This window comes from Macaca nemestrina, chromosome 5 (assembly GCF_043159975.1).
Source record: "Macaca nemestrina isolate mMacNem1 chromosome 5, mMacNem.hap1, whole genome shotgun sequence".
NCBI classification, from domain to species: Eukaryota; Metazoa; Chordata; class Mammalia; order Primates; family Cercopithecidae; genus Macaca; species Macaca nemestrina.
In genome coordinates this window covers 154,108,259-154,180,347 of record NC_092129.1, presented here as the reverse complement: position 1 = coordinate 154,180,347, position 72,089 = coordinate 154,108,259, and the positions used below count along the sequence as shown (strand labels likewise).

General features: G+C 45.7%; 1 long non-coding RNA gene and 2 pseudogenes across 3 annotated transcripts; 1 reads left to right on the top strand and 2 right to left on the bottom strand.

Moving 5' to 3' along the window:
- Positions 1-24,439: 24,439 nt before the first annotated feature.
- Positions 24,440-25,555, bottom strand: LOC139363072 (uncharacterized; annotated as a pseudogene).
- Positions 25,556-42,302: 16,747 nt separating this feature from the next.
- On the top strand, positions 42,303-45,757 carry LOC139363078 (HLA class I histocompatibility antigen, alpha chain G-like; annotated as a pseudogene).
- A 16,919-nt stretch (positions 45,758-62,676) lies between these two features.
- Positions 62,677-70,250, bottom strand: LOC139363461 (uncharacterized). Of its 3 annotated transcripts, none has more exons than XR_011623884.1 (4): positions 68,612-70,250; positions 67,649-67,792; positions 66,267-67,509; positions 62,677-65,796 (listed from the first exon to the last, which is right to left on the bottom strand). It is a non-coding gene; the product is annotated as an uncharacterized lncRNA (long non-coding RNA). The 3 variants fall into 3 exon arrangements; XR_011623883.1 differs by lacking the exon at positions 68,612-70,250 and having other exon boundaries at positions 66,267-67,058; positions 67,430-67,509; positions 67,649-67,955; XR_011623882.1 differs by lacking the exon at positions 68,612-70,250 and having other exon boundaries at positions 67,649-67,954.
- Between the last annotated feature and the right edge of the window lie 1,839 nt (positions 70,251-72,089).

Sequence of the window (72,089 nt, the reverse complement as noted above, 5' to 3'; positions counted from 1 at the left end):
AGGTCCTTTGTCCACTTTTTAATGAAGTTGTTTTTTTCGTGTAAATTTGCTTAAGTTCTTTGTAGATTCTGAATATTAGAACTTTGTCAGATGAGTAGATTGCACAAATTTTCTCCCATCCATAGGATGTCTGTTTGCTCTGATGATAGTTTTTTTTTGCTGTGCAGAAGCTCTTTTGTTTAATTAGATCCCATTTGTCAAGTTTTGCTTTTGTGGCAGATGCTTTTGGCGATTTCATCGTGAAATCTTTGCCCATCCCTATGTCCGGAATGGTATTGCCTAGATTTTCTTCCAGGGTTTTTCTAGTTTTGGATTTTACGTTTAAGTCTTTAATCCATCTTGAGTTAACTTTTGTGTAAAATGTAAGGAGGGGGTCCAGTTTCAATTTTCTGCATATGGCTAGCCTGTTCTCCCAGCATCATTTATTAAATAGGGAATCCTTTCCCTGTTGCTTGTTTTTGTCAGTTTTGTTGAAGATCAAATGGTTGTAGATGTGCAGTCTCTTTTCTGAGTTCTCTATTCTGTCCCATTGGTTTATGTGCCTGTTTTTGTAACCTTGTAGTATAGTTTTAAGTCGGGTAGCCTGATGCCTCCAGCTTTTTCTTTTTGCTTAGGATTCTTCTGGCTATCCAAGCTCTTTTTGGATCCACATGAATTTTAAAATAGTTTGTTTCTAATTCCATGATAAAATTCTCTTTTTAAATTCATGATTAAAAGTTTGAGACATCACAGAGCTTTGGGCGCTGAGGGAGACACAGTTGGAGACAGAGTAAGGAGATACAACAGTATCTCAGTTTTTCCTGCCAATACCATTGTTATTAAATAACAATATTCTCTTCAATGAGTTAACACAGTTGAGAACATAGAGTAACTAGATCAAATAGTTCCAAGACTTCAGTCCCTTAAAACTAACACCTTTCAAATAAGTCTTCATTTTGTCTAAGATGTCTCAAAGTTACTGGAAATATGCCCCAAGCACCAATTTTCTTATTGACATATCATCTTCACTAAACATTTGCCTGCACTTAAAAAACAAACAAAAACAAAAACAAAAACAAAAGCAAAACCTCTGCTCTATGGAGTAGCTGTTCTTTTGTTTCTTTACTTCTCTAATAAAGTTGCATTCACTTAGAAAAAAATTGCCTAATCACATCGCTTTTCACTTACAAAAATGTGAATCTTATACTTTATTCAGCCCATGTAGCTTAACACGATGCCAGTAACTTTGGTTTGATGCCGTAGCCTGAAGTGGTTAGCTCGAATTGAGAAACAAGTTTTTTTTTCCTCAAAAACTGGCTATTCGGTGGGCATTCTATAATAAACTTAACATCTTTTTTTGTGGTATTCAATGAGATGTGATAGAAGTGATTTGGACACCACTATGATTCTATATAGCACTCTATTATGTGCTTCCAAATTTTTTTTTTCTTTTTAGCAGTCCTATTCTGTTTTCCATTCATATTTGCTATTCCATCACTGGGTATTCCTTCCTACTCTTGTTTCATTTGTTTTGATGAATGATGTGCATTTCCAATTCCATAAAAGTTTAATTCAGTTTCATGTGTGGTAAAATGTAACATCAGATCCTTTGCAAGGTGGAATTACCTTACACAGCAAATTGAACATTGTATAATTGAAAACCTAGAGAGATGCCAGTGAGCCAAGGATCCAATGGCCTATTTGTAGCCAAGGCCATTTTCATCGCATCCTGGTCCTCTCTGTCACGTGGCTCCTTACAGTTCTCTGTGGTTTTCTTCAAATGTAAGTAGTTCTTGTTAAGGATCCTTGTAGTGAACTTTGAAATTCTTTTCTCTTTCATTTCTATAAAAAACAGGTATATTTTAATTTGGAAAACTCTGTTTAGGAATTACAATCAAGTAACTAGCAGGGTGCCCAGCACTGGTGTAAAACACAGAACCTGTAAAGCTCCCCTGGGCTGCTGCCCATTCACTTTCCCCAGAAGGAGACTCCATCCTGAACCTGTGATTTTTATTCTTTTGTATTTCTTTAAAGATTTGTGCAGTAAGTGTGTGTGTGTGTGTATATATGTGTGTGTGTGTGTGTGTGTGTGTGTGTGTATGCCCAAGCCAAGTATCAGTTAGTTTTGCTGGTTTTTAAGTTTCCTGTAAAGCAAATTCCTACTGCATTTATTTTCCCATGATGCACATTACATATAGGAGTTATCTGTGGTGTGGGAGACTGTCATTCACTCATTTTTACTGCTGAAGGTTTACATTTTATGGTTATACCACAATTTCACTACTTTCCTATTGATGTATATGTGGCTCATTCCACTTTTTGCCATATACATTAATGTGCCTGTCTCCTGTGCACATAGGTAAGAAAGCCCCCCAGAGTGGATGAATCGGAATGGGTTGGTTGGATGATACGTTGTATGGACTTTAATCATACTAGATAATGATAATATGATTTCCAAAGTGATTGTGGCTACTTAAACTTTTACAATAAATGTGTAATACTTGATGAGGTGTTCTCAAAATACTGCAATGAAGGAATTGAGTTAAAAGTCACTGTCTTGGCAGTAGAATTACAGCAGGCATTTTCATTCAGACTCTGTTAATAACTTCTTGTTGTTTACTTGTTTCTTATATACCGTGGCATTATACTTTTGGCACATAGATTCAGAAAATGCTTACTTATAGCACAATCATACAGGGTTATTTTATATTTAGGAAAATTTCATAAGAAAAAGGAAAAAAATGGAGGAAAGGAGGGAAAGAAGGAGGAATAGAAGGAAAAGTCAAAGAAGAAAAGAAGGAAGGGGAAAGGGAAGGAAAGGGGAGTGAGAAAGAGGGAGGGTGAGAGGTTGAATGGAAATAGAGAAGAAAAAGAGGGAGGGAGGGACAGAAGGAAGGAGAAAGGGAAGGAGCAAAGGAGAAAAGAAACTAAAATAAAGAAAAGAATAGGTGTTGAGAAACTAGAAATCCTATGTATGGGTAATACTATCAAAATGGGAGGAAATAAAATAGATGTAGTTAACCTCTATGGAATAATGAACATATAAGAGGGCTTCATGAGTTATCCGTTGCTGTGTAACCAACTACCCCCAAATTTACTTAAAGCCATGAACATTGACAAACTCAAAAGCATAATACAAATACCAGCAAAATGGTGCCAATGCAGATAGAAGTAGTTGAATAAGCAAAAGGATTTTACAAATTGGAATAAGTAAGAGTACACTGGTGTGCAGATGAAAATGATTTTGCAGTCCAGATACTCCAAAAAGCAAATTCCATCATGGGATTAAAGTTACAGCATTTTATAGGGGACACACCTGTCAGAAGATATAGTGAGGGAGACAGGTTACCCTGAGAAAGGCAACAGACCAAGATGCGAGTGTGATCCCCCCGTGATGGACAGAAGGAGAGAAGGTCTCCTGGACATGTCCTAGACCACAGGCAATCTAAGGAGAGTTAAGCAAGGCCATAGAGGAGTCCTCGAGGTACAGTTGGTCATCAGAGGACTCCCCTGTCTCCCAGGAATGTCCTGCCTTAGTGTCACTGGTATGACCCGTCACTGGTTGGGAACAGCCCATGGGAGCAGAGCCTCAGCACCAATGCTACTGAGGGTGTCAGAGCACAGGAGCAGGGCCTTGGGAGATTACCCAGGAGTGTGACTCAAACCTTCTGCCCTGACCGGTCTGGGCCCTTTGAAATCAAGTCATCTCGGGCTGAATTGCTGGATGATTCTGCTCACACTTAAAATGAGGCAAGGGGAACCAGAAGGCCCCAGGTGGATGTCTGGTTTCCACATACACTTCTGCCCTCATTGTGTGAAAGTAGCCATGCCTCCTCCTGGGAATGAGGGTCTATTACCTGGGCCTGGAGAGGAGCAGAATCCTCTTCTTACCAGGTGGTCTCTGGGCACACACTGTCCAAACTTCTCTGGTGACAACTGTAGTTCAGTGGGCTGTCTTTTGTCTTCTTTTAAGGATACCCTCTAAGGTTGGCTCTTAACAAGGAAGTGGAAACCTCTGTTCTATCTGCAAGGAAGTGAATTCAGACAAGAACCTGAATGAGCTTGGAAGTGGATTCTTCCCCAGAGTCTCAAAGAAAGAACGCAGACCTGCCCATACGTTGATATTAGCCCTGTGAGACTGTGTGGACTTGCAACCGACACGACTGTGACATGATAATTAGGTGCTGTTTAAAGCCACTTGGTTTGTGATAATTTTTATGGCTATGGCAGCAATAGACACCCATACAGCAGAGAAGATGCCCTCTCTCCCTGGCCTCTCAGATCCTGGAACTCCTCTCTTCCATGACGTTCTCCTCTCTCTGCCTGAATCTCGTGCCCTTGTCATCCCCTAGGCCTCATCATGCCCAAGAACCCCAACCCTTCCATGCTCTCAATGTCGCACTTCCCCCCGTCTGGCCATCTTTCCACTCATCCCATGCAAGGTGGCCACAGGCTCTGAGGACACAGATGCTATCATTTTTTTCATATGCTGTGATATAATATCAGTGACTACTCATTGCCTATGTGCCTGCATTCCAGGCTTGAAGTCCGTTCTGCAGTACATCAATTCCAACAATCCTTCCACCCCACCGAGTTTCCCAATCTAGTGATCCTGCCATCTACTCCCTGTTACTCACCCTTGGTGTCCTCTCCTCCCTCCTTACCCGTTTTGAATTCTATGGTAAATAATTTCTATCCCTCCCTTGCCTCTCCCTTGAGTTGTCACACTCACCTGGCAAAACTACACAGCTGGTGGATTCTACCTCTGCCCACACTGCACCTGCTCCCTGAGCTGCAGGAGAGCAACACACAGCACACTGACTGCTCTCTGTACCTTCACGACCCAGACCTCATGGGGAGCCCCCACCACGGCCAGCAATCACCCTCTCCCTGCATGGCTTACCCTCAGCCTCCTCCGGACCTGGGTGACTCTTACACACCTTCTCTGTGTGCTCACATATCCAACCCTCCTTCCCCATTCTTACATCAGCTGATGACCTTGGTTCCTACCTCACTGAGAAAACTGAACACATTAGAAGACAACTTCCCAGATTCCACCACTGTCTGCTCATGCATTTGCGGCTGCACCACATGTCAGGCATTTTACCATGTGGGGGACTGTTGTGGGTTAACCATCCTGCTCCCAGAAAGAGCCAGTCCTTCTTCTGGTGCCCCAAACGTCATCCCTTCTCATCCACTTAAAGGTGTCAGTTCATCCATTAATACCTTTTTTTCCTCTTTATCATCAACCTTTTTCCTCTCTCCCCACTGGATCACTGTGGCAGTCGTGAGAATGCACATCCCAGCCCCTCAGCTAGAGGAAGCAGAATTGGTGATGGCCCCAACTTTTGAATCCTGAAACCTATTGCCACATTTGCTCTGAGACCACACCTGCCCCCTGTCTTTTCCAGTCAATGATTGAGGAAAGCAGGGCAGAAATTAAGGCAGAAACATTTCTTCTCTAAAGGCTGCCTGAAGCTCCAGAGCTCCCTGCCACCCTCACTGAACTTCCCTTAGCCTGCACGGGGTCTGGGATGCTTCCAACTGACCTTCCTGAACTCTCTGCATCACTGGGGCTCAGAGTTGCTTTGTGGTCTGATGGCTTTCCCAGCATTTTCTGTCTCTCTCATGAATTTCTCTCACAAGTATTTGCCCTAATAAAGCCTTACACGTTTACCACTGTATTGGGGTCTGCTCCTCAAGGGATCCTAATTATCACAAGTGGCATGAAGGGTGATCCATGAAAACAGGCAAAAATGAGAATCTGAAATAAGCTTTCCCACTGCCTGGCAGGCCAAGAGGATGCCACCCGGGTTGGTGGGGGACACAGAAACTCCATGGCACAAGGTGCAGCTGAGCTGCTGTGGGTCTCACCAGTGCTGAGCTGAGAAGACGTCCTGGTTAGAGGGTGCTATGGTAGGTGTGGTGATAGAATGCCCTGTAGAATAAGGATGGGGTTGGGGGAAACCTACAAAGACAGGGGAGTTGGCTGGTTACTGCTCGGCTGCATTGTTGCCCTATGAAAGGATCATGAGAATCTGCGGAATGTTAACAGCTGTCACTGGCTACATGTGACAGCCTCTGCAGTATCTCATGGACAGGTATTTATCTCCTGTAACAAAAGGGCAGATAGCATGGAATGGTAGCTGAAGACATCATTATGAGGGCCACAGTGCTCCAGAGATGTTTGACACTCAGCCAAGGCAGGCCTGTTACAGGAAAGTCAGGGCCCTGGTGGGGAAACCTGAGATTCTGCAAACTGGAATAGGATTATGCGATGGGTGCTGTCTAGGATCTTCGGGGCATGCAGAGGAAGCTCACCCTTTTCTAGTAATGGTTCCCACTTCTTATGCTGGAAGATGCTACAGACGCCTCATCCCTATGATGCCATGGGAATCCCACTTAGGAGCTTTGCAGGAACTAGCTGTCATGTCCCCATAGGAGGCTGGGGACCACTTCTGGGATTGGAATTTGAGGGCCTTTGATTAAGGAACCAGAATTTCAGTCTGGATGAATAAAAATCATTTGGCTTGGAGGCACTTTCTCAGGGCACGGGTTTATCAAACACCCCAGGACTTTGACAAATGGAGGTTATTCCACTGCTGGGGTGAATCCATATAAACTGGAAAAAAAGATGCCCAACTCTCAACAAGGTAGACATGTCTTAGTTGCTCTGGAACATGTAGATGATGGAATAACGAGGCTGAGGAAAGTGGGCATGGGGAAGGCCCACCAGGACCATGCTCTACAAGTGGGGCCAGAGGACACACTTTCCACCAGAGCCTCAGGAACGTGATGGTGAGAGGGACCTGCATCATTAAGAAGTGTCGGGGTGTTGTCCTCTGCAGGCTGGGGATATGGTAGTAAAGATGGTCTCAGAGTTGCATTTATTAATATCCTTGGGAAGAGTGTGGCCCTGAAGAGACAGAGACCAAGTGGTGACAGTGACCTGCAAAAGCCAGAAAAGCCAGAGGCACGGTTACTATGGCAACTTCAGAGGAGCAGCCAAGAGGACTCGAGCTGCAGGTAGTGTGGGGAAGGTTAATAGAGGGTGATGTCCCAAGGTTAGGACAGGTAGCCAACAAGGGCGCTGCTTGATGTCTATGATAAGAAAGAAAGAACTGAGGAGCAGGAGGGTGAAGGTGTTTGACCCAATACAAAGTCACGATCCCATCCTCAATGGCTAGACCTCAACCAAGATTCAGATTCAGATCTCAGTGACAGAGGAGGAGTCCACAAGATTCAGATCTCAGTGACAGAGGAGGAGTCCATATCCCTAGGAGAAATACCCTGCAACCCCACGGAAGTATATGCTGGGACAATTCCCTCAGTCATTCGGCAGAGGAACCTATAGTAATTTACACAGGAGACTGTACACTGGGGAAAGGAAACAGGCAGAACTGGGGGGATTATTAGCACTAGGTGTGAGCTACATTGATGCCCAGATGCCCACAGCACCATCATGTCTCTCATCACAGCTTACGGAGGCCAGGGAGTAAACCTGGACACATTATGGCCTACAATGGGACCACTGGATCCATAGACTCAGCCCTCATTATCTTCCAATTCCCTGAGTGCATAATTGACACTGATGCACTGCTAGGTGGAGTCACCCCCACACTGGGTCCCTAGTCTATAGAGTAAGGGCTGTCATTGTGCTGAAAGCCCAAGGGAAACCTCTGACACTGCCCCCATCTGGCCCAAATCAAAAATCATAGCGTGACCCAGGTGCGTCTTGTGGAAGACACTGCAAGTATTTTGGGGGTTGCACCACTAATAGAGAGCTGAAGGATGAGGGGTGGTGTTGAGGCTGTCTATTGTGTCAATGTAATTCAGCAACCTGTCCCCGAGGAAGCCTGATGAGGTCTAAAGAATGAATGAAATTACTCCAGGTATGGCCAAGTAGGAGTTATAATTGCAACTTCTATGTTGTCTGAATATCACCGATAGAGCAGATTAATAAAGCCTCGGGCACACAGCATGTAGCTGTGGATCTGGTGAGTGCGTTCCTTTCCACTTCAATTAGAAAGTGGATATGGACTGATTCACATTCATGTGGGATCCACAAAACATCTATTTATAGTTTGTCTCAGGGCTATTTGTAACTCCCCTGCCCTCTATAGCATAGTCTTAAGACTGTACTAGCCACACTGGATATAGGATATTAAATCAGCTCGTTTTATTGACAACTTCCTGTTGACTGGGGTGGATGAGCAGCAGGTAAGAGGTGCACTGTAGTCCTTGGCAAAACATATGCAATCCAGAGTGTGAAGACAAACTTTACAGAGCTTCAAGAGTGGCCACTCAGCCGAGAGCAGTGGCTCATGCCTGTAATCCCGGCACTTTGGGTGGCCAAGGTGGGTGGATCACCTGAAGTCAGGAGTTGGAGACCTGCCTGACCAACATGGAGAAACCCTGTTTCTGCTAAAAATACAAAATTATCCGGGTGTGGTGGCACATGCCTATAATCCCAGCTACTTGGGAGGCTGAGGCAGGAGAACCACTTGAACCCAAGAGGCAGAGGTTGCAGTGAGCCAAGGTGGCGGTAATGCAGTCCAGAGTGTGCAACAAGATTGAAATTACATCTCAAAAAAAAAAAAAGTGGCCACTGAAGTGATGTTTTATGGGTGAACAAGTGCCAAGTGTTTACCAGCTTACAGATGTGTCCCCTCCAAGGTAAAAGACAAACTGTTTCATCTTGCATCCTCACCAGAAGGCAGAAAGCACACTGCCTGATGAGGTTCTTTGAGTTCTGACGACACCACATTCCACATCTAGGTAAGTTGCTTTGGCCCACACTCTAGGTGACATAGGAGGAGGCCAGCTTCAAGTGTGGCCTACACAGGGAAGGACCCTGCAGCAGATCCAGGCCACGGTGCAAGCAGCCAGCATCCCTCAGATCCCATGGTGCTGGTGGTGCCAGTGGTAGGGAAAGATGCAGGATGGAGCTGAACCAAGCACCAGTGGGAGAGTCACAGTGGAGGGTCTCAATTCTGGAGTAAGATCAAGTCATCCACAGCAGAGACATATGGCCCCTGTCAGAAGCAACTTTTAGTGTTTCTTGTCCTGATTAGATAGAATGCTTGACCACAGAACATCAAGCAATGATGTGATTCCAAGTGTCTTTCTGACCCACAAAGTCATAAATTGCGCAGGCCCAACAGCATTCATCAGGAAATGAAAATGGTCCACCTGGGTTGAGTTTGAATCCCATGTTGACCCTGAATCCCATGTTGACCCCCACAGAAAACACCCAAGTCCGAAGTGGCACTGAACAAGCAAACAGACAAATGGAAGTTAGCTGCCTTCACCATGGGTGAGCCCAGGCCTGGTAGGATGGGCGCATGAATGGAGCAGCCACAGTGGCAGACATGAGGCCATGTATGGGGCCAGCAGCGCTGACTCCCCCCTACCAAGGCAGATCCAGCTGCTGCCACCTCTGAATGTCCAACTCATCGGCATTTGAGGCCCATGATGTGCCCTAGTGGGGCACTGCTTCTTTAGTTGGCTAACTAGCCACTAAGTAACAAGTTGACTATATTTAGCAACCTCCATCCTGGAAGGGCCAGAGGTTCATCTTCACAGGGTTAGGCACCTATTCCATGGGTGGGTTTTCCTGTCCTGCTCTCAGACACAGCCAGCACCACTTTCCGGGTGCTGTTGACATTCCTGATCCACAGGCTAGGCAGTGCTCTTAGCCCATTATCTGCCTGAAAGACCCACTTGGCAGGGAAATTTTCAATGCTTCCGTGGCTGTGGGTTCCACTAATCCTATCACCATCTATCTGCATCACCCAGGGGCTGCCAGCCACAAGGAATGCTGGACAGGTGTTCTATAGGCACAGCTCAGTGCCAGCCTGGAGGAAGCACTCTGAGGGGTGGGTGCCATCTTTCAATATAGGCTGCATTGTTTGAATCAGAGATGTTTCTATAGTGCTGTATTCTTAATAGGAAGAACATGTGGGTCCAGAAATCAAAAGGTGGAAGCAGGTTTGGCTCCATGTCCAATCCCTTTGATTAACCCACTAGGGTATTTTGCATATTTTATCTCCCAACACTGGGCTGTGCAGGGTAGAAGGTCCTGGTTTCCAAAGGAGGGTACCCTTAAAAGGAGACAAAAGACAGCCCACAGAAATACACATTATGGTTGTCACCAGAGAAGTGTGGACAGTATGTGCCCAGAGACCACCTAGTGAGAAGAAGAGTCTCCTCCTCTCCAGGCCCAGGTAATAGATCCTCATCCCCAGGACGAGGCATGACTACTTTCAAACAATGAGGGCAGAAGTGTGGAAACCAGAGATCCACCTGGGGGCCTTCTGGTTTCCCTTACCTCATTGTAAGTGTGAGCAGAATCATCCAGCAATTCAGCCTGAGAGGATTTGATTTCCAAGGGCCCAGACCCAGCAGGGCAGAAGGTGTGAGTCACACTCCTGGGTAATCTCCCAAGGCCCTGCTCCTGTGCTCTAATATCCTCAGTAGCATCGGTGTGAGGCCCTGCTTCCCATGGGCTGTTCCCAACCAGTGATGGGTCATACCAGTGACACTAAGGCAGGACATTCCTGGGAGGTGGGGGACTCTTCTGATGGCCAACTGTAGCTCGAGGACTCCTCCATGACCTTGCTCAACTCTCCTTAGATTACCTGTGGTCTAGGACACGTCCAGTAAATCTTCCCTCCTTGTTTCCATCATGGGAGGGTCACACTTACATCTTGGTCTGTTGCCTTTCCCAAGGTAACCTGACTCCCTTGCAATATTGTCTGACAGCTGTGTCCCCTAATAAAATGCTGTAACTTTAATCCCATGATGGCACTTGTTTTTTGGAGGATTTGGACTACAAAATCATTTTCATCTGCACACCAGTGTCCTCTACTTTATCCCAATTTGTAAAATCCTTTTGTTTATTCAACTTCTTCTGCCTGCATTGGCTCCATTTTGCTGGTATTTGCATTATGCTTTTGAGTTTGTCGATGTTTGTTGCTTTAAGTCACTAAATTTGGGGGTAGTTTGTTACACAGCAACAAATAACTAATAAAGCTCTCTTACATTTCCATTATTCTATAGAGGTTAACTACATCTGTTTTATGTCCTCCTATTTTCATAATATAAGAGTTTCTAGTTTCTCTACACCTATTCTTTATTTTAGTTTATTTTCTCCTTTGTTTCTTCCCTTTCTCCTTCCTTCCGTCCCTCCCTCCCACCCTGTCTTCTCTATTTCCATTCAACCTCTCTCCCTCCCTCCTTCTCACCCCGGTTTCCTTCCCCTTCCCCTTCCTTCTTTTCTTCTTTCACTCCTTCCTCCATTCCTCCTTCTTTCCCTCTCTTCCTCCATTTTTTCCTTTTTATTATAAAGTTTTCCTAATATATAAAATAACTCTATGTGATCGGGCTTTAAGTAAGCATTTTCTGAATCTATATGTCAAAAGTATAATGCTGTGGTATATGAGAAACAAGTAAACCACAGGAAGTTATTAACAGAGTCTGAATAAAAATACCTGCTGTAATTTTGCAGTCAAGACAGTGGCTTTTAACTCAATTCCTTCAACTCAGTGTTTTCAGAACACATCATCAACATCAAGTATTACATATTTATTGTAAAAGTTTAAGCAGCCACAATCACTTTGGAAATCATATTATCATTATCTAGTAGGGTTTAAGTCCTATACAAGTATCATCCAACCAACCCATTCTTAATCGTACACTCCGGGGGGCTTTCTTGCCTATGTGCACAGGAGACGTGCACACTAATGTTTATTGCAAAAACTGGAATCAGCCACATATACATCAAAAGGAAAGTAGTGAAATTGTGGTATAACCATAAAATGTAAACCTTCAGCAGTAAAAATGAATGAACGGCAGCCTCCCACACCACAGATAACTCCTATACGTAATGTGCATCATGGGAAAATAAATGCAGTAGGAATTTGCGGTATAGGAAGCTTAAAAACCAGCAAAACTAGTATTTGCTTTGGGAATATATATACTTATTGCACAAATCTTTAAAGAATTACAAAAGAATACTAATCACAAGACTCAGGATGAAGTCTTCTTCTGGGGGATGTGAATGGGCAGCAGCCCAGGGTGGCTTTACAGGTTTGTATTTTACACCAGTGCTGGGCAGCCTGCTAGTTACTTGATTATATTTCCTAAAATAGAGTTTTTCAAATAAAAATATACCTGTTTTTTATAGAAATGTAAGAGAAGTTTCATTCCAAGATGGCCAAATAGGAATAGCTCTGGTCTGCAGCTCCCAGTGTGATCGACGCAGAAGATGAGTGATTTCTGCATTTCCAACTGAGGTACCTGGTTCATCTCATTGGGACTGGTCGGAAAGTGGGTGCAGCCCATGGAGGGTGAGCCAAAGCAGGGTAGAGCATCGCCTCACCGAGGAAATGCAAGGGGTCAGGGGACTTCCCTTTCCTAGCTAAGAGAAGCTATGACAGACTGTACCTGGAAAATTGGAACATTGCCACCTAAACACCATGCCTTTCCAAAGGTCTTAGCACACAGCACACCAGGAGATTATATCCCACGCCTGGCTCAACAGGTCCCACGCCCACGGAGCCTTGCTCACTGCTAGTCCGAGATCAAACTGTGAAGCAGCAAGCCTGGCTGGGGGAGGGGAGTCCAGCATTGTTGAGGCTTGAGAAGGTAAATGAAGCGGCTGGGAAGCTCGAACTGGGTGGAACTCACCGCAGCTCAAAGAGGCCCACCTGCCTCTGTAGACACCACCTCTGGGGGCAGGGCATAGCTGAACAAAAGGCAGCAGAAACTTCTGCAGACTTAAACATCCCTGTCTGACAGCTCTAAAGAGAGCAGTGGTTCTCCCAGCATGGTGTTTGAGCTCTGAGAATGGACAGACTGGACCCTCAAGTGGGTTCCTGATCCCTGTGTAGCCTCACTTGGAGACACCTCCCAGTAGGGGCCAACTGACACCTCATACAGCCGGGTGCGCTGCTGAGACGAAGCTTCCAGAGGAAGGATCGGGCAGCAATATTTTCTGTTGTGCAATATTTGCTGCTCTGCAGCCTCCGCTGGTGATACCCAGACAAACAGGGTCTGGAGTGGACCTCTAGCAAACTCCAACAGACCTGCAGCTGAGGGACCTGATTGTTAGAAGGAAAACTAACAAACAGAAAGGAATAGCATCAACATCAAAAAAAGGACATCCACACCAAAACCCCATCTGTAGGTCATCATCATCAAAGACCAAAGTTGGATAAAACCACAAAGATGGGGAGAAACCAGAGCAGAAAAGTTGAAAATTCTAAAAACCAGAGCACCCCTTCTCCAAAGGATTGCAGCTCCTTGCCAGCAACGGAACAAAGCAGGACAAAGAATGAGTTTGATGATTTGACAGAAGCAGGATTCAGAAAGTCGGTAATAACAGACTTCTCTGAGCTAAAGGAGGATGTTCAAACCCATTAGAAGGAAGCTAAAAACCTTGAAAAAAGATTAGACAAATGTCTAACTAGAATAAACAGTGTAGAGAAGACCTTAAATGACCTGATGGAACTGAAAACCATGACACGAGAACTACGTGACACATGCACAAGCTTCAGTAGCTGATTCGATCAAGTGGAAGAAAGGGTGTCAGTGATTGAAGATCAAATTAATGAAATGAAGTGAGAAGAGAACTTTAGAGAAAAAAGAGTAAAGAGAAATGAACAAAGCCTCCAAGAAATATGGGACTATGTGAAAAGACCAAATCTATATTTGACTGGTGTACCTGAAAGTGATGCATAGAATGGAACCAAGCTGGAAAACACTCTTCAGGATATTTTCCATGAGAACTTCCCCAACCTAGCAAGGCAGGCCAACATTCAAATTCAGGAAAGACAGACACCACCACAAAGATACACTTTGAGAAAAGCAACCCCAAGACACGTAATTGTCAGATTCACCAAGGTTGAAATGAAGGAAAAAATGCTAAGGGCAGCCAGAGAGAAAGGTCAGGTTACCCACAAAGGGAAGCCCATCAGACTAAGAGCAGATCCTTCCGCAGAAACTCTACAAGCGAGAAGAGAGTGGGAGCCAATATTCAACATTCTTAAAGAAAAGAATTTTCAATCCAGAATTTCATATCCAGCCAAATTAAGTTTCATAAGTGAAGGAGAAATAAAATCCTTTACAGACAAGCAAATGCTGAGAGATTTTGTCACCACCAGGCCTGCTTTACAAGAGCTCCTGAAGGAAGCACTAAACATAAAAAGGAACAACCCATACCAGCCATTGCAAAAACATGCCAAATTGTAATGACCATCGATGCTAGGAAGAAACTGAATCAACTAATGGGCAAAATAACCAGCTAACATCATAATGACAGGATCAGATTCCCACATAACAATATTAACCTTAAATGTCAATGGGCTAAATGCACTAATTAAGACACAGACTGGCAAATTGGATAAAGAGTCAAGACCCATCAGTGTGCTGTATTCAGGAGACTCATCTCATGTGCAGAGACACACATAGGCTCAGAATATAGGGATGGTGGAAGATCTACCAAGCAAATGGAAAATAAAAAGCCAAGGTTGCAATCCTAGTCTCTGATAAAACAGACTTTAAACCAATAAAGATCAAAAGAGACAAAGAAGGCCATTACATAGCAGTAAAGGGATCAATTCAACAAGAAGAGCTAATTATCCTAAATATATATGCACCCAATACAGGAACACTCAGATTCATAAAGCAAGTCCTGAGAGACTTAAAAAGAGGTTTAGACTCCCACACAGTAATAGTGGGAGACTCTAACACCCCACTGTCAATATTAAACAGATCAATGAGATGGAAGGTTAACAAGGATATCTAGGACTTGAACTCAACTCTGCACCAAGCAGACCTAATAGATATCTACAGAACTCTCCACCCCAAATTAACAGAATATACATTCTTCTCAGCACCACATCACACTTATTCCAAAACTGACCATGCAGCTGGAAGTGAAGCATTCCTCAGCAAATGTAAAAGAACAGAAATCATAACAAACTGTCTCTCAGACCACACTGCAATCAAATTAGAGCTCAGGATTAAGAAACTCACTGAAAACTGCACAACTACATGGAAACTGAACAACCTGCTCCTGAATGACCACTGGGTAAACAACAAAGGCAGGAATAAAGATGTTCTTTGAAACCAATGAGAACAAAGACACAACATGTGAGAATTTCTAGGACACATTTAAAGCAGTGTGTAGAGGGAAATTTATAGCACTAAATGCCCACAAGAGAAAGCAGGAAGGGTCTAAAATCAACACCCTAACATCACAATTAAAAAACCTAGAGAAGCAAGAGCAAACACATTTAAAAGTTAGCAGACAGCAAGAAATAACTAAGATCAGAGCAGAACTGAAGGAGGTAGAGACATAAAAAACCCTTCAAAACATCAATGAATTCAGGAGCTGGTTTTTTGAAAAGATCAATAAAATTGATAGACCACTAGCAAGACTAATAAAGAAGAAAAGAAAGAGGAATCAAATAGATGCAAAAGATAAAGGGGATATCACCACCAATCCCACAAAAATACAAACTACCACCAGAGAATACTCTAATCACCTCTCACAAATAAACTAGAAAATCTGGAAGAAATGGATAAATTCCTGGACACATACACCCTCCCAAGACTAAACCAGGAAGAAATTGATTCCCTGAATAGACCAATAACAGGCTCTGAAATTGAGGCAATAATTAATAGCCTACCAATCAAAAAAGTCCAGGACCAGATGAATTCACAGCCGAATTCTACCAGAGTTACAAACAGGAGCTGGTACCATTACTTCTGAAACTATTCCAATCAATAGAAAAAGAGGGAATCCTCCCTAACTCATTTTATGAAGCCAGCATCATCCTGATACCAAAGCCTGGCAAAGGCACAACAGAAAAAGAGAAGTTTAGACCAATATCCCTGATGAACATTGATGCAAAAATCCTCGATAAAATACTGGCAAATCAAATCCAGCAGCACATCAAAAAGCTTCTCCACCATGATCAAGTTAGCTTCATCCCTGGGATGCAAGGCTGGTTCAACATACACAAATCAATAAACATAATCCATCACATAAATAGAACCAAAGACAAAACCACATGATTATCTCAATAGATGCAGAAAAGGCCTTTGACAAAATTCAACAGCCTTTAATGCTAAAAAAAACTCTCAGTAAACTAGGTATTGATGGAATGTATCTCAAAATAATAAGAGCTGTTTATGACAAACCCACAGCCAATGTAATACTGAATGGGCAAAAACTGGAAGCATTCCCTTTGAAAACTGGCACAAGACAGAGATGCCCTCTCTCACCACTCCTATTTAACGTAGTGTTGGAAGTTCTGGCCAGGGCAATCAGGGAAGAGAAAGAAATAAAGGGTATTTAATTAGGAAAAGAGGAAGTAAAATTGTCCCTGTAAATAGATGACATGATTGTATATTTAGAAAACCCCATCGTCTCAGCCTAAAATCTCCTTAAGCTGATAAGCAACTTCAGCAAAGTCTCAGGATAGAAAATCAATGTGCAAAAATCCCAAGCATTCTTATAGACCAATAACAGACAAACAGAGAGTCAAATCATGAGTGAACTCCCATTCAAAATTGCTACAAAGAGAATAAAATACCTAGGAATACAACTTAGAAGGGATGTGAAGGACCTCTTCAAGGAGAACTACAGACCACTGCTCAATGAAATAAAAGAGCACACAAGCAAACGGAAGAACATCTAATGTTCATGGATAGGAAGAATCCATATCATGAAAATGGCCATACTGCCCAAAGTAATTTATAGATTCAATGCCATCCCCATCAAGCTACCAATGACTTTCTTCACAGAATTGGAAAAAAGAACTTTAAAATTCACATGTAAGCAAAAAAGAGCCCACATTGCCAAGAGAATCCTAAGCAAAAAGAACAAAGCTGGAGGCATCACGCTACCTGACTTCAAACTATATTACAAGGCTATAGTAACCAAAACAGCATGGTACTGGCACCAAAACAGAGATATAGACCAATGGAACAGAACCGAGGTCTCAGAAATACCACCACACATCTACAACCATCTGATCTTTGACAAACCTGACAAAAACAAGCAATTGGGAAAGGATTCCATATTTAATAAATGGTGCTGGGAAAACTGGCTAGCTATATGTAGAAAGCTGAAACTGGATCCCTTCCTTACACCTTATACGAAAATTAATTCAAGATGTATTAAAGACTTAAATGTTAGACCTAAAACCATAAAACCCTAAAAGAAAACCTAGGCAATACCATTCAGGACATAGGCATGGGCAAGGCCTTCATGACTAAAACACCAAAAGCAATGGCAACAAAAGCCAAATTAGACAAATGGGATCTAATTAAACTAAAGAGCTTCTGCACAGCAAAAGAAGCTACCATCACAGTGAACAGGCAACCTACAGAATGGGAGAAAATTTTTGCAATCTACCCATCTGTCAAAGGGGCTAATATCCAGAATCTACAAAGAACTTGAACAAATTTACAAGACAAAGTCAAACAACCCCATAAAAACTAGGCAAAGTATATGAACAGACACTTCTCAAAGAAGACATTTATGCAGCCAACAGACACACGAAAAAACGCTCATCATCACTGGTCATCAGAGAAATGCAAATCAAAACCACAATGAGCTACCATCTCACACCTGTTGGAATGGTGATCATTAAAAAATCAGGAAACAACAGATGCTGGAGAGGATCTGGAGAAATAGGAAAGGTTTTACACTGTTGGTAGTATAAACTAGTTCAACCATTGTGGAAGACAGTGTGGTGATTCCTCAAGGATCTAGAACTAGAAATACCATTTGACCGGCCGGGCGCGGTGGCTCAAGCCTGTAATCCCAGCACTTTGGGAGGCCGAGGCGGGTGGATCACGAGGTCAGGAGATCGAGACTATCCTGGCTAACATGGTGAAAACCCGTCTCTACTAAAAATACAAAAAACTAGCCGGGCATGGTAGCGGGCACCTGTAGTCCCAGCTACTTGGGAGGCTGAGGCGGAAGAATGGCGTGAACCCGGGGGGGGGAGCTTGCAGTGAGCCAAGATCGCGCCACTGCACTCCAGCCTGGGAGACACAGCAAGACTCCGTTAAAAAAAAAAAAAAGAAATACCATTTGACCCAGCTATCCCATTCCTGGATATATACCCAGAGGATTATAAATCATGCTGCTATAAAGACACATGCACGTGTATGTTTATTGCAGCACTATTCACAATAGCAAAGATTTGGAACCAACTCAAATGTCCATCAATGATAGGCTGGATTAAGAAAATGTGGCATATATACACCATGGAATACTATGCAGCCATAAAAAAGATGAGTTTATGTCCTTTGTAGCAACGTGGATGAAGCTTGAAACCATCATTCTGAGACACTATTGCAATGACAGAAAACCAAACACTGCATGTTCTCACTCATAGGTGGGAAGTAAACAATGAGAACACTTGGACACAAGATGGGGAGCAGCACGCACTGGGGCCTGTTGTGGGATGGAGGGATGGGAGAGGGATAGCATTAGGAGAAATACCTAATGTAAATGACGAGTTAATGGGTGCAGCAAACCAACACGGCACATGCATACATATGTAACAAACCTGCACGTTGTGCCCATGTACCCTAGAACTTAAAGTATAATTTAAAAACAAATGTGAGAGAAAAGAATACCAAAATTCATTGCAAGGATCCTTAACAAGAACTACTTACATTGGAAGCAAACCACAGAGAATTGTAAGGAGCCACGTAACAGAGAGGACCAGGATGCCATGAAAATGACCTTGGATAAAAATAGGTCATTTAACCCTTGGCTCACTGGCATCTCTCCAGATTTTCAATTTTACAATGTTCAATCTGCTATGCAAGGTAATTCCATCTTTCAAAGGATTTGATGTTACATTCTACCACACATAAAACTGAATTAAACTTTTACGGAATTGGAAATGCACATCATTGATCAAAATAAATCAAACATGAAAAGAGTAGGAAGGAATAACCAGTGATGGAATAGCAAATGTGAATGGAAAACAGAATAGGACTGCTAAAAAGACAAAAAAAGCTTCAGAAGCACATAATAGCTGTGTGATTTAAAAATCACAGTGGTCTCCAAATGACTTCTATCACATATCATTCAATACCAGAGCAAAAGATATTAAGTTTATTATGGAATGCCCACCAAATAGCTAGATTTTGAAAAAACTTTGTTTCTCAATTTGAGCTAACCATTTCAGGCTACTGTTTCAAACCAAAGTTACTGGCATCTGTTAAGCTAGATGTGTTGACTGAAGTATGAGATTCACACTTTTGTAAATGAAAAGCAATTTGATTAGGCAATGTTTTTCTAAGTGAAAGCAAGTTTACTGAGAATTAAGGAAACAAAAGAATGGCTACTCCATATAGCAGAGTTTTTTGTTTTTTAAGTGTAGACAAATATTTAGTGAAGATGATATTTCAATAAGAAAACTGGCGCTTGGGACATGCTTCCACTAAATTTGAGACATCTTAGACAGAACAAAGTTTTATTTTTGAGGCATTATTTTTATGGGACTGAAGTCTTGGAACTATTTGATCTAGTTACTGTATGTTCTCAACTGTGTTAACTCATTGAAAACAACATTGTTATTAAAGGTATTCACAAGAAAAATTCAGAGATACTGTTGCATCTCCTTTCTCTGTTTCAAACTGTTTTCTCCTAAGCACCCAAGGCTCTGTGATGTCTCAAACATTTAATCATTAATTTTAAAAGAGAAGCTTATTATGGAATCAGAAAAAAACTATTTTAAAATTCATATGGATCCAATAAGAGCTCATATAGCCAAAAGAATATTAAGCAAAAAAAACAAAGCTGGAGGCATCATGCTACGCCACTTAAAACTATACTATAAGGCTACAGTAAACAAAAGAGCATGATACTGGTACAAAAACAGGCACATAGACCAATGGAACAGAATAGAGAACTCACAAAAAAAGACTGCACATCTACAACCATTTGATCTTCAACAAACCTGACAAAACAAGCAATGGGGAAAGGATTCCCTATCTAGTAAATGGTGATGGGAGAACTGGCTAGCCATATGCAGAAAACTGAAACTGGACCCCTTCCTTACACTTTACACAAAAATTAACTCAATATAGATTAAAGACTTAAATGTAAAACGCAAAACTATAAAAAAACCCTGAAAGAAAATCTAGGCAATACCACTCAGGACACAGGCATGGGCAAAGATTTTATGAAGAAATCGCCAAAAGCATCTGGCACAAAAGCAAAAATGGGCAAGTGGGATCTAATTAAACAAAAGAGCTTCTGCACAGAAAAAGAAACTGTCATCAGAGCAAACAGACACCCTACAGAATGGGAGAAAATTTTTGCAATCTATCTATCTTACAAAGTTCTAATATTCAGAATCTACAAAGGACTTAAGCAAATTTACATGAAAAAAACTTCATTAAAAAGTGGACGAAGGACATGAAGAGACATTTCACAAAATAAGACATACATGTGGCCAAAAAAATATGAAAAAAACTCAACATCACTGATTACAGTAATGCAAATCAAAACCACAAATGAGATGCTATCTAATGCCAGTCAGAATGGCAATTATTTAAAAGTAAATAAACACCAGATGTGGCGAGGTTGTGGAGGAATAGGAAGGCTTTTACACTGTTGGTGGAAATGTAAATTGGTTCAACCATTGTGGAAGACAATTTGGTGATTCCTCAGAGATTTAGAAACAGAAATACCATTTCACCCAGCAATCCCATTACAGGGTATGTAACCAAAGGAGAATAAACCATTCTATTATAAAGATACATGCATGTGTATGTTCATTGCAGCACTATTCACAATAGCAAAGACATGAAATCAACCCAAATGCCCATCAATGATGGACTGCATAAAGAAAATATGGTACGTATTTACCATGGAATATTATGCAGTCATGAAAAGGAATTAGATCAAGTCCTTTGCAGGGGTATGGATGAAGCCAAAAGCCATTATCCTCAGCCAACTAACACAGGAACAGAAAGCCAAACACCACATGTTCTCACTTATAACTGGGAGCTGAGCAATGAGAACACATGGACACAGGGAGAGGAACATCACACACTGGGGTCTGCTGGGGGAGGGCAGTGGTAGGAGGAGCATTAGGAAAAATAGCTAATGCGTGCCAGGATTAATACATACGTAATGGGTTGATAGGTGCAGCAAACCACCATAGCACACATTTAGCTATGTAACAAGCCTGCACATCCTGCACATGTACCCTGGAACTTTAAATTAAATTAAAAGACAAGCTAAAGGCATTAACGAAAATAATTAGATAAAAAAAACTTTGATTTTTCAAAATCCTGAAACAAGTGTTTTAATTTTGCTTTAAACATATATTCAAATCCTTTAATACTGTTCCATTCCAGAGGTGCTGCTTAATTTCCTCTCTTGAGTGTGGCTTGGACTTAATGATGCACTTCTGATATGGTCTGGCTCTGTGTTCCCACCCAATTCTCATCTTGAATTGTCATGCTAATTGTAATCCCTGTGTATTGGGGGAGGGGCCTCATGGGAGATGATTGGATCATGGGTATGGTAACTCCATGCTGTTCTTATGATACTGAGAGAATTCTCATGAGATCTGATGGTTTCATGAGGGGCTTTTCCCCATTTCGATCTGCATTCCTCTCTCCTGCTACCATGTGAAGAAGGACGTGTTTGCTTCCACTTCTGCCATGGTTGTAAGTTTCCTGGGGCAGCCTCCTCAGCCATGCAGAACTGTGAGTCAATTAAACCTCTTTCCTTTATAAATTACCCAGTCTCAGGTATTTCTTTATAGCAGTGTGAGAACGAACAAATACAACTTCAAACTGATAGAGTAATGCTGACATAATAGTTTGTGACTCTGGGTGTAGAACATAAAACTCACTGCAGGCTCCCCCTTCTCTCTCAAGGTCTCTGGGATCATGAGCTCTTGGGGAAGCCACCTGCTGTGCAATAAGCAGCCCTGAGGCCTGAGGAAAGGTCCATGTGGCTGAGAACTGAGGCCTTCTGGGAACAGACAGCAAGGAACTAGGCCTTTTCCACAGCCATGTGACTGATTCATGTTTCATGTGAATCCTCAGCCCCAGTGAAGCCCTCAGATGATGCAGGCCTAGGCTGACAACTGGACTGCAACCTTGTGAGAGGCCCTGAGCCAGAAGCACTCAGGGAAGCCTCTCCTGGATCCCTGACCATCGGAAACTGTGGGAGATGATGAATATTTGCTGTTTTGAGCTGCTAAGTTTTACATAATTTGTTATGCAATAGTAAATAACTAATACATTTTCATAAAAGGGAATCTATTATTACGTTAGTTTACATTTGCTCTAAATGTATCATTATTATTAATATTATTGTTATTTATACAGGGTCTCACTCTGTCACCCAGGCTGGAGTGCAATGGCATGATCACCATGCACTGCTGTGTCGACCTCCTGGGCTCAAGGGACCCTCTGATCTCAGCGTCCTGAGTAACTGGGACTACAGGCATGAAGCACCACGCCTGGCTAATTTTCTAAATTTTTTTGTAGAGATGGGGGTTTCTCCATGTTGCCCAGGCTGATCTTCAACTTCTGGAGTCAACAAATTTGCCTTCCTTTGCCTTCCACGGTGCTAGAATCACAGGCGTGAGCCACCACACCTGGCCTAAATTAATTATAAGACATTAAACATGTAACTTAGTTTTAAAAGGTAAGAAGAATGTCCATGGGTGAAGAGGATGCATTTTATTACCATTCACAATGATCACTTTACTTGAACTTCAATTTCCAACTGTGTCCCAATTAAACACGAAAGGAAGATCCAGTCCTTGCTGGGCTGATTCTATGATGGCCTCAACAACCAGCTCCTGGTCATTCACCTTCCCCCAGTTATTCAACCAACTCTGATGTAGGTGCTGCTATGAAGGGATTTAGCAGATACAATTAAGGACCTCAATTAGTTGACTTTAGACTGGGTTTATCCTGCTTGGACTGTCGTAATCAGGTGAGTCCTTGAAAGGACTGGGTTCTTCCTGAGCATAGAGAAACACAGTGTGAGAGGGATTCAGCATGAGGGGTTTCCTTCACCGTGGGCTTTGAAAATGAAGAGGCTGTGTAGGAAAGAACGCTGTTGGGCACCAGCAATTGAGCACAGTCCTCCCTGTTCTCTACAGTGACAGCCAGCAAGGAACAGGAACCTCAGTCTTACAACTGCCAGGAACTTCATTCTGCCACCTCTGTATAAGCCTGAAGGAGGATTCAAACTGAAAACACAGCTTTTGGAAGCCCAGAACAGAGATTCTCTCCACATTTTGCCCAGATTTCTGACCAAGGAACTATAAGCAGATAAATGGGTGTTGTTTTGCCAGGGGTGGTAGTGCATGAATGAATTGATGAATTGATATGCACACTAGTTACATAAAATAAAATCTTTCTGAACTTTTTCAGTATTTTACATTTTATAATTTTCTGTGATGCAATTTAATACACTCATATTTCATTCATTCAGTCAACAAAAATTAATTTAATCCCTACGATGAACCAGGTGTACCCTCATATGCTCACATGCCTGACATTCCAGAAGCTTCACAAGACCAAGGTGGAGCCACTGGAATGTTTTAGGTGGAGAAATGACACACTGTGACTCACAGGAGCAGGACCACTGTGGAGAGAACAGTCACGCAGCAGGTCATGGGACAGTGCCAGAGCCACAATTCGGGAGTGACAGGGTGGTGGGGACTAAGGGGAGAGGAGCGCCTGAGGGATGAGAGGGATGGAGGGAAGGGCTGGAGAAGCAGGAGGTGAGGAAATGGAGCAGAGGGAAAGAATTCGAAAACAGCAGAATTCTTAGGTTTAAACACTTGTTTAATAGATTTTTAATACATCCGTCTACAGAGCCTCGCTGGGTGTTCTTTGCAGTTGACCTTTAATACCTTATGTGGGTCTGCCCGAAAACTAATTGTTTTTACGTTAATCAGATTTTAAAAATACTAAGTGTTCCTATAAAATATACACAACACTTAGATGTGGATACTTCCTAAAAGCAGGCAGTGCATGAGCACTGGTGAGGGGCACTGTGACTGCATTGAGTGCTTGCCACTGTGAGGTGAATAAAGTCTGTACTGGCTCCTGGTTGCAACATAAAATAACACAGTGGCTATTTTGTATTAGGAGATGTCCTGGACTCACAAAGAAACGCAGGGCTACGGAATGAAGGTAAATATAAAATACTACAAGCGGGAGTCACAGATACATTGTCTGGGAAAGTGAAACTTAGGAGCTTTGTGAGTCCTGTTGTACTGTTTTTAGACACATTTATATGTCAAGGGACCAAAGTCACATTTTCTACCGATTAGATTCCTGATCATTTAGGGATTACCAAGATTCTGCTACCCACTGTAGTTAATAAACAAAAAGCAAACTGGTCTCTGTTCTATCTCACGCACTCAGGCGCAACTTCTCCAGATTTAAAGAAAAAGAAAAAAGAAAAGAAAAAAAAGCCCTGTCTCTACACCTCCATTCCCAGGGCAAGCTCACTCTCTGGCACCAAGCTCTCCGGGGTGATTTTTCTTCTAGAAGAGTCCACTGGGACAGGTAAGGAGTAGGAGGCAGGGAGTCCAGTTCTGGGACGGGGAGTCCGTGATGAAAAGTGAAGAAAGAGGGATGGGGCCCATGCCGTGTGTTTCTCCCTGGTTTCTCAGACAGCTCCTGGGCCAAGACTCAGGGAAAGATTGAGACAGAGCGCTTGGCACAGGAGGAGCGGGGTCAGGGCGAAGTCCCAGAGCCCCAGGCGTGGCTCTCAGAATCTCAGGCTCAGAAAGCGTGTGTGGACTGGGGAGGCCCAACGTTGGGGATTCCCCATCTCCGAAGGGTTTCTCTTCTCCCTCTCTCAACCTGCGTCTGGTCCTTCTTCCTGGATACTCACCGGGCGGCCCCAGTTCTCGCTCCCATTGACTGTTGGGTTTCTAGAGAAGTCAATCAATGTAGCCAGGGTCCGGGTTCTAAAGTTCCCACGCACCCACCAGTACTGCGATTCTCCCCAGTCGCCAAGGATGGGGTCATGGCGCCCCGGACCCTCCTTCTGCTGCTCTCGGGAGCCCTGGTCCTGACCCAGACCTGTGCGGGTGAGTGCGGGGTCGGGAGGGAAACAGCTTCTGTGGGGAGTAGCTAGGGGTCCGCCCGGCAGGGGCGCAGGAACCCGGTTGCGGTGCCAGGAGGAGGGTCGGGAGGGTCTCAGCGCCCCCCCTCGTCCACAGGCTTCCACTCCTTGAGGTATTTCCACACCGTCACGTCCCGGCCGGGCCGCGGGGTGCCCCCGCTTCATCTCCATGGGCTAAGTGGACGACACGCAGTTCGTGCGGTTGGACAGCGACGCCGTGAGTCCTAGGATGGAGCCGCGGGCGCCGTGGATGGAGCAGGAGGGGCCAGAATATTGGGAGGAGAAGACAGGGACCGCCAAGACCAACGCACAGTTTACCGAATGAACCTGCGGACCCTGAGCGGCTACTAGAACCAGAGCGAGGCCTGTGAGTGACACCGGCCTTGGGCGCAGGTCACTACCCCTGCACATCCCCCACGGACAATCCGGGTCTCCCCGAATCTTCGGGTCCGAGATCCACCCCGAGGCCGCGGGACCCGAAGACCCTTGACCGGGGAGAAGCCTAGGAGCCGTTACCCGGTTTCATTTTCAGTTTAGGCCAAAATCCGCGCAGGTTGGTAGGGGCGGGGGCGGGGGCGGGGCTCGGTGGACGGGGCTGACCGCGGGCGCAGGGCCAGGGTCTCACACCATCTAGAGGATGCCTGGCTGCGACAAGGGGTCCGACGGGCGCCTCCTTCTGGAATATCACCAGCTCGCCTACGACGTCAGGGATTACATCGCCCGGAACCAGGACCTGTGCTCCTTGACCGCCACAGACACGGCGGCTCAGATCACCCAGCTCAAGTGGGAAGCTGCCGGCGAGGCGGAGGTTCATCCTCACAGGGGTAGGTACCTATTCGATGTGGTGTGTTTTCCTCTCTACTCTCAGACCCTCAGCCAGTATCACTATTGGCATTCCTGATCCACTGGCTCAGAATTTCAGTGCATTATCTGCCCGCGGGACACACCTCAGAGGGAAAGGGATGAAGCGTGGGCCATGACCAAGGCATCCCCTGGTCATATCACCACCTGCACCTCCCAGGGGCTGCCAGCCACACCGAGTCATAGACAGGTCTCTACAGACACAATTTAGTACCAGCTTGGATGAAGCCCTCTGAGGAACGGGGGCCAGCTTTCAGGATGTGCTGCGCGTATTAAATCAAAGACGTCTGTATGGTGCTGTGTTTACAGAAGGAAGAATACGTGGGTCCAAAAACCAAGAAGTTGAAACAGGTGTGGCTCCATGTCTCATCCCTTCTATTCACCCTCAGGGTGATTTTGCACTTCTCCTCTCCAATATCGGGGCTCTGCAGGGGAGGAGGTCCTGGTTTCCCAAAGGGGGCACCCTGGCAAGGAGACAAATGAGAGTCCATGGAACTACACGTTATGGTTGCCCCCACGGATGTTTGAATAGTATGTGTCCAGACACAAGCAGGTGAGAAGAGGAGGAGGCAGGGCTGCTATCACACAAGGAAGGCAGAAGTGTGTGTGGAAATAAGAGATCCACTTGGAGGCCTTATGTTTCCCCTTGTCCTGTTGTAAGTATGAGCAGAATCATCCAGCAACCGCAGCCTGAGAGGGTTTGATACTCAAGAGCCCAGAACCCTCAGGAAGGAAGGACTGAGTTATACACCTAGATAATGTCCCAAGGCTCCGCTCCTGTGCTCTGACATCCTCAGAAGGGTTAGTGCAGAAGCCCTGCTTCCCATGGGCTGTTCCCAGCCAGTGACCGGTCACAGCAGGCGCACTAAGGCAGGCCATTACTGGGAGACACGGGACTCCTCTGATGGCCAACTGTGGCTGGAGGACTCCTCCATGGCCTTGCTCAACCGTCCTTAGATTGCCTGTGCTCTAGGATGTGTCAAACAAACCTCTCCTTCTGTCCAGCACTTGGGGGTCACACTGGCTTTGTGGTGTGCCACCTTTTCCAGGGATTTCTGGCTTGCTTCACATATTCCCTTACAGGTGTGTCCCCTCATAAAATGCCACAGACTTGAAGCTCATCTTGGCATCTGCTTCTTGAAGGACTTAGACTAAAAATTATTTCCATCTGCACATCAATAACTCTTACTTATTTCAACTTGTAAAATCCTTCTCTTTGTCCAACTTTTGCCACCCCCATAGAATCTATTTTACTTGTGTTTGTAGTATCTCTTTGAGTTAACGGATATTTGTTCTATTAAGCTATTAAATTTTGAGGTAGTTTGTGACACAGCAATTGATAACTATTAAGGCTTTCTTTTTTTTTCTTGAGATGGAGTCTCACTCTGTCGCTCAGGCTGGAGTTCAGTGGGTCAATCTCGGCTCACTGCAAGCTCTGCCTCCTGGGTTCACGCCATCCTCCTGCCTCCTGAGTAGCTGGGACTACAGGCGCCTGCCACCACGCCCGGCTAATTTTTTGTATTTTTAGTAGAGACAGAGTTTCACCATGTTAGCCAGGATTGTCTCGATCTCCTGACCTAGTGATCCGCCCATCTTGGCCTCCCAAAGTGCTGGGATTACAGGCATGAGCCACCGCTCCTGGCCAAGGCTTTCTTAAGTTTCCATTATTCCATGGATATTATCTACACATCTTTTAATACCTTGCATTTTAATAACAGCCATATTTGCCGTTTCCAACCCTTTCCTCCTATTCTTTTTTGAACATTTTTATTTTGTCTTTCTCTGTCCTTCCTTCCTTCTTTCCTCCTTTCCTCCCTCAGAGCTTTCTCCCTCCATTTTTTTCATAAAACCTAAGTGTTTAGGCTAAAAGGAAGCATCACTTGAACCTAATGCTAAAAGTATAATGCCATAATTTATAATATAAAAGTAAAGAAAAGGAAGTTATTAATTGAATATGAAGAAAATGTCTAGGGTGATTCTGCAGCCAAGACAGTGGCTTTTAATATTTAATCTCCTACTTCAACTGAATGTTTTCAGGACACGCGAGCAACATGAGCTCTTTCCCATTCTTGGTACAAGCACTTGAGAAATCAAATTAGCCTTATCTAGTCTGATTAATGTCCATACATCATATAATCCCACCGTCTGCCTCCTGATCATACACTCTGGGGATATTCTTGGCTATGTGTCCAGGAGACGTGTAAAATGGAATGTCTTATAAAACTACAATAATCCAGACTGTGTGACAGTGAGAGACACAGAGATCAATGAACAGAAGTGAGAATCTAGAAAGACATTCTTACATTTTTTTGTCAATTGATCGTCAATAAAGTTGCATAGGTAATACGAAGTGACACCACCACATAAAATATAAGCTCGTCTAAAACACCAAAAGTAACGGCAACAAAAGCCAAAATTGACAAATGGGATCTAATTAAACTAAAGAGCTTCTGCACAGCAAAAGAAACTACCATCAGAGTGAACAGGCAACCTACAGAATGGGAGAAAATTTTTGCAATCTACTCATCTGACAAAGGGCTAATATCCAGAACCTACAAAGAAGTCAAACAAATTTACAAGAAAAAAACAACCCCATCAAAAAAAGGCTGGGCAAAGGATATGAACAGACACTTCTCAAAAGAAGACATTCATACAGCCAACAGACACATGAAAAAATGCTCATCATCACTAGCCATTAGAGAAACGCAAATCAAAACCACAATGAGATACCATCTCACACCAATTAGAATGGCGATCATTAAAAAGTCAGCTCGCTTTCTCTCTCTCCCTCTCCCTCTCTCTCTTTTCCCTCATTCTTCCAACTTATACTGTATAAATTTTCAAATGTGCAAATAAGCTGAAAGAATGGTGCAGTAAAATTCAAGTTACCACTCTGCCATATTTGGTTAATATCTCTTCATATACATAAAAGCAGAGTGTGAAGTGATGGATCACAGAGACCCAGAAGGGTAAGGGTGGTTGGCATTGGGTGTATAACAGAGGGATTTCTTGGTGAGTACAATGTGCTTGTCTCCAGTGCTGGATGCTCTGAAGGCCCTGACTTTACCACGACCTATATAGCAATATAGCAAAATTGCGCTTGTGCCCCATGAATATATATGAATTAAAAAAATAAAAAATAACATAACATGTCTCTTTATAGATACATGTAGACATGTTTGTATAGCATGTGTGTGAATGTGTGTGTGTGTCTGTGTAGAGAGCAGCACAAGTTAAGAGATTAAGATTTTGTGACTGAACCATTCCAAAGTAACTTAAACATAAAACATACATGGATAAATGTGTCTGTGACAACAAACCTGAATACAAACATGAAAGAATATATCTATAAACACATCTCTGGATAGATAGCTTATGAACGAATTCCCTACCCCAGCTCCCTTACTGGTTACCCTGTGAACACAGGCAGGCAGGGATCAGTACCCAACTAGGTTCCCTCATCCTTCTCTTGCTTCCAGGCAGGTCCTGCATCCACTCCTGCTGCACAGGGGGCTCCCATCCCTGCCTTGGTCTGTTTCACAGGTGCTCCCCTAACTCTCTCTGTCACCACTGCTTTATCTGGATGGAGCTGAGGCTGCCCTGACCAAGAACAGCACCACCCACCTGTGCCCCCAAGACCAGGATGTTAGGAGGAACCACGCAACAGGGTTAGGAACTCTCCCACTTCCCCAATCAGTCTGAACTGATGGCAGGAGATACTGATGCTTGCTTTACTCATCCTCATTCCCAGCTCATTTATTCTGCATTAATTCAGTTCAATCTCCCCAGCAGTCACTTCACCCCAGAAGCTGACTGACCTCTAATCTTTGTAATCAGGAAACCACAAAGCACTCTCTGTCACCTCCCTGATATCACCCTTCAGCTCTACGTCATCACATGTGAGCTCCAACTCTGCAGGGCAGGTGTCCCCCACAGGGTCAGCCCCTGAACATTGGCCCCAGATGTTCCCCCCATCCCTTCCCAGCCCTTTCAGTGTTGCTGTGAATCTGTCCCTCAATGAGAACTGGTGTGGAGGTGTGGGGGAGGAGGGGAGATTTCTTTGTGCTGTGTCAAGGCATCGAGACAGACCTCTCCTTCTCTCCTGAACCTCACACTCTATCCCTTCCCAGTCACTTGAAATAAAATGCAGACCGGAAATGTGTATTTAAGAGCTAAATATCTATAGTATAAAATATGAAGACAGAATAGAATGGGGTAATGCAGGAGAGTGTGACAGAGATGACAGGACCTCAAGGTGCCAGAAAAGCTGGTCCTGGGCTCCCCACAAGGAGCCATAAGCAGGACACTCACTCATAAAAGTCACATATAATAATACAATTACTGCATATGAAATATATCAAATATAATAAAAAACAAAAATAATACGGCACAGCTGCAAACACCTCATATATATTAACCCTTTTCATTCATCCAACCACAAGAAATAAATGCTCATAGTTTCCCCATGTCATGGATGAGGAAACTGAGGCACCAAGAGAGAACGTGCTGGTGAGACATAGGCAAGGAGATGAATGCAGACCGCCTGGCTGCAGAGTCTAGCTGCCCTCAGTGGAGCCAGCGGACCTAGGAGCTGACACCAGAGACTGAGATCTCAGCTGTGCACTGCCCTGGTGGTCTCCTGTCCCAACCACGTGTTGTTCCGGGCCTTGTAGGCTCATCAGCTCTGGAGAAAAGAAAGAAACAGTAAATGTTCCACTGGGTGCAGAGCACTGCTTTTTATTCCCTGAGGACTTCTCCCTCCTCAGTCACTCCAAAATCAGATGCACCCTTTCTCTGAGGGAAGATGATGTCCCCACTTTTTTCTCCCTCCCATGACACTTTTCCCAGCCCCTGCCAGTCCCCTCCCGTGACTCCATCAGCATCAGCACCTGCCCTGTGCCCAGCACCCACCCCGGCAATGAGTGAAAGGACCCCAGGACTCAGGAACAAGACCCAGGAGGAAACTCAGTGCCCTTTCCTCCTCCTCTCACACCTGACCAGCCCTGACACAGTGGGAGGCCTCCCCAAGAGAGGCCCTGGCCGTGTCTCCATGTCCTCCAGTCCTGGGCTGGGTCACACACACAGTCCTTCTACCCCTCAGACCCCAGGACCTCCTCATCTGCGGAGGCACCTGCACACTAGGGCAGACCCTGCACACTGTGGGTTCTGCCCTCCACCTGCAGCTCAGCGTTCCTCCCCTCCCAGCTCTGAGCACACAGCTCCTAACTGGAGATCCCATCAGGAAGCCCTGGGGCTCACAGGCCCAGCATGGAAATATGTGGCTGCCATGGAGTCTGCACCTGACCTGATGCTGGTGATTCCCTTGCTCAAGGAGGCCCAGTCTCCTCTCCCCATAACCTACATGTGGGCTATGCTTGCTCCTGACTGTCCACTCACCCTTGGAAATGCAGTTCCACCCCAGGGCTGCTGCTTAGTGGGGTTGCAAGCCCTTCCTTTCCGGTTCCTAACAGGGCTTCCACCCAGGCCACTGCCATTGCTGCCCACAGGGGATCTTCTCCTTCTCCTTGTGCAGTAGGGGGTTTCTTCAGACCCCTCAGCCTGAGGCTGCCTCTATGCACCCTCTGCATCTGGGGACTGTCACTGCCACAGGCACCATCTCCCACATGGATCCTCTGAGAAAGGAAGCTCTAAACTTGTGTTCCTGTCCCATTCAACGTCCCTTACAACATCAGTATTGGAGGACATCCTATTAAGATTATCCAGCTGAAATTATGTTGATGGACATCAACATTTAAAGCAGGAATTTTGAGAAATTAACATGTGATTTTCATGCCCTTTTTCTGGCCATTGTCCCAGTGAAACCATTCCTGCCTACAGGGAACCAGAACTGACAATCCCTCTACAGGAGATGCCACAGGTGAGAGCAGGAGCGACCACAGACCTGCACTGCCCATGCTGTAGGCGCCCCCTGGACAGGGCCCTCTTGCTGCAGGGCAGGGGATGAACCGTCCCATCTGCCCAGGCCTGAGGCGCCAACTGACAGTGCCGTTAGGTTCAAGGATGAGTCACCACCACCTCCCTGACCAGACACACGGAAGTGCGGAAATGGCAGAAACACTTAGGTCTCCGGGACACCCCAGACTCTCACTGTGCCCTGCACTGTCTCTGTCTTTGCAGAAACTGAAAACTTTCTGCTGCTCTTTTCCTCTCCCCTCAAACAACCTGGCTGTGGGGGAAATGATTCTGACTGTCTCTTATTTTAAACTTACCAGGCCATGACTATGTTAAGAAGAAAAAATTGGCTCAAAGAGGGCAAGGTGAGGCCACAGAGCGCAGAACAAAGCCCAAAAAACAGCCCCCTGGGGACTATGACCCTCGGGGGCTGGAAAATGTAACACCTGGACATAAGATGAAAACAGGGACCACAGCTGCCCTGACAGAGAGCTGGTCCCCATTCCCCAAATAGCCCAGGGACATCTGCTTATCACCTTGTCCATATTATCTGCAAGAAACACAGGGACACAGGGGCCATATGGTGGGAACCTGGAAAAAGCACAGCCTCGAGGGACCCAGAAGACATGACACCCCTGAGACAGCTCCCAGATGAGATATATGGGGATCTGCAAAGTGGACAGAGGATGGCCGTGTGCACTCAGGACCCTCCCTGGTACAAGGGGACCTCAAAGGGACTGTACACACAGGGGCCCTCAGTCTGGGCCTCGAGGGTCTTTTTCTTGGTGTCCTCCTGATGGCTGGAGAAACACGGGAGGGGGATGCAGAGAGGAAGGGACTAGAGGCACCACCTCTCCTTGGATTCCTCTCCAGTTTCTAGCCCTCCCCAGATCACAGCTGCTCCCTCTGAGATAGTGATCATCCAGGCCCTCAGCAATCAGCACGCAATTCCCAACTCACCCACCTGGATGTGCCCTGGTCAGCCTGAGAGACAGAGACCGGGATGGGGACAGAGCAGGCTCCATGGCCCTCCCTGCAGCCCACTCCTCATCTGGAGCAGGAGGAGGCCACAGCTGGACGTTTGAGGGCCTTGGCCCAGCCCTGGCTTGGACAGGACTTAAGGGTATAAAAAATAACCTACATGTGATGGTTCATTTTCAATTCTACGTGCCTTAGTATAGGTTTAAGCAGCCCACATGGTCATAAAGAGATAAAGAAGCAAAATGTACTCAGCCACCACCCCCTCTCCTTCTTGCTTTCCCTTTCATACACTGGCCAGGAACCTATCGGTTGGGGACCCCTCAATGAACCCCTCCCCACCTCACCAAAAATTTAGTTTAGGCTAGCTTGCAACATAGATAATTATACCCTTTCTTATCAACTAAGTGCAGCTATTAGGGCCATAAGTCAAATGTTTAAACAGTCCTGAGACAATAGCAAAGCATTATGGGCTGCACCAAAATGCAGCAAAAAGACACTAAGGAACATACTTGAAATCTTAATCAAACTACCAATAGGTGACATCTGGGAAGATCATAAGCCCTTGGTACTCAGCTAATGAGGAAATGGGGGAGGGACTTGAGCACTAGCGAATACATTGTTGAAATTGTTCAAACCGTCCCTGGTGTGTCTGCATTCCAGACACCCGATATTGCAAAACCATCACTCACAGTCTCACTTTTGCTCTTCTCCGGGTCTCTGAGTCCATTCTTTGGGTTTGGATGGGTGTGTTTGTTTCTCATAGTCTAGTAGCCTGTATGGGGATCTCTGTGATTGTGTGAAGTGAGTGAGACTTTGCCTGAAAGGGGAAACACGTACCAGTTGATTCATGTGGCCCATTCTATCTGGATGTCCCGGCTCCTCACAGAAACCATAGACAAACTTGAAACTGTTATTCAGGACACAATGAAAGTGACACGGGAGTGTAGAGGGGTGGAAAGCAGGCACCATGGCAAGCAGGCAACCTCGTGTGTCTTGTGGGAGACACTGAAAGTACTGTGGGTGTCGCATCACCATTAGAGAGCTGACGGATGTGGGGTGGTGTTGGGGCTGTCTATTGTATCTACATAATCCAGCAAACTGTCCCTGAGGGAGCCTGGTGAGGCCTAAACAATGAAAGAAATTACTCTAGGTATGGCCAAGTAGGAGTTATAATTGCAGTTTTTGTGTTGTCTGGATATCACTGGTAGAGCAGATCAATAAATCCTTAGGCACACAGCGTGCAGCTGTGGATTTGGGAGTGCATTCATTTCCTCTCCAATTAGAAAGGGGATATGGAGTGATTCATATTCATGTGGGGTACACAACACATTTATTTATCATTTGCCTCAGGACTATTGTAACTCCTCTGCCCTCTATAGTATATAGTCTTAAGACTACAGTAGACATACTGGATATCCTATAGGATATTCAATCAGCTCATTTCATTGACAATTTCACGTTGACTGGGGTGGATGAACAGCAGGTAGGAAGTTGGCATTCCTGATCCACATGCTAGGCGGTGCTCCTAGCCCATTATCTCCCTGAAGGACCCACTTGGCAGGGAAAGTTTCAGTGTTTCCATGGCTGTGGGTTCCACTAATCCTATCACCAACTGCACCACCCAGGGGCTGCCAGCCACAAGGAATGCTGGACAGGTCTTCTATAGGCACAGCTCAGTGCCAGCCTGGAGGAAGCACTCTGAGGGGTGGGTGCCATCTTTCAGAACATGGTACATTGTTTGAATCAGAGACGTCTCTGTGGTGCTGTGTTCTCAGTGGAAGAACATGTGGGTCCAGAAATCAAAAGGTGGAAGCAGGTTTGGCTCCATGTCCAATCTCTTTGATTCACCCACTAGGGTATTTTGCATGTTTTATCTCCAACACTTGGCTGTGCAGGTTAGGAGGTCCTGGTTTCCAAAGGAGGGTACCCTTAAAAGGAGACAAAAGAGAGCCTGTTGAACTACACATTACTTTAGTCACCGCAGAAGTTTGGACAATGTGTGCCCAGAAACCACCTGGTGAGAAGAGGAGTCTCCTCCTCTCCAGGCCCAGGTAATAGATCTTCATCTTCAGGAACAGGCATGGCTACTTTCACACAGGAGGGCAAAAGCATGTGTGGAAACCAGAGATCCACCTGGGGGCCTTCTGGTTTCCCTTACCTCATTGTAAGTGTGAGCAGAATCATCTAGCAATTCAGCCTGACAGGATTTGATTTCCAAGGGCACAGACCCGTCAGGGCAGCAGGTTTGAGTCACACTCGTGGGTAATCCCCCAAGGCCCTGCTGCTGTGCTCTGACATCCTCAGTAGCATTGGTACTGACCTTCTGCTTCCCATGGGCTGCAGGACTCTTCCATGGCCTTACTCAACTCTTCTTAGATTGCCTGTGGTCTAGGACATGTCCAGTGAACTCTCTCTCCTTCTGTCCATCACAGGGGGTCACACTTGCATCTTGGTCTGTTGTCTTTCCCAGGGTAATCTGCCTCCCTTGCAATATCGTCTGACAGGTGCGTCCCCTAATAAAATGCTGTAACTTTAATCCCATGGTGGCACTTGCTTTTTGGAGGATTTGGACTACAAAATCATTTTCATCTGCACACCGGTGACCTCTTACTTATTCCTATTTGCAAAATCCTTTTGTTTATTCAACTTCTTCTACTTGCATTGGCTCCATTTTGCTGGTATTTGTATTATGGTTTTGAATTCGTCAATGTTTGTTGCTTTAATCGCTAAATTTGGGGGTAGTTTGTTACACAGCAATGGATAAACAAATGAAGCCCTCTTACATTTCCATTATTCTTTACAGGTTCACTACATCTGTTTTATTTCCTCCCATTTTCATAATATTGGCCATACATAGGGTTTCTAGTTTCTCACGTCTATTCTTTTCTTTATTTTAGTTTCTTTTATTTTTTGTTCCTTCCGTTTCTCCTTCCTTCTGTCCCTCCTTCCCTCTCTTTCTTCTATATTTCCATTCAACCTCTCGCCCTCCTCCTTTTCATTCTGCTTTCCTTCCCCTTCCCCTTCCTTCTTTTCTTCTTTCACTCCTTCCTCCATTCCTCCTTCTTTCCCTCCCTTACTCCATTTTTTCCTTTTTATTATGAAATTTTCCTAACATATAAAGTAACCCTATGTGTTTGGGCTATAAGTAAGCATTTTCTGGATCTATATGTCAAAAGTATAATTCCATGGTATATGAGAAACAAGTAAACAGCAGGAAGTTATTAACAGAATCTAAACAAAAATGCCTGCAATAATTCTGCAGCCAAGACAGTGGCTTTCAATTCAATTCCTTCAACTCAGTGTTTTTAGAACACATCATCAACATCAAGTATTACACATTTAATTCAAAAGTTTAAGCCAGGTGTGGTGGTTCACGCCTGTAATCCCAGCACTTTGGGAAGCGGAGGCGGGTGGACCACCTGCAGTCAGGAGTTCAAGACCAGTCTGGCTAACATGGTGAAACCCCATTGTTGCAGTCAGTTACTACGGGATATAATGAAGGGGATGAACACAGAAATAAAGACAAAGACAAAAAGATCTGTTTTGAAAGAAGGGGGGGCTTCTTGCTACTAGTGATTCCTTCTGGTGGCAAATGCAGTTTGTCAGTTTGCCAGCATCCTGTTTTCATGAGAACAGTTTGTTGTTTGCTCATACAGCCTCCAGTGGTATAGTGAGTTGATCACGACCCTCATTCTTAACAACAACTACTTACATTGGAAGAAAACGACAGAGAATTTTAAGGAGCCATGTGACAGAGAGGACCAGCGTGCCATGAAAATGGCGTTGGCTACAAATAGGCCATTTGATCCTTGGTCACTGGCATCTCTCTAGATTTTGGAAGTATACAATCTTCAATCTCATATGCAAGGTAATTCCATCTTGCAAAGGGTTTGGTGTTACATTTTACCACACATACAACTGAGTTAAACTTTTACAGAATTGGAAATGCACATCATTGATCAAAATAAATGAAACAAGAAAAGAGTAGAAAGGAATAACCAGTGATGGAATAGCAATATGAATAGAAAACGCAATAGGACTGCTAAAACAAACAAACAAACAACAAAACCACCTCAGAAGCACCTGATAGCAGTGCTATTTAGAATCATAGTGGTGTCCCAATCACTTCTATCACATATCATTCAACACCACAACAAAAGATGTTAAGTGTATTATAGAATGCTGATAGAATAGCCAGTTATCGAAAAACCTTGTTTCTCAATTTGAACTAACAATTTCATGATACTGCATCAAACCAGTTATTGGCATCAGGCTAAGCTAGATGTGTTAACTGAAGTATGAGATTCACATCTTTGTAAATGAAAAGAAATCTGATTAGGCAATATTTTTCTAAGTGAAAGCAAGTTAATTAGAGAAGTAAAGAAACAAAGGACGGCTACTCCAGAGACAGAGCAGTGCTTCTTTTTTTAAGTGTAGGCAAATGTTTTTTGAAGATGTATTTCAATAAGAAAATTGGCGCTTGGGACATACTTCCACTAAATTTGAGACATTTTAGACAAAACAAAGACTTATTTTCAAGACATTATTTTTATGGCACTGAAGTCTTGGAACTATTTGATCTAGTTACTCTATGTTCTCAACTGTGTTAACTCATTGAAGAGAACATTGTTGTTATTCAAGATATTGGCAAGAAAAACTCAGAGATACTGTTGTATCTCCTTTATCTGCCTCAAGCTGTTTTCTCCTCAACACGTAAGGCTCTGTGATGTCTCAAACTTTTAATCATTAATTTAAAAAGTGAAGCTTATCACAGAATTACAAAAAAACTATTTTAAAATTCATATGGATCCAAAAAAGAGTTCATATAGCCAGGAGAATCCTAAGCAAAAATAACAAAGCTGGAGGCATGAGGCTACCCGACTTAAAAGTATACTACAAGGCACAGTAACCAAAACAGCATGGTACTGGTACAAAACAGGCACATAGACCAATGAATAGAAAACTCAGAAATAAGACCACACATCTAAAACCTTGTGATCTTCAACGAGCCTGACAAAAATAATCAATGGGCAAAGGATTCCCTATTTAATAAACGGTGCTGGGAGAACTGGCTAGCAATATGCAGAAAATTGAAGCTGGACTCCTTCCTTACACCTTACCCAAAATTAACTTATGATGGATTAAAGACTTAAATGTAAATTCCAAAACTATAAAAACCCTGGAAGAAAATCTAGGCAATACCATTCAGGACATAGGGATGGGCAAAGATTTTATGATGAAAACGCCAAAAGCAACCGCCACAAAACCAAAAATTGACAAATGGGATCTAATTAAACAAAAGAGCTTCTACAGAGCAAAAGAAACTATTATCAGAGTGAACAGACATCCTACAGAATGGGAGAAAATTTTTGCAATCTGTCCATCTGACAAAGGTCTCGTATTCAGAATCCACAAAGAACTTAAGCAAATTTACATGAGAAAAACAACTTCATTAAAAAGTGGACAATGGATCTAAACAGACACTTCTCAAAAGAAGACATACATGTGGCCAATAAACATAAGAAAAAAGCTAAACATCACTGATCAGAAGAAAAATGAAAATCAACACTACAATGAGATACCATCGCATGCCAGTCAGAATGGCAATTATTAAAAGTCAAGAAACAACAGATGCTGGTGAGGTTGCAGAGAAACAGGAAGGCTTTTACACTGTTGGTGGAAATGTAAATTGGTTCAACCATTGTGGAAGACAGTGTGGCAATTCCTCAAAGATTTAGAACCAGAAATACCATTTGACCCAGCAATCCCACTATAGGTTATATACCCAAAGGAATATAAATTATTCTATTATAAAGGTATATGCATGTGTATGTTCATTGCAGTACTATTCACAATAGCAAAGACACAGAATCAATCCAAGTGCCCACCAATGATGGACTGGATGGAGAAAATATAGTACATATACACTATGGAATGTTATGCAACCATAAAAGGGATTGAGATCAAGTCCTTTGCAGGAATATGAATGAAGCTGGAAGCCATTATCCTCAGCACACTCACACAGGAACAGAAAACCACATGTTCTCACTTATAATTGGGAACTGAGCAATGAGAACACATGGACACAGGGAGAGGAGCAGCATACACTGGGGCCTGTTGGGAGAGTGCAGTGATAGGGGGATCATTAGCAAAAATGGCTAATGCATGCCAGGGTTAACACCTAGGTGATGGGTTGATAGGTGCAGCAAACCACTATGGCACATGTTTACCTATGTAACAAACCTGCACATGTACCCTGGAACTTAAAATTAAATTAAATTAAATTAAAAGACAAGCTTAAAGCATTAAAGAAAAATAATTAGATAAAAGAAGGCTTTGTTTTACAAAATCCTGAAACAATAATTTTAATTTTGCTTTTAACGTATAGCAAGTCTTTAGTACAGCTCTCTTTCAGAGGTGCAGCTTAATTCCCTCTGTTGAGTGTGGCTTGGACTTAGTGATGCACTTCTGATAGGGCCTGGCTCTGTGTTCCCACCCAAATCTCATTGTGAATTGTCTTGTGAATTGTAATCCCCACATATTGGGGGAGGGACCTGATGGGAGGTGATTGAATCATGGGGATGGTTCCCCCAAGCTGTGGAAGTCAGTGGTTGAACCTGTTTTTCCTAATGCTCCCCTCAGCACTGCCCTCCCATAATAGGCCCCCGTGTGTGTTTTTCTCTCCCTGTGTCCATGTGTTCTCATTGCTTAGCTCACAACTATAAGTGAGAACATGCGGTGTTTGGTTTCTCGTTCCTGTGTTAGCTTGCTGAGGATACTGGCTTCCAGCTTCATCCATGTCCCGGCAAAGGACTTGATCTCATTCCTTTTTATGGCTGCATAATATTCCATGGTGTATATGTACCATATAAGGGGATTTTCCCCACTTCACTCTGCATTTCTCTCTCCTGCCACCATGCGAAGAAGGATATGTTTGCTTCCCCTTCTGCCATGATTGTAAGTTTCCTGGGGCAGCCTCCTCAGCCATGCAGAACTATGAGTCAATTGAGCTCTTTCCTTTATAAACTACCCAGTCTTAGGTATTTCTTTATAGCAGTGTGAGAACGGAATAATACAACTTCTAACTGATACAGTAATGCTGACATAACAGTTTGTGACTCTGGGTGTAGAATGTGAAACTGACTGTGGCTTCCACCTTCTCTCTCTCTGTCTCTAGGATCATGAGCTCTGGGGGAAGCCAGCTGCTGTGCCATAAGCAGCCCTGCAGGAAGGTCCTTGTGGCTAAGAACTGAGGCTGCCTGGGACCAGAAAACAAGGAACTAGGCCTTTTCCAACAGCCATGTGAGTGAGCCATGTTTCAAGTGAATCCCCAGCCCCAGTGAAGCCCTCAGACAATGCAGCCCTAGGCTGACAACTGGACTGCAACCTTGTGAGAGGCCCTGAGCCAGAAGCATTCAGGGAAACCTCTCCTGGATTCCTGACCATTAGAAACTGTGGGAGATGATGAATATTTGTTGTTTTGAGCTGCTAAGTTTTACATAATTTGTTATGCAGTAGTAAATAACTAATACATTTTCACAAGAGGATATATTATTACACGTTAATTTGCACTTGCTCTAAATTTATCATCATCATATTACTATTTTTGAGACAGGGTCTCACTCTGTCACCCAGGCTGCAGTGCAGTGGCATGATCATCATACACTGCAGTGTCAACCTCCTGGGCTCAAGGGATTCTCTGATCTCAACCTCCTGAGTAGCTGGGACAGCAGGCATGAATTAACATGCCTGGCTAATTTTCTATTTTTTATTCTTTTGTAGAGATGGGGGTTTCATCATATTGCCCAGGCTGATCTTGAACTTCTGCAGTCAAAGCTGCCTTCCTCTGCCTTCGAAAGTGCTAGGACTGCAGGCGTGAGACACCACACCTGGTCTAAATTAACTATAAGATAATAAACATGTAACTTAGTTTTAAAAGGTAAGGAGAATTTTCATGGCTGAAGAGGACGTTTTATTACCATTCACAATGATCACTTTACTACAACTCCAATTTCCAACTGTGTCCCAATAAAACACAAAAGGAAGATCCAATCTTTGCTAGGCTGATTCTATGATGGCCCCCAACAACCAGCTCCTGGTCATTCACCTTCCTCCAGTTATTCAACCAACTCTAATGTAGGTGCTCCTGTGAAGGGATTTAGCAGATATAACTAAGCGCTTCAATTAGTTGACTTTAGGGTGGGTTTATCCTGCTTGGACTGTCCTAATCAGATGAGCCCTTTAAAGGACTGGGTTTTTCCTGAGCATAGAGATTCACAGTGTGAGAGGGACTCAACATGAGGGGTTTCCTCCACCGTGGGCTTTGAAAATGAAGAGGCTGTGTGGGAAAGAACGCTGGTGGGCACCAGGAATTGAGCACAGCCTCCCTGTTCTCTACAGTGAAAGCCAGCGAAGAACAGCGACCTCAGTCTTACAGCTGCCAGAAACTGCATTCTGCCACCTCTGTATAAGCCTGAAGGGGATTCAAAATGAAAACACAGCTTTGGGAAGCCCGGAATAGACATTCTGTCCACATCATGCCCAGATTTCTGACTAAGGAACTATAAACAGATAAATGGGTGTTGTTTGGCCAGGCGTGGTAGTGCAGGCCTGTAATCCCAACATTTGAAGAGCTGACACAGAATGATCACTTGCAGCCAGGAGTTTGAGACTAGTCAGGATAATACAGTGAGACACTCGTCTCTACAGTTTTTTTTTTTAAATTACCTTGGCATGGTGGCACTTGCCTGCAGTCCTAGCTACTCTGAAGACTGAGGCAGGAGGGTCCCTTGAGCCCAGAAGCTTGAGGCTGCAGTGAGCCATGATCATGTGACTGCACTTCACCCTGGATGACAGAGGGAGACTCTGTCTCTAAAAACAAATCAATGAATACAATAAATGGGTGTGTTTAAAGCCAATGTTTGTGACAATTTGCTACACAGTCTTGTAAAATTCATACAGAGACTCAAAAGACTCGTGGAATGAATTGATGAATTGATATGCACACTAGTTACATAAAATAAAATATATTTTAACTTTTTCAGTATTTTACATTTTATAATTTTCTGTGATGCAATTTAATACACTCATATTTCATTCAGTCAGTCAAGAAAAATTCATTTAGTCCCTATGATGAACCAGGTATGCCCTCATATGCTCAAGTGCCTGACATTCTAGAAGCTTCACAAGAACAAGGTGGAGCCACTGGAGTGTTTTAGGTGGAGAAATGACACACTGTGACTCACAGCAGCAGGACCACTGTGGAGAGAACAGTCACGTACGTAGCAGGTCATGGAACCGTGCTAAATCCACAATTCAGGAGTGACAGGGTGGTGGGGATTAAGGGGAGAAGAGGGCCTGAGGGATGAGAGGGATGGAGGGAAGGGCTGGAGAAGCAGAAGTTGAGGAAAAGGAGCAGAGGGAAAGAATTCCAAAGCAGCAGAATTCTTAGGTTTAAATACATTGTTTTATAGATTTTAATACATCCATCTACAGAGCCTCGCAGGGTGACCTTTGAGGTTGGCCTTTAATGTCTTATGTGGGTCTGCCTAGAAACTAATCGTTTTTTATGTTAATCAGGTTTAAAAGTACTAAGTATTCCTAAAAAATATACACACCACTTACATGTGGATACTTCCTAAAAACAAGCAGTGCATGAGCACTAGTGAGGGGCATTGTGACTGCGTTGAACACTTGCAACTGTGAGGTGAATAAAGACTGTACTGACTTGTGGTAGCAACACACAGTACCACAGTGTGCTGCTTTGTATTGAGGAGATGTCCTGGACTCACAGGGAAACTCAAGGCTACAGAATGGTGGAAAATTTAAAATACAACAAGTGGGAGTCACAGATACATTGTCTGGGGAAGTGAAACTTAGGAGCTTTGTGAATCCTGTTGTAACGCTTTTAGACACATTTATATATCAAGGGGCCAAAGTCACATTTTTCACCAATTAGATTCCTGATCATTCAGAGGTTACCAAGACTCTGCTACTCACTGTAGTTAATAAACAAAAAGCAAACTGGTCTCTGTTCTATCTCATGCACTCAGGCACAACTTTTCCAGATTTAAAGAGAAAGAAAAAAGAAAAGAAAAAGAAGCCCTGTCTCTACACCTCCATTCCCAGGGCAAGCTCACTCTCTGGCAACAAGCTCTCTGGGGTGAGTTTTCTTCTAGAAGAGTCCACTGGGACAGGTAAGGAGTAGGAGGCAGGGAGTCCAGTTCTGGGACGGGGAGTCCGGGATGAAAAGTGAAGGGAGAGGGACGGGGCCCATGCCGAGGGTTTCTCCCTGGTTTCTCAGACAGCTCCTGTGCCAAGACTCAGGGAGACATTGCGACAGAACGCTTGGCACAGGAGTAGCGGGTCAGGGAGACGTCCCAGGGCCCCAGGCGTGGCTCTCAGGGTCTCAGGCCCCACAGGCAGTGTATGGATTGGGGAGGCCCCGTGTTGAGGATTCCCCATCTCCGCAGAGTTTCTCTCCGTCTCCCAACCTGTGTCGGGTCCTTCTTCGTGGATTCTCACCGGGCGACTCCAGTTCTCACTCCCATTAGGTAACAGGTTTTTAGAGAAGCCAGAGTCGCCGCGGTCCCGGTTCTAAAGTCCTCGCTCACCCACTCGGACTCAGATTCTCCCCAGACGCCAAGGATGGTGGTCATGGCGCCCCGAACCCTCCTACTGCTGCTCTCGGGGGCTCTGGCCCTGACAGACACCCGGGCGGGTGAGTGCGGGGTCGGGAGATGGCCTCTGCGGGGAGGGCCAGGGGCCCGCCCGACGGTGGTGCAGGACCCGGGGAGCCGCGCGGGGAGGAGGGTCGGGCGGGTCTCAGCCCCTCCTCGCCCCCAGGCTCCCACTCCATGAGGTACTTCAGCGGTGCCGTGTCCCGGCCAGGCCGCGTAGAGCCCCGCTTCATCGCGGTGGGCCACGTGGACGACACGCAGTTCTTGCGGCTCGATAGCGACGCTGCGAGTCCGAGCATGGAGCCGCGGGCGCCGTGGGTGGAGCAGGAGGGGCCAGAGTATTGGGAAGAGGAGACACGGATCGCCAAGGCCCACGCACAGACTGACAGAGTGAACCTGCGGACCCTGCGCAGCTACTACAACCAGAGCCAGGCCGGTGAGTGACCCCGGCCGGGGGCGCAGATCACGACCCCCCACCTCCATGCCCTACGGACGACCGGGGTACTCCCGAGTCTCCAGGTCTGAGATCCACCCCGAGGCCGCGGGACTCGCCCAGACCCTCTACCTGGGAGAAGCCCACGCGCCTTTACCAAAATCCCTGCGGCTTGGTCCGGGAGGGGGCGAGGTTCGGTGGGCGGGGCTGACCGAGGGGGCGGGGCTGACCGAGGGGGCGGGGCCAGGGTCTCACACCCTCCAGTGGATGATTGGTTGCGACCTGGGGCCCGACGGGCGCCTCCTCTGCAGGTGTGAACAGTTCGCCTACGATGGCAAGGATTACCTCGCCCTGAACGAGGACTTGTGCTCCTGAACCGCAGTGGACACTGTGGCTCAGATCTCCAAGCGCAAGTGTGAGGCGGCCAAAGCGACTGAACGAAGGAGAGCCTACCTGGAGGGCACGTGAGTGGAGTGGCTCCACAGATACCTGGAGAATGGGAAGGAGATGCTGCAGCGTGCGGGTACCAGGGGCCATGGGGCACCTCCCCGATTTCCTGTAGACCTCCCAGGCTGGCCTAGCACAAGGAGAGGAGGAAAATGGGACCAACACTAGAATACGCCCTCCCTCTGGTCCTAAGGGAGAGGAATCCTCCTGGGTTTCCAGATCCTGTACCAGAGAGTGACTCTGAGGGCCCGCCCTGCTCTCTGGGACAATTAAGGGATGAAGTCTCTGAGGGAGTGGAGGGGAAGACAATCCCTGGAATACTGATCAGGAGTTCCCTTTGACCCCACAGCAGTCTTAGGCACCAGGACTTTTCCCCTCAGGCCTTGCTCTCTGCCTCACACTCAATGTGTGTGGGGGTCTGACTCCAGCTCCTCTGAGTCCTTTGGCCTTCACTCAGGTCAGAATCGGAAGTCCCTGGTCCCCCGCTGAGAGATTAGAACTTTCCAAGGATTAGGAGATTATCCCAGGTGCCCGTGTCCAGGCTGGTGTCTGAGTTACGTGCTCCCTCCCCCCACCCCATCCCGCCAGGTATCTGGTTCATTCTTAGGACGGTCACATACTGGTGCTGCTGGAGTGTCCCACGAGAGATGCAAAGTGCCTGAGTTTTTGGACTTTTCCTTTCAGATCCCCCCAATTCACACGTGACCCACCATCCTGTCTTTGACTATGATGCCACCGTGAGGTGCTGAGCCCTGGGCTTCTACCCTGTGGAGATCAGACTGACCTGGCAGCGGGAGAGTGAGGACCAGACCCACGACGTGGAGCTCGTGGGGACCAGGCCTGCAGGGGATGGAACCTTCCAGAAGTGGTCATCTGTGGTGGTGCCTTCTGGAGAGGAGCAGAGATTCACGTGCTAGGTGCAGCACTAGGGGCTGCCTGAGCCCCTCATGCTCAGATGGAGTAAGGAGGGAGATGGAGGTGTCGTGTCTCTTAGGGAAAGCAGGAGCCCCTCTGGAGACCTTTAACAGGGTCAGTGGTGGGGCCTGGGGTCAGAGACCCTCACCTTCCCCTCCTTTCCCAGAGCAGTCTTTCCATTCCACTATCCTCATCATGGGCATCATTGCTGGACTGGTTGTCTTTGCAGCTGTTGTCACTGAAGCTGTGGTCACTTTTGTGCTGTGGAGGAAGAAGAGCTCTGAGTTTTTTTGTCCCACTGAGGGTTCCAAGCCCCAGGTAGAAATGCCCTGCCTGGTTACTGGGAAGCACCATCTACACTCATGGGCCGACCCAGCCTACGCCCTGTGTGCCAGCACTTACTCTTTTGTAAAGCACATGTGACAAAGAAGCACAGATTTATCACCTTGATGATTGTAGTGATGGGGACCTGATCCCAGTAATCACAGGTCAGGGGAAGGTCCCTGGCTAAGGACAGACCTTAGAAAGGCAGTTAGTCCAGGACCCACATCTGCTTTCCTTGTTTTCCCTTATCCTGCCCTGGGTCTGCAGTCACACATTTCTGGAAACTTCTCTGGGGTCCAAGACTAGGAGTTTCCTCTAGGGTCTCATGGTGCTGCCACCTTTCTGACCTCTCAAAGGACATTTTCTTCTCACAGATAGAAAAGGAGGGAGCTACTCTTGTGCTGATTTGTTGCAGAGGAGGAGACTAGATGGGGCTGTGCACAGTGGGTGCTCAGGCCACCATGAACTTTATGTGGTCACTGCTCAGCTGGGTCATCTTTGCTGCTCCATTGTCTTTGGCCCTTCAGTAGAACATTGTCCCAGCAGGACCTGTGATCACAGGTGTTAGGCAGGAATCTAGACCCAACATGGCGGCGTTACCCGGCGTAGCAGGCCTTTTGTTAAAGACTCCCTTCACCCTTGTACACACCCGCAGACTTACATGCGTCAGAGTTCTGGCTAGGCAACCACACTCCCCCATGACCCGCAGCTCACCTGCATTCCACAAGATCGTAAACAGCAGTTTCGGTTGACAGTTTCCAAAGACCCCTTCCTCATGACCCTTACTCAACTCCTGCCCTAGTAGTTTCAAGATCCCCCAGGCCCTGTTTGCACTACCAGCTTCCCTACCTCTTGGGCTATAAAAAGCCCCTCAGCGCTAATTCCTCGGCCCGCACCTTTGGACCGAGAAACCTCGCCTGCGAGTCCTAATAAAGGCTATTCTCACTGCCATTTGCCTTGTGTCTTCGTTCCTGGTTTGGCTCCAGCCTCAGTTTACCTTTACAACAGGGACTTGGATATCACCCAGGGTGGCCCCTACACATAGAAGTTCCTGTGTTATCAGAAGAAAAATTTTCAGACCCATATACCTCTTCTCCTCCTTCCAGGTCTCTTTCAATTGTATTTCCATCTTTTCCCCAACCTTCCTCTTCCTTTTTTTTTTTTTTTTTCAGACTGAGTCTCACTCAGGCTGGAGTGCAGTGGCACCATCTCGGCTCACTGCAACCTCCACCTCCCGGGTTCAAGTGATTCTCCTGTCTCAGTCTACCTAGTAATTGGGACTACAGATACGTGCCACAACGCCCAGCTTATTTTTTGTATTTTTAGTAGAGATGGAATTTCACCATATTAGACAGGATGGTCTTGATCTCCTGACCTTGTGATCCGCCCACCTCTGCCTCCCAGAGTGCTGGGATTACAGGCATGAGCCACCAAGCCTGGCCTCCCCAACATTCTTAAAGGAAGCAGATTCTGAAACTTCCAGAGGAGAGGTGCCAGAGTTTTTCATCATAGGTTATTTTCTGTTGGAACTCCTCTTCTGCTCTCTCTCCTACTCTTCTTCCTGCCCTGAATTGTAGTAATCCTAGCACTGGCTCCAATCCAAACTCATGGATTTGTAAAGCAGAGTCTAATTTAGATTCACATGTGGTTGGATAATTGGACCCATAAGCCTAGGGTTATCTTTCCTGAAGAGAAATGTATGTTTATGTGCTGCAGTGTACAGGAGGGTTGGTGTGGGAGGAGGGAAGGAGGGAGGACACAAAAGTAGCCCTGGCAAGAAAAGCACTGGTGCATTTATGTCCACATGAGATAATATTGTTCTGAAGCTGCTACAAAATGACATTTGACCTGAGGTTACATTAATAAAGGTATTGCCTTTAGAATAGGGAGGTGCTCCACAGTGATCATCCATTCAACAGACATTTGTTGTCTGCTACGGATATGACTGCTTTTGCATTTAGAAAACATCATTAAAGTAAAAACAGAAACATTTCTGGCCTTGTGGTGTATACGTTCTAGATGCAAGCTTGTCCAACTCGTGGCTCTCGGGATGCATGTGGCCCAGGACAGCTTTAGAATGTGACGACTTTTTTGTTTATTTGTAGTGACAGATATCATGAAAATTATCCACGCACCTTTTTTTCTTTTCTCTATATTTTTCTGCTCATCAGCTGTCATTAGTGTATTTTTTTGTGTGGCTCAAGACAACTCTTCCCATGTGAACCAGGGAAGACAAACGATTGGACACCTCTGTAGGCAGATGATAGATATAGTATAAGCAGAGTAGGAACACAAAATGCTTGACTGAGAAGGTGGCAAGTGCTGTGTGGCAGGTGATCCAGAGTGTGGGCTGTGGGGACAGGGAGGTGGCTGTTGTGCTGGGTGGTCAGCATGGGCCTTGTTGCAAATGTGACCTTGGAGTAAAGATTTGAGGGATGTGAGGAGTTGTCCACAAGGATGCCTGGGAAAGTTCTTTTCAGGCAGGGAACCTTCAGTGCAGATGCACTAGGGCAGGAAATTGTCTGTGTTCCTGGAAGGATGAAGAGGTCAGAAGGGTTGAACAGAGAGAAACTGAAATGAGGTCAGAGGTGTGGACAGAGCAGGTAGCCCTGGAGGGTGTGGGAAGGGTGTTGACCTTTGCTCTGAATGACATGGGGAGTTAGAGGACAGTTTTAAAAGTGGGACATGGTAGGACTTATCCTTTGAAAGCTTCTCTCTGGCTGCTGTGCTAAGAACAGAATTGAGAGGTGGGGACCAGTGAGACAGTGGGGAAAACAGTGGGAAAGGAGTGGAATATTCCAGAATGGAGACGTTGCTTACCTTGACTGGGGTGTGACAGGGGAAATAGTGGGAAGTGAAGGGATTCTGGATGAATGTGAAGATGGACTTCACAGCACTTGCTAATGGATTTATCTGTGGTGTGAGAAGAAGAATCAAGGACACCCACAGTGTTGGACTGAGTGAGCAGAAGGGTGGAGCTGCTGTCAGTGGAGATGGGGAGACTCTGGCAGGAGCATACAGAGGAGAGGGCATCGCAGGCATTCAGTGGAGGAGACATCTACGAGGAATGCAGGTGAGGGGCCCAGATGCCTCTGCAGCTACAGATTCATCATCCAATCACTCTCCTACTTCCACCAGCCCTGTGTCTCAGAGCCAGAGCACTGATTCTCCCCTGGGCTGTCTGCACAGGCAGGTGAAAGTCAGGGAAGTTACGGTCTGCTGTTGGTTATAATAAGTCACAGATTATTGTGCTTTCTCAGATAATTAAAGAAATAATAAGATAATTTTTAACTAGAACACTTATTGAGAAGACCACAATAATGCAAAGATTTTATTCATCTAAAGAAGGCAACATAAGAAAAATAGTTGAGCAAGAAAGATAATATTAGAAGGCAGCAAATGACAATGTACAGACTTAAACCCAATGAGGTCAACAATTACATTAAACATAATGGACTCAGACACTCCAATTACAAGACAAATAGTGCAGAGGAGTAAAAATAAATAAGTAAATAAATAAATAACCGGAGGCTATTTAAAAAAGCCATAATTTCAGTAGAAGGTACAGAAAAGTTAAAAGGATAGAAAAGAAATACCAGACAAACATTCATGAAAAACCACATGGAGATGCCATTTAGAAAAATTACAGGACATGGGTCTCCTGAGACATGGAGTACATGCAGACAGCTCACGCTGTATTTTTCCTTTTTTTCAGAGACAGGGTCTGTTGCCCAGGCTGCAATGCAATGGTGATATCATACCTCACTGTAACCTCAAACTCCTGGGCTGAAGCAATTCTCCTGCCGCAGCCTTCTGAGTAGCTAGGACGACAGGCATGTGCCGCCACACCTGCTATAATGTCTCATTTTCTCATTTGCTGTGGTGTGATCAAGGAAACAATATCATGCCATGTATTTGACTTGCAGCAGGTACACAACAATGTCAGGTGAATGAAGAAATAAAACCACTTAGTAATCCAAGCCATATGCACATTTACATTTTACAGGTGAGGAGCAACATCCCAGACAAGTAAAATAAACTGATTTACATCATCCAGAGCAGAATCGAGAACATATTCCCTGTGCTAAAGGAATCAGAGCTCTACCAGGGGTCATAACAGGTATCATGCAAGTTAGATACGTCAATTACTAGAATTGGAATTGATACATTTTGAGATATACTAAACAAAGGGTTTGGGAGGATTAATTGAATGCAGAAATAAAGGAAGAAAATAGATTTGTTTAAAAGATGGATACAATCTTTAAAGAAACAACTTTTTTTTAAAGTGACCTTAAGTGGACCGAAGCAGAGATGAGCTCAAGTGTCAGGTGGGAAAATGCCTAAGTGCAGCTTCCAGACCCAAGGGAGAACCAAAAATCCCGGGACATTTTCGGTTGTCACGTGGGGATTGGTGGGAGGGGGTGAGTGGGGGTGCTGCCGGCAAACTTCCCACAATGCACAGGGCTGGCCGCGCCACAAGGGAGTCTCTGTCCCAAACTGTTAATAGTGCTGCTGTTGAGAAACCCGCCCCAGAGCTAAGTGCTGTAGTGTCCTCACCATTTCACCGATTAAGAAACTGAGGCACCAGGAAGAAAAGTGTCAGTAGGACCAGAGCTGCAGGTTGAATCCGGGCCACCTGGCTGCAGAGTCTTGGCTCCCCTGATTAAGTCAGGGACCGGGAGCCCACCACAAACAATCCCAGCTGCGTGGTGCCATCATGGTCTGTGGGCGCCTTCATGGTCTGTGGGCGCCCCCTGGTGTTGATACTGGGCCTGTGGCCAAATGAGGCTTGAGGGAAAAGGAAAAAACAGGTTTGGGTAGCGGGATAGTCCTTCAGACTCTCCAGATTTCAAGCCATGACTTACACTCAGAAAAAATAATGTCTGCCTTAATTATCTATCCAACCCTGTTTTTCCCAGTCCCGTCCAGTTCCCTCCCTCGACTCCATCAACATCAGTACCTGCCAGATGCCCAGCACCCACCATGTGAGGAGTGAAAAGGCCCCAGGACTAAAGGACAAGACGAGGTTCCACCCAGTCATCCCTCCCTTCCTAGAGTTCTAGCTCTGTGTCTTTAGTGTTCAGGCTCTTAACCTGGGGTCCGCGAACCCACTTTCCTGTGACACTGCATGCAGAAGTGATGTTACATGCACACATGACTTCATTACAGGACATTGGATATTAATATTCATCCGATCAACGGGGGGCCCAAGACACCACTCTTCCCCCAACAGTTTGTGATCCTCTGAATTAAAGAAAAGGTAGAGATTGAGGGAGGCCCTAACTCCAAATCTTCTACCACTTCTAGGGAAGTGCTGAAAAGAAGTGCAAAGTACTCAACTCGCTCTGGGGATACACCGGGAAGGCAGAGGGTTGATGGATTTCAAATTCCATCAAAGAAATACAATTTTGGCAAAATATCCAAGTCACTTTTCTAAGCCCCGGGCAGCAGCTCAAAACAAACAACACCAAAAACAAAACAAAGTATCAGCCCAGGTGAAATCATTGAAGCTATAAAACTTTGCGAGACCTGTAGTTACAGAGAAGGACAATTCAATTTAGGGGTGCAGCAGAAAACCCCTACATCATATAGTGTGGGGAAAAGAAAGAGAGATCAGACTGTTACTGTGTCTATATAGAAAGAAGCAGATATAAGAGACTCCATTTTGTTCTGTATTTGAGATGCTGTTAATCTGTAACCCTACCCCCAACCCTGTCCTTGCAAGAGACATGGGCTGTGGTGACTCAAGGTTTAAAGGATTTTGGGCTGTGCAGGGTGTGCTTTGTTAAACAAGTGCCTGAAGGCAGCTTGCTGGTTAAAAGTCATCACCGTTCTCTTAATCTCAAGTACCCAGGGGCACATACCCTGCGGAAGGTCACAGGGAAGGTCTCCCCATGTGATAGTCTGAAATATGGCCTCGTGGGAAGGGAAAGACCTGATGATCCCCAAGCCCCACACCCGTGAAGGGTCTGTGCTGAGGAGGATTAGTAAAAGAGGAAAGAAGGCCTCTGGGTAGTTGAGATAGAGGAAGGCATCTGTCTCCTGCCAGTCCCTGGGCGATGGAATGTCTCCGTGTAAAACCCGATTGTATGTTCTATTTACTGAGATAGGAGAAAACCACCTTAGGGCTGAAGGTGGGACGTGCAATGCTGCTCTTTATGGACTAAAAAGGTTTATGGAGATGTTTGCATGTGCATATCAAGGCACAGCACTTTTCCTTAAACTTATTCATGTCACAGAGATCTTTATTCATATGTCTTTCTGCCGACCTTCTCCCTACTATGATCCTGTTATCCTGCCACTTCCCCTTTTCCGAGATGGTAAAGATAATGATCGATAAATACCGAGGCAACTCAGAGACCGGTGCCGGTGCGGGTCCTCTGCATGCTGAGCGCTGGTCCCCTAGGCCCACTTTTTCTTTCTCTATACTTTGTCTCTGTGTCTCATTTCTTTTCTCAAGCCTCTCCTTCCACCTAACGAGAAACGCCCACAGGTGTGGAGGGGCAGGCCACCCCTTCAACATAGGGTTTTTCCTCATCATGAAGGTCCCCTGAAGGGACCTTCTCCCTTTAGCAGTGCATAGTGAGGCCATTGCTGTGTAAAAAGATAGAATCTCCTTGATTCCTGATGTTTACATTTACTACTCACTTCTTTGACTTTGTAGATGCCAATTTCGACATCTTTCGGTTATTTTCCTTACTCTGTCTAAGCAGAGGATTTAAACTTGTTTCTGAAGTAGAAAACCAGGGACTGCTTATATGAGCTATCACCCCACTTTGTGGCTGTCTTATGCAATAAGCAGAAGAGATCGTGGGCCAACAGAATGTGTAGCAAGGTAAACATAAACTCTTCATTTCAGCCTATATTTCTCTTTGTCTGGTGACATTCTAGTCTTGCTCCAGTCTTAACACTTTAAAACATATAATTTTTCTTAAATTTCATTTTATAGGAAGTCATATATATTCATTTCTGTTGGGTTTGTCAGTGAAAGCCTTCTCAAAACAACTGTGGAGTAAATACAGGTAAACAAATGCATGGTGCTCCCATGTGTTAGTGCTCACTGCATCTCACAAATGTGTCAGCCCCACTCCAATACATGGTGCATCAACAAATGGTGCTGGGAACCTGGATATCCACATGCAAAAGAATGATGCTGGACAAAATTCATGCTTCCATTACACCCTTTCCAGAAATTAAGTCAGAATGACTCAAAGAACTAACCTTAAGAGTTGAACTTGTAAAACCCTTAAGAAAACACTGAGGAAAATCTTATGAACATTAGAATTGGTATGGGTTTCTTGGCTGGTGACCAAAAGCACAAGTAATAAAAGAAAAATGACAATTAGACTTCATCAAAATGTAAAAACTTTTTTGCATCAAAGGATACTATTAAAAGAAGCAAAAGAAAATGCACAGAATAGGAGAAACTATTTGCCAATCATATATCTGGTAAAGAATTAATATCCAGAATATGTAAAGAACTATAATTGAACAATAGCAAAACAATCTCATTCAAAAATTGGTGAAATACATGAATAGACAATTATCCAAAGAAGATATACAATAAGGACATAAAAATAAGGAATTCCAACAAGGACATAAAAATATGGTAAACTTCACTAGGCCAAGTGTTGAAGATATGGAGAAATGGGAACACTTGCACACTGCTGGTGAGAGTGAACAGTGGTGCAGCCACCATGGAAAACAGTATACTGGTTCCTCAAGAAAGTAAAATTAGAATTACTATATGAGACAACAATTCCACTTTTGGGCATATCGTCAAAAGAATTGAAAGCAGGACCTCACACAGATATTTGCACACTCAGGCCCATAGCAGCACTATTCCCAATACCCAAAAGGTGGAAGCAACCGAGTGTCCATCAGAGGATGACTGGATAAACAGCCCATGGTGCACATACACATTGTTATGCCCTGACCGTTTATTCCCTGAAGAAGACCACCAGAGTCCAGAGTCAAAGCTAAGCAGCAAGGATCTTTATTACAGGTTCGAACCTGGAACTCTCCCTCGCTCGCGAAACGAGACGGGCAGGAGAGCTCCCCCACTGAGCTCCGAGCAGTGTTATATAGTCTAAGAAAAGTGGGCATAGAGTTATTATACAAATCAGATATATGATTGGCTAGTGTTTGAACAAGGCGATTTGGCTAACTATGATTGGTTCCCGCCATTTCTGATATTTCGGTTCAACCTTTGAGGTGGGAGAGCAGGTTTATGGCAGCAAGAGTTTATCTTACTTAAACACGTCTTGTGACCTTGCCTCAGAACTTACAAAATCTCTGGTATGTGCAGAAAAACAGGTACTCACAGAACTTACGAAATCTCTGGTATGTGCAAAACAAAATCTCTGGTACATGCAGAAAAACAGGTACTCACAGAACTTACGAAATCTCTGGTATGTGCAAAGATTAGAGAGCAGAACAAAGGGTGTAGCGGGGGTGCGGGTACACATCTATCTTTGTGTCCTTTCAACATGGAATATTATTCAGCCTTAAAAGTGAATAAAATTCTGATTGAATGAACCTTGAAAGCACTGTAAGTGAAATAAGCCAGAAATAAAAAAACAAATATGATATTTTACTTATATGAGGTAGCTAGAATAAGCTAATTCATAGAAACGGAAAGTAGAATAGAGGTTACCAGGGAATGGGCAGTTATGGTTTAACGGGTACAGTTTCTGTTTGGGAAGACGAAAATGTTCTGGAAATGGATATTGGTGGTGGTTACATAACACTGTAAATGTGTTTAATGCCACCAAATTGTACACTGAAAAAATAGTTGGATGGTAAATTATATATTATGTGTCAGGCCTCTGAGCGCAAGCCAAGCCATCGCATCCCTTGTGACTTGCAGGTATACGCCCAGATGGCCTGAAGTAACTGAAGAATCACAAAAGAAGTGAAAATGCCCCGCCCTGCCTTAACTGATGACATTCCACCACAAAAGAAGTGAAAATGGCCAGTCCTTGCCTTAAGTGATGACATTACTTTGTGAAAGTCCTTTTCCTGGCTCATCCTGGCTCAAAAAGCTCCCCCACTGAGCACCTTGTGACCCCTACTCCTGCCCACCAGAGAACAACCCCCCTTTGACTGTAATTTTCCTTTACCTACCCAAATCCTATAAAACGGCCCTACCCTTATCCGCCTTTGCTGACTCCTTTTTCGGACTCAGCCCGCCTGCACCCAGGTGAAATAAACAGCCATGTTGCTCACACAAAGCCTGTTTGGTGGTCTCTTCACACGGACGCGCATGACAGTATGTTTGTTTTACCACAATTTTAAAAAATGTATCAACACTAAATCCAATCACAGCTCTCATGGAGATTTTTTAATACTGGTGTTTCAACAAGCACATTGCCGCTGTGGAGGGGGTCCTTGGAGTTCTCATGCCACCATGTTCTTTGGTGTCACTCCTCAGCCACTTTTGAATTGTGCTTATGTGTCACATTCCTGATCTGCTAAGTACTTTCAAGAAAGTTATTCATATGGTCAAAATTCATCAAGCACCTAACTTGTTCTTGGGGCTGTACTCTATGGAGTTGATCTCAGAAAAGAGAATCAAATTCATTGGACCTCATAGATGGCACAGGTGGGGGGTTGGAATACGGGTAAGGAAATCATAACACAACATGTTACAGTATTTTATATTATTTTTTCCTTTGAATGCTACATTATTAATATTTTATAATGACTACTGACAGATACCAATGATTACAAATTAAAATTTCTGCTTTCTTTCTCTGTTTCTTTCTTATATATTTCACTGTCTTTGTAAATATTTTTAGACTGGGCATTTTGGAGATAGTCCAACAGTTTCATTTATATGATGATGTTTTGTTTTACTCTTATTCCTTAAAGAGAGATTTGCCAACCACAAATTTCTGGTCGGACATTGGTTTTCTCTCAGCTCTCGATCATTATGCCTCTTCCGGCTGCTGTGGCTGGCAGGGAAAAACGATTATATCTTAAACCAGTTGTTTCTTAGATGATCTGTGTTTCTTCTGTGGCAACTTTTAAGATGACCGTTTCCCTTTAACATCTGAGGTTCCAGTGCAGTGTGAGTAAATTTGCATCTCTTCATTCACAGTGCTATGTATATGCTTGCTTCACCTTTACCATAAACTATGGAATGCCTCATACATTTACTCATTTTGTGATGTGTAGGAATTTGACTAGACTAATGTTAAATCTCATTTGACTGAAAGAAATCAGGCACATTCCTCCATACATCTCCCAACTCCCTGAGCCCAGCACAAACACATTCCTCCATATATCTCACAACTCCCTGAGCCCAGCACAAACACATTCCTCCATATATCTCACAACTTTAGAAAAACACCACCTGGGAAATCTCCGATAAGGACACAGTGGGAACCAATAAAAAATGTTAAACGTATAATGTTAACCAATTGTAATGCTGTAACCAAGAGAATTACCTTGTTCCCCTGTAACTCAACATATCCTGTTTACATCGGGCTATAAAAAGCAAGCACTCGCATTGTTCGGGGCCCTCTTGTAAGCTGTGGGATGGAGGGACCAAGTTCGAACTTGCAGTAAAAGATCCGTGCCGCTTGGCTTTGACTCTGGACTCTGGTGGTCTTCTTTGGGGAACAAAAGGTCTGGGCATTACATCTGGGGGCTTGTCCGGGATTCCCCAAGCCCACCAGACCCCTGGTCAACGGATCTACCAGGATCCATCTGCTGATAGGTGAGCCGGCTCGTCTCTGTTTGTCTGTCTGTGTCTGTTCTGAACCTGTATCTGTGACTCGCGAGGTCTGAAACTGAAAGCTGACGCAGTCCTGGCGGACGCGCTATAGGACAGCCAGCAGAGACCGGTGGGAGACGTCCCCTGGCTCTCGTCTGATCTGATCTAGATTTTTATCTGAACTGATTCTGACCCGGGCTTCCGGAGCGCGCTTGCGGCTAGATATCTGAACTGATTCTGACCCGGGCTTCCGGAGCACGCTTGCGGCTAGATATTATTAATACGCCAGATTTCCTTTACAGGAATTCTAACCCATATTCTTTTACAGGAAGAGGCTACAAACTATTATAGGATGGGTAATACCCAGAGCACTTCCCTAACTCTCCTTACAAGTAATTTCAAGGATGTTAGAGCAAGGGGCCATGATCTTAGTATGGAAATCAGGAAGGGAAAGCTAATTACCCTGTGCCGCTCCGAATGGCCTGCCTTTGATGTGGGGTGGCCACCCGAAGGGACGTTCCGACTTCCTGTCATCACTAGAGTAAAGTCCAAGATTTTCCTACCTGGGCGTGCAGGCCACTTGGATCAAATCCCATATATCCTCATATGGCAGGACCTTGTTGAGAACCTGCCTCCTTGGCTGTCACCTTTCCAATTAGCCCCTGAACCCTGTAAGGCACTGGTTGCTCGGCCGCTAAAATCCAAGCAACCGACTGCCCCCCCCATCCTGTTCTACCTGATAGCGGGGACCCACTGTCCACAGAACCCCCTCCGTACCCTTCCAGGCCCCAGGCCCCAGCCCCCCAGGCTGAGCGGCGGGAAGGAGCAGGCGGATGGGAGGCAGCCGGCGCACCCGGACCCACTGAAAGTGAAAGTAACTCTGAAGGGCCGGCTGGGCGGATGCGAGGGCGTACTTTGCGGCCTAGCCCCCCCCCAGCCGCCTGACTCCACAGTGGCTCTACCCCTTCGGGAAATAGGACCCCCAGATGACACGGGAATCCCCAGGCTCCAGTACTGGCCATTCTCCACCAGTGATCTGTATAACTGGAAGACTCAGAGTGCTCGGTTTTCAGACAACCCCAAAGATTTAATGACTTTACTGGATAGTGTCATGTTCACCCACCAGCCCACTTAGGATGATTGTCAGCAGCTCCTGCGAATTTTGTTCACAATGGAGGAGCGAGAGAGAATACAGGTAGAAGCTAGAAAGCTGGTCCCGGAGGACGACGGTCAACCGACTGCCAACCCCGACCTCATAAATGCGACTTTTCCTCTGACCAGGCCGGTGTAGGACTACAACACGGCAGAAGGTAAAGGACGGCTACACCTTTATCGCCAGACTCTAATGGCGGGTCTCCGGGCAGCTGCTCGCAAGCCCAGTAATTTGGCTAAAGTATACTCTGTTCTGCAAGGAAAGACAGAAAGCCCAGCTACCTACTTAGAAAGATTAATGGAAGCTTTTAGACAGTACACCCCCATAGACCCAGAGGCTCCAGGAAGTCAGGCAGCTGTTGTAATGTCTTTCGTAAATCAGGCGGCCCCAGACATTAAAAGAAAACTCCAGAAATTAGAAGACTTAGAGAGAAAGCGGATTCAGGACCTCCTTCAGATAGCCCAGCAGGTTTACAATAACAGAGATACTCCAGAGGAAAAGCAATTTAAGGCCACTGAAAAAATGACCAAGGTCCTGGCAGCAGTAGTACAGAAAGAGCATCTACAGCCAGACAACACCCAACCTAGGCGGTCCCCCAGACATGATAATCTAAGCAAAGACCAATGTGCATACTGTAAGGAAGCTGGCCACTGGGTAAGAGACTGCCCTAAAAAGAAACAATGAGGACAGGGACCCCCTAGGTCTACACCCGTACTAGTCACTCAAGACGAAGACTAGGGAAGACGGGGTTTGGACCCCCTCCCCGAACCTAGGGTAACTTTGCAAGTGGAGGGGTCCCCAGTCCAGTTCTTGGTCGATACGGAAGCACAGCACTCAGTCCTAGTTAAAACTAATAGAAAATTATCCTCCAAGTCCTCGTGGGTACAAGGGGCCACAGGAGTTAAGAAATACCCATGGACAACACAAAGAACAGTAAACCTCGGAGCCAGGAATGTAACCCATTCTTTCCTGGTCATCCCTGAGAGCCCCTGTCCCCTATTAGGGAGAGACCTGCTAACTAAAATAGGGGCACAGATCCATTTCCTTCCTGAGGGGCCCGTCGTGACCAACTCCCAAAATCAGCCCGTGTCCATCCTGACTATAACCCTAGAAGATGAGTACCGGCTCCACCAGGAGCGAGCGGCCCCTGACCAGGACATAGCAAACTGGCTCCAACAATATCCAGGAGCTTGGGTGGAAACGGGGGGCTTAGGACTAGCAAAACACCGTCCTGCCTTGTTTGTTGAACTCAAACCTAGGACAGACCCCGTTCAGGTATGCCAATACCCGATGCCCCTAGAGGCCAAAGAAGGGATTGCTCCACATATTCGCTGGCTCCTCGACCAAGGGGTCCTTCGCCCATGTCACTTGCCCTGGAATACTCCATTGTTGCCAGTACAAAAACCTGGTAGCGGAGAATACAGACCTATACAAGACTTGAGAGAAGTCAATAAGAGGGTTATGGACATACATCCAACTGTGCCTAACCCGTACACCCTCCTGAGTACCCTAAACCCTAAACATCAATGGTACACTGTTTTAGATTTGAAAGATGCTTTCTTCAGTTTGCCTTTAGCCCCTCAGAGCCAAAAGCTCTTCGCCTTCGAGTGGACTGACCCTGAGAAGGGCATAAGTGGCCAGCTGACATGGACCAGGCTGCTGCAGGGATTCAAAAACTCTCCTACCCTGTTCGATGAGGCCCTCCATGAAGACGTGGGTGAGTACCGATGCAAACACCCTGTTATAACCTTACTACAGTATGTTGATGACCTCCTGATTGCTGCTGAGACCCAAGAAGCTTGTATTCAAGGGACCAAGGGTCTCTTACAAGCTCTAAGGAATCTAGGCTACCGAGCCTCGGCAAAAAAAGCTCAAATCTGTAAATCAGAAGTAACTTATCTGGGGTACCTGCTTAAAGGAGGGCAGCACTGGTTAACAAACGCCCAGAAGCAGACTGTTCTGCAGATCCCCAGACCACAATCCACCCGACAAGTAAGGGAATTCCTGGGGTCGGCGGGATTTTGTAGACTATGGATACCTGGGTTCGCAGAGCTGGCTAAGCCCTTGTATCAGGCAACATGGGGGCAGCAGCCATTTAATTGGACAGAAGAAGCCAAGTCGGCTTTCCAACAGATCAAAACCGCCCTACTCTCTGCGCCTGCACTAGGACTACCTGATGTCACCAAGCCACTTATACGTGGACGAGAGCAAGGGAGTCTTGCAGACATAATCTTCCAACAGAGAATTTCCCTGGGAACCCAGAGGGAAGAGAAGAGGCTCAGGCAAAATGGACTAAATACATAGCAACAGTGATAACATCATACACTGTCACGGTGCTATGTGTTAGTCTGTGTCTTCAGCACTTTAAAAATATGAATTCATTTAATTCTCACAACATCTGTATGTGGTGCTTTCCATTTTCAGGTGATACAATAGGAATGAAGGTCGCCACGGTGGAGCTGGGTTTGCATGCAGACAATTCTGACCCGGGGTCATGCTCACGTCTCTGCATTATCCAGAATGTGCGGGTGGGTGGAGAGTCCAGCTCAGGGAGAGAGATTGGAGAGACAGAAGAATAAGAAGAGAGGGCAGAGTGGATCACTCTCTGATGGTTCTGGGGCTCCCCTTCCAGGAGAGAAGACGACAAAAATTATGTCACCATCAAGGAAAATATCCAGTCTCTGGCTTAAACCTGAGTATCTCCAGCTCTGGGACAGGTGGCTGGGCAGGGAAGACAAACTAAGCCAAGGACCCAGCTCTGAAGAGTTTCCTCTCATGAGAATTCTGCAGGAGTTTCCCAGACCTCATGGCCACCTCTCATACTTTGCTCTTGTTTTTCCCCCAGGACTGATGAGGGCGTTGTATCTGGTTTCCACTGGGGTCTAGAGAAGTCATCAGAGTGAGTGGAGAATGGGCTTCAAAAAGTGGGAGATCTCCAGGATTCTCTCTGGACTCCAAGATACCCAGAGAAGCCGGATGCCGCGTCCCGGAACCCCCTACCCCTGCTCCTCTGTGGGGCCTGACTTGGGGAGACCTGGGCTGGTGAGGAAACGATCAGGATGAACTGGGGCTGAGGAGGCAGGAGTGAAAAGGCGACCTTCAGGGCTCAGCAGCTCCCCCGCGCGGCGCCTTGGCCCAGGGCTGGGGTCTGCAGACTCCTCAGGTCATTTGTCCAGGCGCCGATGTCCCATGCCACCCTCCCCTGGTCCCCGTTCCTTTGTCCCCTCCCCAGCTCCTCCCACACAGTAAGAAGCTCTTGGGTGAGCGGCTCCGGGGCCGGGTGGGACGTGGGAGGGAGCCCGGGAGGCTGGGTCCTTGCGGGGAGGCGGAGCGAGCGCGTCTCGGAGACTAGGAGCGGATGGGGACCCCAGGGGAGTGGGCCGGGGTCCCAGGCTCCCTGCGCCTCTCCCGCCCCCAAAGTGCCCCTTCCCAGGGTCCAGGCCCGGATTCCCGGGTACTTGGAGGCCACCAAACTCCACCTCCACCGCGCGAGCCCTGGAATCCTCAGTGGCGCCTTTGTGGGCGACACGCGGTTTCTGCGCTTCCACAGCCGCAATGAGGATCAGAGCGTGAAGCCGCGGGCGCCGCGGGTGGAGAAGATGGGATAGGACTGTGGGCGCCCTGAGGAAAGCTGTCGATGACCGCAGGGAAGTGTTACTGAGGGCCCTGAGGTTCCTGGCCCGGCACCACCCATGCATGTGTGCCATGTGTTCATGTCTCATTTTCAGCTTTTCATGCCTTATTCTGACCATGCCACATTTCCCCTCAGTTGAACAGACACGATAGGGGACTCACCCATTCTGGAATGTGACCATCTGCCCTTCAGGAGAGGACAGCAGTGTGGGTGGTACATGGCACCATATTCAAGCTTACATACATGGCATTTGATGTCGGGACAAGGAAAAATACTGAGGCACTGTGTGCATGTTATTTGTGCAAGAGAACGTAACTCCTTGGCCCTGAAATCAGGACAAGGAGTGGAGTGTGTGATAAGGAACACTGAAAACAGCCTCCTGAGCATGTGGTTTGAGTGCTTTTACAAGGTCACAGGTATCTCATGACCCAACCTCAAAAAGCCATCTAGTGGATGTTACTAGTTTAACAAGCCCTTTCAGTAAATACTTGGTGGAGGGATGCTGGGGCACTCTCTCAGAAGAGTTGTCCCCCGTCCCGCTCAGCTGGAATTGTCTGAAAACTCATTCTTGGTGTTCACTGCAAGATATAAGCTTTGCAAGCAGAGTAGCGGGGAAGGAGACCATACTACCCCCACCCCTGACGTCGTCCTCTCCCACCCCCTGGTTTCCCTCTTCTGCATCAGCACCACTCCTGATTGTCAGAATGTTTAACATAGCTAAACATGAAACACAAGTGCATCTGCATTATGTGTGGGTGCTCTCTCATTTTATTGTATTTGGGGTGAGGTTATTTTAGGGCATGGTCCAGGGTAAATTCCTGTAAGGCCTGGGTGCCCTGCTGTGAGGTCAAAGGGGGATGGGACCAAGACTGCAGAGCCCTGGCTCCCCAACTACCTGCCAATTGCCAGCCCTTTGTGGAGGTCTCTTCTGCTTTCCCAGGCCTGGGAGAGGCTGGGGTGTTTCTGATCCTGGGGTTCCTGTGGGGGGCGGTGGGCAGTATTTCCAGGGATGGAGGGTGCCGGGGGCATCCGTGGGAAGCTTCGGTGTCTGCTCCCAGGTTCTCTCAGTGCCTCTTCATCTGTTTTTTCAGCTTTTGGATCTTGAGCACCAGAGCCTGGGCCCACCACCCCCTCCTGCCCTTCCAGCAGGGCCTGGTCCAGCTCCAGCTGCTGCTCTAGCAGTTCCTCAGCTTTGGCCAGCTCAGCTTGCTGGGGGCTCAGGATCCTGGTGAGAGGGAGTGGGGGAGGGAGCATCAGCCAGGGAAGGGGGCTGAGGCCTTAGGAAGCTGTGGTCTGGCTGCAAGTGAGGAATTCAGCCTCCCTTTCTCTTTTTCCAACCCATTAGCTTAAGTCCACCTGTACCGAGAAGTCCAGGGAACTCCCTGTCTCGGGCATAGGCCTCTGCAGGGCAGGTAGAGATCGCTGGATCAGGATTGTAACTGGACACCTTCAACAAGGATATGGGGTCACTGGAAAAAGATGACTGACTGTCCCTCCCCACTAAGAAATAATTAACTGTTCGATGAGGGGTTATTCCTGTTCAAGAAAATCTCTGGACTGTGCTGCTCTGAAGGGGACGAGGTCTGGGCTGGGCTAGGGTGGGAAGGAGCTGAGAGCTGGAAATAGGCAAAACGCTGCAGGGGTGAGGGTGGTGAAGGGTGGGATTGAGAGGCTTCCCCCACTCCTGTGCTGACCCCCTTCACCTCCTCCACTCACGCCCTTGCAGTGACATGGGAGCTGGCCTTATCTTCCCACTGCCCCTGAAGCTGTTTGCTCTTCCATGCTTGCCTTTGGGCTCTGGGAGTAGCATGTTTAGGAGCCGTGGGGTCCCAGGGACCAGGAGGGCAGGAGGGGAAAGAAACAGCACAGCCAGAGCCAAGGGAGAAGGAGGCAGTGGCAGGTGAGGCAAGGAGCTGTTTGAGCCACTGAGCAGCCACCAGGAGCCGGCTCTCTCCAGGCCTGTCTTCACTTCAGTGCCTGGCCCTGCCCAGAACCCTACTCCTGCTCTGCTCTCAACCTGGCCTCAGACAGGATCTTGAAAAACTCCTATTCCTAATGTGAAAAATGTTTCTACCAGTTTAGGCAGAACTTGCTTTAGAGCACTGGTGCCCAGCCTTCCACAGGTCGTGTCTGTTTTTCTTGACACTGTGTCTTTTTTCATTTATTCTTCTGCGAGGAAGGAATTATATCACTGGTTTGCGGATGAGGAAATTCATTCAGCACTCACCCACTGGCCAAGTGTCTGCTTGTGCCAGCTGTGGTCAGATGTACTCAAGGCTCTATAGCTAACTGGTGGAAAGGCCTGGAGGGCTCATATTCAGGTTCACTTAACTCGAAAACTCATATTGACCTTATTGAAGTACTGATTCCTGCTTTGCAATCCATGCCACAAACTTCATTGTCTTGTTTTAAGAAATTGTCACAGAAGCCTCTAGGAACCACCTCCTGATCAGCCAGCAGTCATCAACATTGAGGCAAGACCCTCCCCCAGCAAAAAGATTAAGATGAGCTGAAGCCTCAGATGATCGTTAGCATTTTTCAGCAATAGAGTAATTTTAAATTAATGTATCTGCATAGTTCTTTTACACATAATGTTATTATACATTTAGTAGGCTACAGTAGAGTATAAATATAATTTTTATATTCACTGGAAAAACAAAAATTTGTGTGACTTGCTTTGTTGCCATGGTCTGTGGTCTGAAACCAAATCTGCAGTGTCTCAGATGTATGTCCATAATTTCCCTTTCCCTCTTCTTGCGGCCTAGAATGAACTTGTTTCTTGTCCCTGTCTAGCCCTGCATGCTGTAGGGGTTTGCCTTCTCTGGTAGGTCTGGGAACATTGTATCCCTTGTAACCTTGGCTCCTGGCATATGACACTGGTACCAAGCTCTGTTGGACTAGTGAGCCTCCCCACACACCTCCTGAACGAGAGCAAAAGCTCTGTGCACACACCAAGCATGTGTGAGCCTGTGAGGAGATGCCGCCTTCCTGAAGGGTGTTCTGAAGGGGTTTTCTGTTGTGACTGGAGGACACAGCCATGAGCCCGCGGGCAGAGGTGGCTCAGAAGGAAGTGGATGGCCCCAGTTTTGATCATCTGGGAACAGGAAGATTCTCTGATAAAAACCCATGTTTTAGAAGACAAAACTGCCCAAGAGAGGACAGCAGCTAACCAGTTTGTTATCTGGGACATCGCTGTGCACTGGGAGGGAAGATGGCCTCTGCCATGGGGTAGGGGTCCTGGACCAAGACAAGGAGGCCTTCCTAGGGGGCAGTGATTCTTCGAAGCACCTTTAAATGAGGAGAAAGACCTCATGTCCATCATTAGCTGACTTGTACCCACTGAGTGGAAAAAGAAACCAGAACTTTTGCAAAATTTTAGGAGAGGGAGACTGTCCGTCCTGTCTCTTAGTCCTAGGGTTATGCATGACTCATACTTGAATTGCAATGTGTACACAGCTTAAAGTCTTAATTATTAGAATATAAGACACCCAAACTACTGTTGTTACAGATAAGGTTAAGCAACCCACAACCAACTAACTACGTTTGTAAATTTAAAACAAGATTGGCAGTCACTTAGAAAAACAAAACAAAACAAATGAGACTTTTGCAAGACAATCTAAATGGTACACTACTAACAACCCTTCATGAAAGTGATGTTTCAACCATCTGAGTTTCTGCTTTAAGTTATGGACTCCAAAATGGACTAACTGCCAATAATTTACAGTAGGGAGCCCTAAGCCACAAAGAGAGGTGTCAGGGCAGACCTGAGACCTGGAGGGAGCACATCCCCTCCCTCAGGGTCACCAGTGAATCTTCTAAGCCTGCTCCTCCATCAGACACTCCATCCAGTCATCAGGAGGTCAAGAAAAGTTCCCATAGCACTAAGACCTAACCACCTCACTGTCCTCATCTCCATGGACAGAGCCCAGCTGAGAGCCACCCCTGCTCCTCCTCCCTCGTCTCCCACAGCCTCAGCACCACCGTCGGCCTCGAGTCCACCAGGACCGAGCTCCTCCTGTCATGTCCCTGTCTGTGTCAGTCACACTGGGTCCCCCACATACCCTGTACTCACATCCCCACAAGGCTCTGCACAGCCCTATTCTGTCTCCCCCACCTCCCCAGCCACAGAAATCTTTCCAGTGTACCCCATGGCATTCTCAGTCCACAATCAGCAAAACCTCCACACCTTCTCTCAGGATATTCCTGCCCCTCCCAGCCCCAGCAGCAACCTGAGTCTCCCTGAGGACATGACCCCCTCTGAAGTCCTCCCACATCGGGGAGTTTCCCCAGGGACTTGTACCCCTGGATTCAGAGGTGAGGTGGGGTTCTTGTTCTTGCTCCTCACTGTGGGTCTCAGACCTTTCTGCCTTCCGCCTCCCCAAAACCCCTAAGCTGTCATCAGATTAGGCCCCCATTTCCTCATTGTAACCATTCCCTGTAGGCCCCAGACCATTCCTCTCAATCCTGATGATTGTAGCTGCTGCTTCACTGTCACCCTCTCCAGCAGGGCTGTCTCCTTGACTCGGTGACTTCAACATACGCAGATGTGCTGGGCTGAGTAATGGTCCCCAAAGGTGTCCAGTCTTAATCCTTGGAAGCTGTGAACAGGTTGCATTGCATGGCAAAAGGTACGTTACTCATGTAATGAAGATTAAGGACCTTAAAATAAGGAGACTATCCTGGACTATCTGTGTGGGCCCAATCAAATCACATGAGCCATTAAAAGCAGAGAAACTGCCCTGGCTGGAGTCAGATTCTGCAGAGGAGGAAGCAGAGGAGATGCCAGCCCTCCCCTGGCCCAGAGCAGCACAGTCCAGAGTCCTTGAACAGGAACTCCCCCTCATCTAACAGTTAATTATTTGTCAATGGGGAGAGACAGCTGGTCCTCTCTTTCCAGTGACCCCATGTCTTCGTTCAAAGCATCCAGATACAGCCCCTGAGCCAGGGATCTGTATATGCACCCCAGAGGCCTATGCCCAAGACAGATTACTCCCTGAGATTCTCAGTACAGGTGGACTTAAGCTAATGGGCTGGAAAAAGAGAAAGGAAGGTAGAATTCCTCACTTACCACGAGACCTTGCAATACAGGTTCCAAGGGCCTCAGCCCCCTGCCCTGGCTGATGCTCCTCCCCTACTCCCTGTCACCAGGGCCCTGAGCCCCAGACACAGCTGAGCTGGCCCAAGCTGAGGAGTTGCTTGAGCAACAGCTGGAGCTGGACCAGGTCTTCCTGGAAGGGAAGGAGTGGGTGGCGGCCCAGGCCCTGGTGCTCAAGATCCAAAAGCTAAAGAAACAGATGAGGAGGCACTGAGAGAGCCTGGGAGGAGAGAGCCTGGGAGGAGACACCCAAGCTTCCCACCAGTGTCCACAGCACCCTCCATCCCTGGAACTAATGTGCACCACCCCCCAGGAGCCCCAGGATCAGAAACACCCCAGCGTCTCCCAGGCCAGAGAAAGCAGAAGAGACGCCCACAAAGGGCCGGCAATTGGCAAGTAGCGGGGGAGCCAGGGTTCTGCAGTCTTAGTCCCATCCCCCTTTGACCTCACAGCAGGGCACCCAGGCCTTACAGGGATTTACCCTGGACCGTGCCGTAAAATAAACTCACTCCAAATACAATAAAGGGAGAGAGCACCCACACATAATGCAGATGCATTTATGTTTCATTTTTAGTCATGAGAAAATTCTGACAATCAGGAATGGGGGTTCAGGAGTGGTGCTGATGCAGAAGACGGAAGCCAGGGGGTCGGGGAAGAGGATGTCGTAGTGGGGTCAGTAGGGTCTCCTTCATCCCCAACCTGCTGTCCCCTCTTGAAGGGCAGTCACATTCCAGAATGGGTGAGTCCCCTACTATGTCTGTTCAACTGAGGGGAAAATGTGGCATGGTGAGAATAAGGCATGAAAAGGAAGAAATGAGGCAGGAACACATGGCACACCTGCAGAGGCTGGTGTACTGTATGGGTTCAGAGGACGGAGTCGGGAGTGGGGGAAGAGATGTAATATGATGAAAGAAAACAGAGACCCCACATAAAGGTCAGAAAAACATCCCAACACAGCATCAAAGACCAGGGTGCATGAACCAACCAAGTGTCCATTATGCATCAGGTGCCCATGACCTACATGACAGGATTGAAGACAAACATATTAAGGAACTAGGAGGACCTAAAGGGTTTCATGAGATCGGCACTCACTATGGTGGAGACGTCTGTCTCCTCAGGCAGCTCCTAACACTGACCTCAAAGCAGTGCTGCCCATACTGAAGATCCTGGCATCATTGACACCTAACACAAACATGATGACCAAGCCCTGTGCCACCTGGAAGGAGACAGAGGGCAGGACTAGAAGACCCCAAAGAGGGAAGACTCCCAGAGGGAGGGATGAGGATGTAAAATGTGAAAAGATACAGAAAGTAAGGAGGTGGGAGAGTGGGTGTCCCTCTGGGTGTGGGGCTCACCTGATGCAGGTAGGTCTCAGAATCCTCTTGCATGTCATAGGTAAAGGCAATGCTCATTTGCTCCCTGTCCATGGCTCAGCCAAATCAGTTGGTAGTCAACAAATTGGTCTTATCTTTTGGGGTCATTCTCCAGCAAGTGCAGAACTGTAAAAAAATTTAGTCACCTGAGGTGCATTCCTTGGCTTCCTGGCCAGTTTTCCCAAGGCCTCCACTGCCACCACGCACCCTGGGTGCCCTCCACACTCTCCAAGTGTCCAGATGGGTGTGAGGAGTAAAGGCCAGGAATAACTATTGGATGGTGGTTTGAGGTGCCTTTTTCCACCTCTGCAGGTGGCAAAGTGTGAATTCATAAAGTGGCATTGAAGAGATCTCTGCCCTTTGTGAACAGTTGTTTGGTCACCCACAGTCATGGCTGAGCCCTGAGAAGGAAGATAAACTTGTCTAGAAAAAGTAATTGTCCTGACTCTTAAATAGACTTTCTGGTCTGCGTTTTATTTCAAGTGTCTGGGAAGGGATAGAGTGTGAGGTTCAGGAGAGAAGGAGAGGTCTGTCTTGCTGCCTTGACACAGCACAAAGAAATCTCCCCTCCTCCCCCACATCTCCCTGTCAGTTCTCAGTGAGGGACAGATTCACAGCAATACAGAAAGGGCTGGGAAGAGATGGGGTACATCTGGGGCCAGTGTTCAGGGGCTGACCCTGTGGGGGACACCTGCTTGCAGAGTTAGAGCCCACATGGGATGATGTAGCGCTGAAGGGTGATATCAGGGAGGGGATGGAGAGTTCTTTGTGGTTTCCTGATTATGAAGAGTAGAGGTCAGCCTGCTTCTTGGGTGAAGTGACTGCTGGGGAGATTGGATTGAATTAATGAAGAATAAATGAACAGGGAATGAGGATGAGTAAAGCAAGCATCAGTATCTCCTGCCATCAGTTCAGACTGATTGGGGAAGTGGGAGAGTTACTGACCCTGTTGCGTGATTCCTCCTAACTTCCTGGTCTTGGGGGCACAGGTGGGTGGTGCTGTTCTTGGTCAGGGCAGCCTCAGCTCCACCCAGGTAAGGCAGTGGAGGCAGAGAGAGTTAGGGGAGCACCTGTGAAACAGACCAAGGCAGGGTGGGAGCCCTCTGTGCAGCACCAGTGGATGCAGGACCTGCCTGGAAGCAAGAGGATGAGATGAGGGAACCTAGCTGGGTCCTGTTCCCTGCCTGCCTGTGTTCACAGGGTAACCAGTAAGGGAGCTGGGGTAGGGAATTTGTTCATAAGCTATCTATCCAGGGATGTGTTTATAGGCATATTCGTTCATATTTATATTCAGGTTTATTGTCACACAGACATTTGTCCATGCATGTTTTATGTTTAAGTTACTTTAGAATGGCTCAGTCACAAAATCTTAATCTCTTCATTCCTGCTGCCTCTCTCTACACACACATACACAGACACACACACACGCTATGCAACATATCTCCCTGTATCTACAAAAAGAGATATTACTTTATTTTACAATTTTTAGATTCGTATGTATTCATGGGGCACAGGTGCAGTTTTGCTACACTGCTATATTGAGTTGCGGTAAAGTCAGGGCCTTCAGTGCATCCGTCACTGCAGACAGATACATTGTACCCAACAAGAAACCCCTCTGTTATACACCCACCGCCAGCCACCCTTACCCTTCTGAGTCTCTATTGTCTATCATTCCACATGCTGCTCTCATGTATATAAAGAGATATTAATCAAATATATCAGAGTGATAACTTGAATTTTACTGCACTATTCTTTCAGCTTCTTGGCACATTTGAAAATTTGTACAATTACAAGTTGGAAGAATGAGGGGAAAAAGAGAGAGAGAGAGCGCTGAGTTGGAATAGGTTAGCAGTTGTGTCCCACTAGGAACCATAATTGATCTTTGCCATTTTGAAGGTGTGTCCGCTGAGCTGCCTTCAGAGAGTCCAGGAGGGAAACCTGTTTTCACAGAAATACCAAGATGCCATCTGCCTGTTTCATTATGTTGACTTTTCCATGAATGCTGCAAATGCCATGGTAGGTAACAAACCCAGCACCTCGGCAGAACCAAGGCAGTATCATCAACTTGCATTCCCACTCAAGAATGTCTTTGATGGAGCAGTAAAAAATTTATGTTCATTAAATTTGGATCCTTGAGTACATGTCTTTAATATTCTTTGTTTGAAAATGGGAAATACGCATAACACGCTTATTGCACAGATAAGCAAGATGGTAGCCTTGAGAAAGGGCACTTGTGTGACTCAGTTACGAATTCAAACAGCAGATCTCATTCACCCACTGAAAGACAATTGCATTATTTTGAGTTTGGGGGTATTATGAATAAAGCTGCAAGAGTATTTGTGTACAGGTTTTTCATGAACTTTAAGTTTTCCCTTGTTTGAAATAAGTGCCCAGGAGGGCAATTGCTAGTCATATAGTAAATTACATGTTCAGTTCGAAGAAAAATGCAATATCCATTTCCAGAGTGGCTGTACCATTTTCAAATACATCCCTACCAGCAATATAAGAGTGAGCCAGTTTCTCTGCATCCTTGCCAGCACGTGTTGTTACCTTTATTTTGTATTTCAGCCATTCTCATCATTGCAGTTTTAATTTGTATTTTCCTACTGAATAATGATGCTGAGCATCTTTGCATCTGCTTATTAGTCTAGTGCTTATCCTCTTCAGTGAAACGTCTGTTCATGTCTTGCTCATTGCCTATTTTGTAATTGGATTTCATTTTTTACTGTTGTTTTTAAATTTCTTCATATATTCTGAATACAGTCTTTACAGAATATGTTGTCTGTAAATATCTTCTCTCGTTCTGTAGCTTGTCTTTTCAGCTCTTCACAGGTCTCTCACAGAGCAACAGTTTTTAGTTTAGATAAGATCCAATTTATTAACCTTTTCTTTTATGGATCATACTTTCGGTGTTATGTCTAAGAACTACTTGTCCAGTCTTAGTTCTGATGACTTTTTCTTCAAAGGTTGTAATCAAAAATTTTTAATTTATTATGTATTTTAGAAAAAAAGTCTTGCCTAGGCTGTCCTTGAACTCCTGGGGTCAAGGAATCCTCCCACCTCAGCCTCCCGAGTAGCTGAGGGTACAGGCCTGTGACACGACGCCTGACTCAACGTTTGTAATTTTAACTGTGTGTTTTACATTAAAGCTTTTGATTCATTTTGAGTTATTTTTTGTATAAAGATGAGGTTTGGGCTGAGGTTATTTTTTTCCACGGTGGTTGTCCAGTTGCTCCAGCACCATTTGTTAGGAAAGCTCTCCTTCCTTCATTGAATTGCTATTGTGCTTTGTAAAAGTCAGTTGAACATATTTGTGTATTTTGCTCATTTTTAGTTGAGTTGCTCATCTTCTTACACTGAGTTTAATAACTTGTCACATTCTGGATACAGGTTCTTCATCACAAATGTAATTTGTGATAAATTGTGAAATATTTTCTCCCAGTCTATGGGTTGTCTTCTCATATTCTCGACATCTTTGGAGAGCTGGAGTTTTAAATTTTAACTAAGTCCAATTTCTCTCTCTCTCTCTCTCTCTCTTTTTTTATTTGTAGATCATGCTTTTGGTATTTTATCTAAGAATCTTTTGCCTAATTACCCAAAGTCACAAAAATTTTCTCCTGTATTTTCTTTTAGAAATTGTATAGTTTTGCCGGGCATGGTGGCTCACACTTGTAATCCCAACACTTTGGGAGGCTGAGACAGTTGGATCACGAGGTCAGAAGATCGAGACCATCCTGGCTAACGCGGTAAACCCCATTTCTACTAAATTCATTCACTCCATAGAGAAGGCAGCATCTCTCTGTTCATAAAATATTGCTTCCCATGACTCAAACGCCACCCATTAGGCCCCACGTCCCACAATGGGCATCAGATTTTAACATGAGGTATCAGGGGATAAATATTTATATCACTGCATTCTGTCCCTAGTCAGCCAAAGCTCGTGTTCTTCTCACATTGCAAAATACAATAATTTTCTCCCAATTGTCCCAAATGCGTTAGGTTGTCCAGCATCAACTCAAAATTCCAGAGTCTCCTCTGAGATTCAAGGTAAGTTCTTAAAGCTTTGAGCCTACAAAATTAAAAAAAAAATGTTATTTACTTCCAAAATATTAATACAAGAGTGGAAGAGACGTTTCTTATATATTTCCATTCCAAAAGGTATAAATGGGCCAAAAGAAATGAATGCAGTTTCCTCACAAGTTTGAAACTCATCATGGCAGACATTAAAAACTTAAAGCTCTAAAATAATCTCCTTTGACCCTATATTTTGAATCCTGAGCACACTGGCTAGAGCATATGCTGGGCTCATAATGCCATTTGCAGCCCCACATTTATGGCTTTGCTGAACATAACCCATATAGCTGCTCTCATGGGTGAAAATTGAATGCCTATGGCTTTTCCAGGCTGAGGTTGCACATTGCCA